The sequence below is a fragment of the Pleuronectes platessa genome, chromosome 22 (assembly GCF_947347685.1).
Source record: "Pleuronectes platessa chromosome 22, fPlePla1.1, whole genome shotgun sequence".
Lineage (NCBI taxonomy): Eukaryota > Metazoa > Chordata > Actinopteri > Pleuronectiformes > Pleuronectidae > Pleuronectes > Pleuronectes platessa.
This window is the reverse complement of record NC_070647.1, coordinates 13,005,121-13,076,407: the sequence shown is the minus strand read 5'-3', so window position 1 is coordinate 13,076,407 and position 71,287 is coordinate 13,005,121. Positions and strand designations below refer to the sequence as shown.

At 43.0% G+C, this 71,287-nt stretch overlaps 4 protein-coding genes and 1 long non-coding RNA gene across 7 annotated transcripts in view; 3 read left to right on the top strand and 2 right to left on the bottom strand.

Moving 5' to 3' along the window:
* nrf1 (nuclear respiratory factor 1) overlaps positions 1–11,255 on the top strand; it is a 13,610-nt gene extending 2,355 nt beyond the window's left edge. Inside the window, exons 3-13 of one of the 2 annotated variants that reach the window (XM_053415355.1) lie at positions 57–201; positions 813–927; positions 1,093–1,219; positions 1,373–1,513; positions 4,129–4,287; positions 4,488–4,703; positions 4,812–4,910; positions 5,197–5,351; positions 6,135–6,236; positions 7,331–7,449; positions 10,178–11,255. In XM_053415355.1, the coding sequence (XP_053271330.1) occupies positions 57–201; positions 813–927; positions 1,093–1,219; positions 1,373–1,513; positions 4,129–4,287; positions 4,488–4,703; positions 4,812–4,910; positions 5,197–5,351; positions 6,135–6,236; positions 7,331–7,449; positions 10,178–10,338 (1,539 nt within the window). In that variant the 3' untranslated portion in view covers positions 10,339–11,255. The remainder of the gene's footprint in view (positions 1–56; positions 202–812; positions 928–1,092; positions 1,220–1,372; positions 1,514–4,128; positions 4,288–4,487; positions 4,704–4,811; positions 4,911–5,196; positions 5,352–6,134; positions 6,237–7,330; positions 7,450–10,177) is intronic. The other variant, XM_053415356.1, reaches the window with a different exon arrangement.
* A 15,598-nt stretch (positions 11,256–26,853) lies between these two features.
* On the top strand, positions 26,854–28,278 carry LOC128429047 (uncharacterized). The gene is made up of 4 exons (XR_008333864.1): positions 26,854–27,263; positions 27,574–27,648; positions 27,821–27,952; positions 28,039–28,278. It is a non-coding gene; the product is annotated as an uncharacterized LOC128429047 (long non-coding RNA).
* Positions 28,279–37,344: 9,066 nt separating this feature from the next.
* Positions 37,345–59,224, bottom strand: ube2h (ubiquitin-conjugating enzyme E2H (UBC8 homolog, yeast)). Its single transcript, XM_053414801.1, has 7 exons — positions 58,876–59,224; positions 45,146–45,222; positions 44,232–44,306; positions 44,104–44,143; positions 43,213–43,265; positions 41,770–41,898; positions 37,345–41,616 (listed from the first exon to the last, which is right to left on the bottom strand). The coding sequence occupies exons 1-7, from the start codon at positions 58,926–58,928 to the stop codon at positions 41,492–41,494; spliced, it is 552 nt and encodes a 183-aa protein (XP_053270776.1). The 5' UTR covers positions 58,929–59,224; the 3' UTR covers positions 37,345–41,491.
* A 1,846-nt stretch (positions 59,225–61,070) lies between these two features.
* zc3hc1 (zinc finger, C3HC-type containing 1) lies at positions 61,071–65,353 on the bottom strand. 2 transcript variants are annotated; one of them, XM_053414839.1, is made up of 10 exons: positions 65,179–65,353; positions 64,324–64,426; positions 63,972–64,122; positions 63,762–63,845; positions 63,512–63,639; positions 63,278–63,417; positions 62,859–63,123; positions 62,526–62,729; positions 62,159–62,371; positions 61,071–61,998 (listed from the first exon to the last, which is right to left on the bottom strand). In XM_053414839.1, exons 1-10 carry the CDS (start codon positions 65,310–65,312, stop codon positions 61,891–61,893), a joined length of 1,530 nt encoding a protein of 509 aa, XP_053270814.1. In that variant the 5' UTR covers positions 65,313–65,353; the 3' UTR covers positions 61,071–61,890. The 2 variants fall into 2 exon arrangements, with proteins under 2 accessions (XP_053270814.1, XP_053270815.1); XM_053414840.1 differs by lacking the exon at positions 64,324–64,426 and having other exon boundaries at positions 63,972–64,154; positions 65,179–65,311.
* A 2,182-nt stretch (positions 65,354–67,535) lies between these two features.
* Positions 67,536–71,287, top strand: part of klhdc10 (kelch domain containing 10) — a 4,959-nt gene continuing 1,207 nt past the window's right edge. Inside the window, exons 1-9 of the mRNA XM_053415204.1 lie at positions 67,536–67,757; positions 69,474–69,695; positions 69,807–69,961; positions 70,100–70,248; positions 70,340–70,424; positions 70,503–70,569; positions 70,651–70,698; positions 70,844–70,983; positions 71,153–71,287. The exon at positions 71,153–71,287 is cut by the window's right edge and continues 1,207 nt beyond it. Coding sequence (XP_053271179.1) covers positions 67,676–67,757; positions 69,474–69,695; positions 69,807–69,961; positions 70,100–70,248; positions 70,340–70,424; positions 70,503–70,569; positions 70,651–70,698; positions 70,844–70,983; positions 71,153–71,287 — 1,083 coding nt within the window. The 5' untranslated portion in view covers positions 67,536–67,675. The remainder of the gene's footprint in view (positions 67,758–69,473; positions 69,696–69,806; positions 69,962–70,099; positions 70,249–70,339; positions 70,425–70,502; positions 70,570–70,650; positions 70,699–70,843; positions 70,984–71,152) is intronic.

Sequence of the window (71,287 nt, the reverse complement as noted above, 5' to 3'; positions counted from 1 at the left end):
TTATCCTATGGTATTTAGTTTGAAACCCATTTGAATTGACTCTTTACTGTGCATAGGTACACGTGACCACTTACACTGAAACATCCATGATGAGTGCTGAGGAAGACTCGACGTCCTCGCCAGATGACGATCCTTACGACGACACGGACATTCTCAATTCGGCAGGCACCGATGAGATCACCGCACACCTAGCTGCTGCAGGTAAGTCTAGACACTACTCGATGGATAGAAAACAAGCAGATGTGCATAACTTCCATATCTCTTGAATTCCACGAATCCAAAACAAAACATCCAAGACGTCCTGATTTCAGTGTAATGTTTTCAAGTGAACAACAGGTGGAGCCAGTGTACTGTTTAGTGGAGGCAGTGTCACCCTTTCAACGTTGCCTCCTGTCAAGCTCAACTGTTGAGGGAAGGTGTCAGGGCAGACTGATAAAAAGGTTTTCTGGCTTCACCTTTCAGTCTCAGTTTGGTTATGTTGAGACAAGTAATCTACTTAGTAAACGATCAGAACGAGTCTTTCCCAATGTGAGACCACATGCAAAGTCTTTCTGGCAGAAAGCCTTGAAGGCAAACAACTCCCGACAGCTCCTGACTCTGCTTTTTGTGAGCCACAGTTGCAACTCAGCTCCCTTTCAAACCCAAGTTTCATGATTTAAAAGCCTATTCCAATATGAAATCTAAACAGGAGAATAATAACAACTACAACCATAAAGTCCATACATGTTGGAGTGATGCACAACACACAGTTTAATGGTCATTTAAATGAATCATCTACCAGTACACAAGCTTCCTATTTCTTCTCTTCTCAGGGCCAGTAGGCATGGCGGCTGCTGCTGCCGTGGCAACCGGCAAGAAAAGAAAGAGGCCTCACATCTTTGAATCCAACCCCTCAATCCGCAAGAGGCAGCAGACCCGACTGCTCAGGTGAGCTTCAAACACCAAGGACACAACTTGATCCCCCTTTCCTGTAAAACAGCTACGATGCCAGAAATGTAACTTACAGCACCTTAGATCATGTGCACTCAGGAGGTGGTGTACTGTGTTGCTTCTATTCTGAAGCAGACAACAAATGCCGGTTTTTGTTTACAGGAAACTAAGAGCTACACTTGATGAGTATACCACCAGAGTGGGGCAGCAGGCCATAGTGCTGTGTATTTCTCCCTCCAAACCCAACCCAGTGTTCAAGGTGTTTGGTGCTGCTCCACTGGAGAATGTGGTGAGTGTTCGAGTCTATAGAACGTTGAGCACATCGATCTGCTGCACAATTAAAACAGTTGAACAACCATTTATATTTCTTTAACTTAAGAGATCACAAGGACACATGCGGCACTAACCAAAAATGCTGTGCCACAAACTTTCTGCCCTCCAGGTGAGGAAGTATAAGAGCATGATGTTGGAGGATCTGGAGAACGCTCTCGCTGAACACGCCCCTCCAGGTGGAGACATGGCCTCAGAGCTGCCCCCCCTCACCATAGACGGCATCCCTGTCTCTGTGGATAAGATGACCCAGGTCAGGCTCCTTACTCTCTTCTAATCTATTACACTTCAACCCGCCAAGTAAACGTCATCATATATGCCGCAGTGTACAGGTGCTCCTCTATCTTTTGCCACCAGAGGGCATTAGTTGGAAACAAATCACAGTCCCAGGTTATTTTATGTACATTGTGAACAAGAACTTAGCATCATGGTCAGACACTTATTTTTAGTTGATTACACATGTTCATTGTCACTTACTGAGGTTTTTTTCATCGAATGTCATTTAGCCTTACATTAGTTTGATGCATAGGTCTGACAACAAGCCAAGCTTCCTGTGTTTGTACACAGGATGTGGCAGCAGTGAGTTGAGCTGCACTGCTCATTGTAGGCCTTTCAGTTTCACTGCGACATTAGCACCATTGGCAGCTTGAGTTCTTTCATCACCCCAGGGATCCCAGCTTGTTTACTCTGCATTCCCAGTGCTGCTGACGCATTCTCTGTATCATCGTCAGAGTAGCCAGCATGACAGTGGCCCTCGGAGACTTTCCTCATCCCTGGGAGCACGCTAGCCAATCCCGAGGTAGGATGAGTCCTCGGAGGGCAGGTTCTAGTTGGTGCTTGTTTTTCCGGAGGTTGTAGGATGCGATTATCTCTAGTAACCTGTTGCCTCGCTCAGCTTGACCAAGCCAGGTGGAATGGTGTGGGCGGGTGTTTATAGAGGTGCCATGTGTTGGAGACAGGATGTTGTCTCGTCCCTCTGGGAAAAGGCTGAGGGACCTTGGAAATATCAAGCAGGACAATGAGAGTGGTCCGATGAATGAGAACTAAGCTAACTTAGTTCTCCTGATCTGTATCGGGAAAGACCCTGTCTTTTTTGCTGACATGTGCAGCGGAAGAAATCCCAGTAAGGTTTAGTGACGCAGACAGACGCCTTGACCAGTCCAATGCACGGAGCATCTGTAGCAGGTGATCCACGGACTAGCCTGAGCCCATAATTATCCCCTAGCCTTGTTAGGGCCAGGGACCCAGAATCATAGTCTCCCTTCTAAATGCTGATTGGAGCATTGCTCTGAGGATTAGGAGTGGGGTGGTGGGTGCCAGGACAACATGCCACTTAACTCACTAGCCACTGTAATTAGGCCATCTGGCCTTGTGCACATGCATCCACATACATCCACACCAGCCACAGGTGGAAATGTGAAAACCTTTTGCGGTTCCAAGACCTTTTTTTTTTTATTATTGACCATCCATTTTCAATCAAGAGCCATTTTTGTATTAACTCTAACTTGACATACTGAGAAACCGTGAACCTGTGTTTTGCAATTGTGAGTTAGAAAGGGGGTCTAAAGGGGGAGCAGGGAGGGATTTATTTCCTGCGGAACCAAATTTAGCCCGTAATGTCGAGGCAGGCAGACGCTGCAGTGCCTCATTGTGCAATATAATCCCTCAGTGATGCTTGCATATTACCAGGACACTGAGGACACTGGCACTAAACCCCACCCTAGCCTGTCAGTGAGGGAGTGTGTGTGTGTGCCTGGTCTGGAAGTGTTGACCTGATGGTGAGTGAATATATGTCTGTGTGCCACTCACTTGTGCACCTATAGTGGTGATGCTTGTGGGTGATCAATAGCGAACGAATCAGATTAGCTCAAGACCACACATGACACAAGGAAGCTAAGATCTCTCTCTTTGAGTCAGCTGCCTTCATTGAACCTACATTCAGTTGCACGTTGCTTTGAAAATAGACTAAATATCAGACGTGTGCACTGTTCAACATCACTGCAAACTGCATCCCCAACAAAGATCATAATGGCATCTCTTCTGAAACATATCTGAACATAATAACCTTGATAAAGGAAGGATTTACTGTAGAGCTCCAGTATTAACTTAACTAGGTTTAATTTATGAATGAATACATATTTAAAATCTGATACAAGTCCCAGGGATGAAATTAAAAACTAACAATTTAAATAGACATGACTATTGGAGTCAGACGAATAAATTGGATAAAAAAAATGTTAATAGATAAATACACAAATTTACTCCATTGCCATTGTAATGAATTGGCAAATTTTCACAGCTGAAAAGTAACAAGGAATCGCAGCAGCGGTCGGTCCCACGTTTCCAGTTCACTTGTCTCCTACTTCACTATATAGTAGACCAGCACTCCCCGATACAGTCAGGTGCAGCCACAGTAATGAAATGATGATATAATAGTTCACGTCATCAGTGATCAAAGTTGATCTAATACCTTTGCTTGACATTGATTATCTTTTTTCTTTACAATTTTGACCTGCTTGTCCTTTTTAATATAACCGCTGAGTGTACTGGGACTTTGCTGGGACAGGTTGACTGCTCAAGTGTGTTGGATCACCCCTGGTGTTCTCATGGTGTCTGTCTCACACATCAGGCTGGAGCCACAGCCATAGATTGGTCTGTTAATAAACATGAGCACATTGTTCCCCTTTTGGAAAGCCTGTTTCTATTTGCAGACCCTGACCACCTCAGCACCAAGCAGCAGGTAGCCAATCAATAGCTGCCTCCTACAGCCTGCTCAAGGGCGTGTGTGTGACACTGCAGCTCTCCACTTTGGAGTTTTGGTATCTGTATCATCTTTTTTTTCTCCTATCCATCTGTCCTCTGCTTCAGGCCCAGCTGCGAGCGTTCATCCCAGAGATGCTGAAGTACTCTACAGGCCGAGGGAAGCCTGGCTGGGGTAAAGAGAGCTGCAAGCCAGTGTGGTGGCCTGAGGACATCCCCTGGGCCAATGTCCGCAGCGATGTCCGTACAGAGGAGCAGAAACAGAGGGTGAGAAAAAAACTGGGGAATACTGTGTTTGATTTGTTTTTTTATCCTATTCTGTCTCTGTCACAAATGGCATCTGATGACCTGCGATCTAGTCAACAATGAGTTACCTATTAGACAGTAGAAAATCTGTAATTTTGGCATTCAATACCAGTAGTCTTAAAGTAACTCTGTAGAATTAACTCATAGTTTGAATCGCCCAGGTTTCTTGGACGCAGGCGTTGCGAACCATCGTGAAGAACTGCTACAAGCAGCACGGACGTGAGGATCTGTTGTATGCATTCGAAGACCATCATATAACGACTGTTACCACCACCCAGCACCATATGACCACAGCGCAGAGCATCGCTCACCTTGTGCCGTCACAAACTGTGGTACAGACCATCAACAACCCCGATGGAACAGTCTCACTCATTCAGGTACATTTTCTTGTCGCTTGGACACTATACCCTCGAGTGGCACTTTTTCAAATCATAATCTTGATCATATTTTTTGTTATTTAACTTTCTGTATCTTTTTACTCTCAGGTTGGAACAGGACACACAGTTGCGACTCTGGCAGATGCCTCGGAGCTGCCGGGTGTGACGGTGGCACAGGTTAACTACACTACTGTGACTGATGGAGAGGTGACAGCCACGTGCACTCAAACAAACACATCTTAATAAAAACATGCTTGTGACCTGATTGTATAAAATGCTTCTGAATTTCCTAGAACACATTAATGACTAAAATAAAAGGATGTTGCAGCACATTAGATGATGATATTAAGCGTACTCTATTGGAGCTGTCCATTCAGCACCACAAAATCAAAACACAAATGTGTTCACCAACAAACCTAACACTGCAGTTTTTATGTGTACATAACATTTATCACCTCATTATTGAAATTGTTTTTGGACTACTTTTCTCCAGGTGGAGCAGAATTGGGCCCTCCATAGCGGGGAGATGACAATCCAAACCACTCAATCGTCAGAGGCCACGCAGGCAGTAGCATCCCTGGCTGAAGCTGCCGTCGCCGCCAGTCATGAGATGCAGACTGGTGCCACCGTCACGATGGCTCTTAACAGGTGATTGTGAGAGAATTGAAAATGTGAAAAGGGTTCAATGGTTGTAGAATTACAACAAGATGGGAAAGTTACAGGGGAGATTTGGTGGAGAAGTGATTTGTTCAATTGTAGGTGTGTAATCAGACCCCTCTCATCAAGAACAATAGTCTAATAGTTGAGCTTATTTACATCTTTAGCTAAACCTCAGGTCATTTATGATACCCCTACCAGTTGGATTGTCGGCAGCAGTAAAGCAGAGTTGGCACCGTAGAGCTCTCAATGCAAACTGTCACCACTTTTTTTTTAGAAGGGGGGGATACTGCAGGATAGAGTGTTTAGCGTTCACTGATGCAACCCTCGTGTGTGTTCAGTCACTGGAGGTGGAGCCAGCAAACACTGCAAACCATAAGAGGAGTCCGTAATTGCACAGGCAGCTTTAACAACTGGAAGAGAATGAGGCAACTGTCTGGGCAGGTCACTGGGGTCCCCTCGAGATTAGTGAACTACAGCTGATCCTGGTTCAGCATCTAATTAATTAGCCTGTGACCTTTAGAGTGGAAGGGAACGATGTGCACACATTAACCTGTGCTAATTTAGCTTATTAAGTAAAACCAAGGCAGGTGATAAATGCATGATTCCACATAGTGTGACAAAGTCAGTAAAGGTTTGAAATACTATAAGCCATAACCTGTTGTAAAAATGCAGTGAGCATTGAGTGTACAGACTGTCGTAATAAACAATGTACATGGGTTGTGTTGGACCGTTTTTCCTTTTGGGAAATGTGCCGCACACATTTTTATTCAGATGGGGCCTACAGCGGGAACTAAAAGCGTGTCCCATGGAGGACCGGTCGTCTGCCGGATCGGGTTACAACATCACAACAATACAGCAGCTTGACAATCTCAGGTAGATAAATACAATCTTGCCGCAGCCTGGTTTAATGAAAACCTACACAGCTGTAGCCACTTCTGGATCCCCAGTTTTGATATTCGTGAATTTAAAAGGTCGTAAACTTGCCGAATTTATCAGCCAGACTGTTTTTTTCACTGCACTGGTGTCATGACAATAATTTCACGTGTGTGTGGGTATGTCCCAGTGGGGCTTGTTACGTGCACCCACCTGAGTCCTCCCTCCTCTCCCCTCACCTCCCCCCTGGTGTTTACCTGTGCTGAGTTACCTCCTGCTCCACAGGCTCTGGAACATTGTGTCTCTGTTTTCCAGCTCCAGGAACATGGCCTCCTCTCGCTGTCGTTTCTGCTGTGTTGAGCAAAAAATTGACACCGTATTGACAAAATGAATCAGACATGGTCAACTCCCATTACTTCGATTATTAAATATACATTGATGTAAGGTTGTGGTTATATTTTTCATGACGAAACATCAATGCCAAAATTGCCTGACTTTATTGCCACCATCTTTTCTCTGTTCTCTCTCAGCTCCTCTTCCTTATCTGTCCATCTGTATTTCTATCTCAGATGTGATTATGAGCCAAGCTGTGAACACTTCCATTAGTTCATAACGAAGCTGGTGTGGTAATAGGCTCATGGTAAATCCACTGGAGAGATCTGGTTGATAAAACTGCTTTGTTAGACCTGTAGCACCTGGCGTTTAGGGAGATGTGACAGATTTCTCCATAAGTCCAGACTGGAAAAGCCTCTTACATCGCATACGCTCCTAGCTCTTCACCCCACATCTCTCTAATAACCCCTGCCTTTGTGAGCAGACTGTGTGTGTGCGACCGTGTGAATGTGGTCTAGGCATTACTCATGTTGTGGGGACTTAACTGTTTTATATTGTAGGGATTTGACTTCCTTTTGAGGACGTTGAGGAAGTCCTTATAGCATGATTCTTTAAATTTCGAGGTGTATACATTTTTGTGGTAGTTTAGGTCTCCACAAAATAAACCTAAGTATTTATGTGTGCACTGTGTGTGTATTTGTCCTTTTTGTACGCATGGTTCAGAATATCTGATGTACTGAACGTATGTGTGTTTCTTGCAGTGAGGCAGCTCACGCTGTAGCGACGTTGGCAGAGGCCACTCTACAAGGTGGAGGTCAGATCGTCCTGGCAGAGACGGCAGCTGCTGTCGGGGCACTAGCTGGGGTTCAGGATGCCACAGGTACATATTTATCCATTTTGTTATCATCAGCACAGCAATCACTGAGGCACCGTGCAAAGTACACCTCAGATAGTTTTCAATTTTTTTCAGCTATTTGGCTTCTTCCTTTTCATTATATCAGTTTAGATTTTTTTTTTTTTATGAAGTCATTAAAATTAGCAGGTTAATGAATGTAAAAACTATGGGATATATTGCAAACCTTAGGAGGGATTGTTATTTGTTAGAAAATATATTAGAAATGGATTTTTTCTATGGTGACGATGTAAATATAGCTCAAGATGTGGGCTTCTTTTCAGCTTCTAATTTTTTCAAAATGGTACTTCCCCAGCCAATGTTATTTCTTAAATCTTACAAAGTGGAAGCTTTGCTGTACTGACGCCTCTGAGCTCATACACGCATAATCTACTCTGTGCTGATGTGACAGACCGACACAGTGTGTATCTTGCAGCTGAGCTACCTTCTTTTAATGTTATTTTTTGTTAGCTGCATCACCCAGTAGTGGACGTGACAGGATCGGAGCAGTTTGTAGCGACAGCTTCACATAGTTGTGGTAAACAATTAGCAGCCGTTCAAAGCATATGCCCAGCTAATATCAGTGGGCATCAGGGGAGGCAATGCTAATCTAACATTGATCACCAAATGTAGTAAGTATGTAGTCAATAATGTGAGTGTCATATTTCACATGGATATACATATTTAGGTGAAGCTGACGATGAAATACATTTTACATTGAGTCATTCTTAATGACAATGGTTTATTAAAAAGTATTTATTATAATTTACCTAACAATTTACAAGTTAGAGTCAAGAAATTATGATGTTACTTTTATTTATAATTTCTGCTTTGAATCATGGTTATTTACAATCAGTGTAATGAAGCAATAAATTATATATTTCACCTAAATTCAAAGTGTTAGCTACACACATCTTGTTAAGTCTTGTTCTTATTTAGGATTTCTTCTGACTAGTGCCATCCTACACAGGGATAAATACACAGACACACACTTATACAAATTACACTAGTTCTAGAGGCATCAGCCGGCCCCTCGGGGCCCCACCTAAAGAGCTTTGACTCACTCCATTATCAGTCCATGGACTAATCACTTGGCCAGCTGTCAGCACACAGCCCCAGGTTCTCTTGCTCGTCTATATACATGGACATACATACACTACCAGTATATAAATGTATTCTCTATCTCCTCCTCTAACTGTTCATACACTGCAGTAGCATTGAGAAAAGCAACGAACTGAAGCATGTTCACATTGAATCATCGATTAAATCAGTCTTTTGTTTCACAGCTGCACAGGCTGTTGCAGAAATATGGGCTTTGTTCAGACTCCAGTTAAATCAGATTTGTTTCTCAAATCAGATCTTCAGGACTGTCCTCACTGTTATTTGCATGCATCAGATCTGATTTGTGTTACCAGACAGCAACTTATCTGCATTGCTTAGATAATAGCTAAGTGTGTGTCAGTGTTTATTTGCACGTTGTTACTTAAATTTAAATTAATTTATTCAAATCTAAGATCTGCACCTTTTGTAGTTTGACATCTTGCTTCCTACACGGTGCTTTAGCTGCAATAGCTCACTTAAACAACTGATGGAGCTGCCAGAGCCAGTCCTTCTTGCAAACTATTGACCTTAGCAAATCAGCGTAGTGCTGCAAAGGAGTCAAGAGCACCGTTTGAAGTGTGCTGGCCCAGACACTGCTGATTGGCTTGTATAGCAACCCTTCACCAACACAGACATTACGACCCTGCACACACACCAATACGTACACACTGCGGCACCAAGGCACAGCCCTTAACGTCTTAGTAACCATGTTGGAGTGGCAGAGGGAGGCACTTCACTCAGTAGCCGTACTGTGTATGTACATCACAGTGCCATGCCCTGTTCCCAATAAGCCCTCCTCTGTAATCACTGCCAGCACAATTACCTGCATCAGCACAACTTAACCCTGTCACAAATCACTGGCAAGTGGGCTTAGAGGCCAAGAGGACCAACACTTACCACCCTGACAATAGGGGACGTATTTTAATTTGGGAGAACTTAAGAGGAATAATAATGACTGTGAAGTTTTTTAACCATCAAATTAAATCTTTAAATATTGAAGGGACTAAAATACATTTGAAATCTGGCCTGTGTCGTGTCACATTTGTATCTGAAAGGATTCATGTATAATTTGTGTTGGGCGCATTCGGTGTCCAGCCTCTTAGCTCACACTAATGGGAGCGGGCATGAGCCACTGCCATCCCCTACACTGACCTTCTTGCCTGCCTGTGACACTGTGACAGCTTGTAGGGTGGGGCAGAGGCCCACGTGAATGCAGCAGTAATCCCTACAGGCAAAGACACACACACACACACACACAAACACACACACAGCTGGGAATGGGGGAAGCAAGCTAAGGACGTTCAATCGGACCATTGTTCAGAAACATGGCTTCCTTCTATCACTGCGAACTTCATAGAGTGGCGTAATAAAGAGAAGAGATTATTAAATAGATAATTTCTGTGAGCCTAAATCAATGTGTTCAAATGACTTCTTTTGCGAGATCTACAGAATTACATTAAAATGATTCCAAAAAAGAGAAACCAATAAAACTCACTTGAGCAAACATTGGTTAGTCAATAGACAATCTATTGGAAATAATCAAAGTGGTTGTCAATGTGTTTTCTATCCTTATCATGTGTGTCTAAATCCAACATGTCCCCCCTCTCTTCCTCAGGTTTGGTCCAGATCCCGGTCAGCATGTATCAGACTGTAGTGACCAGCCTCGCACAGGGTAACCGGCCTGTCCAGGTTGCAATGGCACCTGTAGCCACACGCATAGACAACACTGTCACTCTGGACGGCCAGGCGGTGGAGGTTGTGACCATTGAGCAATGACTATTGGAATCCTGAAAGGAGCAGAAGGCACCGATTGGCCACCTTGGAGATGTGTCTGTCCTACTGCGCGTTGTTAATTATGTAAAAAAAAACTTGACTTTGTTGGTGTTTTTTTCCCTTGTAGTTATTTTTTTTTTTTTTTTTTTTTTAGCTCTGTAATGTTGAGTATTTAGTATTTATTTCCTTACAAATCCACCTTTTACTTAAAACAAAGATGAACCAAAAAGCCCAGGAGGAAAGCCACCACTGCTTCAGTGTTTTACCTATCACTGTTATGGATTTTCTACATTGTCTCTGTGCTTGAATGTTTTGTTTTTAGGATGCATTTACAATTAGGTGTAGTCAAGCAGCCACTGCTTCCCATATCCTCCATCACCGCTCTGAATATCACTCTCTCCACTTGGGCTCACTTAAACCTCTGAGCTGTGGACACTCCCCGACTTGGTCCTCACATTAGATGGTAATTTATGTTGAAACACCATGTTGTCGTGTGCTTTTTCCCTGTGCTGTTTTTACTGTGGTCCATGCACATCCTAAGATTTGTGAAGACTCAGGATACACATCAAGTTTTATTTCTTCTTTCCTGCTGGATTTGCTGAGCTGACTTCTAGCAGCGGACGTTTTGACGACCTAATCCATTTATTTTCAGTGCATGGATAGGATCAACCCCTCTGAATGTTATTTTCTTTGTATGTCACCTAAGACTCGGTGGTCAACATCAATTTTGTATATGACAGAAAGTTGGTTATACTTGGACAAGAAGTGCAGTCTATGAAATGCAAAAACTCTTGAAACAAAAATAATTGCTTGCAAAGAATCAGCTTATTTTGATGCAGCTGTAACAGTTGATTCCACTCTCACCAAACATGTGTATTTAAAGAAATAAAGTCCAATAGACTGACGGCTGTTTACCACTCGCACTGTGTCTGTCTCGGTTATTAATACACTGTTCACCCAACAATTAAACCATTAATAAACTATTAAAGCAAGATTTGTTAAGTTTCAACAATTTAAAGGGTTTGGTACTAACAGATTACATATATTTAGGATAACATGATCAGTGGAGCGCATATTTCCGCAGAAGACCAATAAATTGTTGAAATTTTGTTTGAATAACTCTCCCTGTAAGAGTTGTGTTGATTTTTCACGAGTAAAATGTTAATTATGAGATAAACTGTTAACCACGTTTTTAATAGCTGATGCTAAGCGAATAATGTAAGCTGTACTGGCAGGCGATAGCATGGAGCTAGCTAGGTTAGCCAACAACCTATTCCAGCAACTAGCCCCAGTCTGAACATTCAAATTCAAGTCGAACTTGTTGAACTTTAACTTGACCGCTTGACTGTGAGGCAAACAAATTGGAGGGAAGCTAAGGCACTACCTAGCCTAGCATGATACATTTAAACACGCTAAGCTGGCATGGTATAACATACACTTAATACAAGCTAAGCTAGCAGGATAACAAACACACATTGTCTTTACCTGTGTTGCTTGTGCTTGAGGATACGTCTCATTAATTCAGTCACAACGTTAGCTTGTTAGCTAACCTACGAAGCTAACACTTGTTAGCTCTGGCTCCTCCCGCACTGTTTAGGTCCAGGCAGAGTCACAAATATCAGCTTATAACAAATGTGTATTAAAAGTGTATAAATGCACAGAATGTCTGTATGTTGTATGATTATATATTCGATTTATTGATTTATTATCTATATACTAGTGCAGTGCCTATTGTCTGTTTACTGTTAACTTGACATGTAGTGATGCTCCAGGGTGACTTCAATTTAATTATTCCCCGTCATTAGTGAGTCTACCAAACAGTTTTACAATATACTGTCACTTTTTAATTTGTTTATGGTGCAGAGTGAAGTTAGAAACAATGTGTGTTCATCCTACCTGGTTTATCTGCAGTGAAGATTTTATAGTCTGTGTTTTTCATAAATATCACTGCTTTTCAAAATAAAAGTTCTGTAATTCAGTTCGATATAATGCATTTCAGCAACAAAGTGAAGGCAGGGTTTTTACTCTGTAGACAAATTGTTAAAGACGGAGCGATTTTATAAATGTGGTTGCCATAATGGAGATATATGAATATCTGTGACAGTCTGATATGGTGAAATAAAAATTATAATATAGTGGCTGGCCCCTGCTGTATTTCATCTAAGGACGTAGAAGAGGACATGTTCAACTGGGTCCACAGACCGCCCCCACTGACTGCTACAGAGCACCGTTTTCCTGTTTGTGAAATCTTTATTAATATTGAACATATTACAGGATATTTGACACTGCACTTCCTGGGGTCATTAACAATACACGTGCCAAGTGTGAAGCCGATAACATGGAAGGTTCCCTAGATATTCGTTCCACATACAGACAGACGTATGTGAAATTAGTGGGAGGTCATTGAGCAGTAAAAAAAACAAATAATGGCAGTTTATGGATGAAACACAATAAGACTTGACTTTGACTACAGATACAATTTCACAACCATATCTATCCCTTTTCTGAGTGATACATTGCCGCAAAACCCGATAAGCCCCACACTAGCCTGCAGCTCCCCCACCTTCCCTCGCTGCCGTGACCGACGAGGCCATGATTACATCATAAGCTGCCCCGAACCTCCTCTGCTTTAAAGCCTGGGATTTGCCAGCAGGGCCCTTCTGTTGCAGAGTAGGACGGAGAGAGAGGGAAGCGTTCAGGCCTTAATCTATCAGGCGTCAGTGTATATCCCGTTCTTCCTCCAGATTAAAGCTGGAGCAGGTTGCGTTTACCACACATGGAAAAATATCCCATTTATTCCTTCTTGTTTTAGGTTTAATTCTCCTTCTTGCCATCATTAGATTGAAGTCACTGGGAGCAGTGCATCGTGTGGGACGAGAGAAGACATTGTCCGTGTGGCACGCGTGCACATCCAAGTCACTGCAGATTAAGGAGGCCTTATTAGCATCCTTTCTTGGAAAAATACCCACATGCTAACAATAGCCTCTCCCGCCTCTCTCTCTCTGTCTGTGTCTGCTTTGAAAACGTTCAGATTAGGAAGAAGTGACACAACTTCTCTCCATCCAATTAACTTAAACATTTTCAGTTTATCTATTTCAATTTGATTTAATATTCTCAAAAAAAGACTTAAAATATATTTAAACAGTGTGGACACTGCCCTTCATTTGCAAAATGATTAAAAGAGAATTCCGTGTTTGACAAAGACATCGTCCAAAAATTGATTATTTCTTTTTAAATAGTGTTTTGTGATCAAACTGAAGAATAATCTATCTCCTATGTCTATCAACCCAGCACTAGTAAGATGATTGACATGGCTCTTGTGATCAGAGCTGCACATCTGGGCCGAGATGAGGGAGACAGAGCGACTTACATTGTCTTTATTCAAACAAAAGATGCTTTCACGATGTTGTGTTTGTGTTCAAATCCATAACAAAAATTACAATAAATTCAACTTGTTTAACTTAACCATACCATCAATGACCCTCATGAAGGTCATTGTATAACTAATGCTAAATACACTGTAGGTTTAGTCTTTTATAACATTCTTTAGGGCTGCGATGGCAATAATATTCATTGGTTAATCACACCACTCACACTATCTGCCTCCTCTGCCTCAGAGCTTTGACGAGGAAAGAGCTGCATTGCATGTGACGGTGTTACAAGTTACATCATCGTGCAGTGCACTCATCCAATCGCCACCTCCACCAACTGACTTTGATCCTGATTGGATGTCGTGAAAAACATCCAATCTGGGCAGTCGGGGCTGCGGAGTGAGTGCTCGCACTCTGCACAGGGGGGCAATAGGTTTAGTGGTGGAGGATCACTGGGCAGAGGAGAGGCAGCGCTATTGATCCTCCTCAGTCGGAGGACGGGGCTTCAGCCAGGGCTCCACAGGGGGCCCTGCGGGGGGGTGGAGGGAGGGGTTGGTCATTCTTGTTGCCTTCGAGTCGTGCAGGCAGACTCCAGGGCAGAGCTTTAATCTCCACTAATCGTTTCTTAATACGTGCATCCCGGGCCCTACACCCCCGCACGCATTCACACACACACACACAAACAGACACACTGGTACATGGTCACGCACACATAGGCACAGACCGCTTGCTGCTGCCCCCACTTGCTCGAAACAAGAGATAATCTCTTACCCCTCATCCCGAGCATAGGGTTAGACCACATCCCTCTGATACCAGGAGACACACCCTGTAACCTGCAACACTGACATCATGTTCCTCAAAAGGTGAATAATGATCTAACCACGCAGAAAAAAATACATTCCTGCTGCTGCTTCTACTGGCTGGAGATGGAAACAGCTCTTATCTGTGGAAGTTAAGTGAAAAAAAGTGGAATTGCTGCAACACGATACTTTCCAGTGAAGCCTGGGCATCAGCAGACATGCTGCTGATGAGGCGTCTTCCCCCATCATGTAGTCTAATGGTGTAATAATGGAATCCTCACCTTCCCAGCTCACACCTCTGTCCACCTCTCAGACACTGAGTAAGAACGATGATAATCTCATTTCACTAATGCTCTTCAGCCTGCATTAGAACACAGGAGAGGCACTGTCTCGGCCCGACTCTACCCAGCCCAGGGAGCTCTGTGTGTGTGTGTGTGTGTGTGTGTGTGTGTGTGTGTGTGTGTCTGTGTGTAGGTGAGGGAGAGAGAGATGGAGAAAGGGGCCAGGGGGGCTGTGGGATAGAAGGGGGCACTGAAAAATGCGGTGTAACCTGAGCCGCCTGGCCCATCTGGAGAAGGCCTCACACTGACAAGATTTTTCCCACAATGCACTTTGCTGCAGAGAAGATGGTTAGAGGGAGTCCGACACAATGGGGCAGTCTTTTGAAAGTATTTATTTGCATCACAGATAGAGGAATTTGTATGAGAAAAAAACACAATATGACTTTCAGGGGGAAAACGGAGAGCAGAGGCACACACATACTGTGAACAGAACGCTATACATTTCATACTGTATGTGCATATGTTCTGTAACATTAAACACAACCACAGTTAACCTGAATCAGTTGTCCAGTGACTAACAGCTCTTTGTGTCAGCTAGTCTGGGTATCACCACAATCTCCGCACTTACCCGCTCTCCCGACCTTGCACAAAAGCAAAAACAGCCTCGGCACGGGTCCGATGTCGACGTCCACCCTGCAGCTCAAACATAGCTGGCCTGTGGGCATACTGGTAACAATACAAATCATATTAGCTAAAGCTGAAGTGTAGGCTATAAAGCAGGATTTATACAAAGGCAGATGAAGAGATTTTAATCCCAAGATCCCCCTGTCACCTACATTAGCAGACCCTGACCCAGATCTGTGCAGCTCAGCCTGGAACAGCTTTTTGAGCCGTATACCGTCTACGGACCTTTACAGCGTAACAGACCAACATCTCACAGTAATCAGGCTTTTTTTTGTCGTTTGGGAAGGGAGGAGGGGAAAAGGTCACATCGAAACAGAAGGGGTAAGATGACACCGCACAGTTTGGCAATTGTGCCACGGAGCTAAGAGAGGAACCCTTCGTTGGTTGGAGCTGAGTAGCTGGACATGAAGCACAGGGGCCGTCGTGCTACACGGCTTCACCCACATGACCTGACAGCGCCGCTCAAACATGATCGGAATGGAGGAAGCTGCAAGCAGGATTTAATACATGTAGAGATGAAGCCAACGACTATCTTCATACTTCAGTTAAATTATTTTATTCTACGTGACAAGATGCCATCAGAAATCCATAAAGGCCGGGCTGACCTCCTATAATTGCAGTTATTTTCCCCAAAAATAGAAAATATTCAAATATAAAAACCTGGAAAGACAAATTTCAAGCGATTAATCAATTGTAGGTTATAAATCACATATGAAGATTCACAGGCTTGGTCTCGGTTGGATTTAGAACGAAGATGGATGATAAGCGCTTCTGTCTGAGCAAGTAATATACAGAGCAAACACTTTAGGATGTGCTGACAGACATTTTTGCATTGATCGTATTGGAAACTCTTGTTTCAAGAAACACTTATATTGATTTTGGATCAAAATTTTTGCTGGAACTTTACCCATCCTCCTCATCCTACAAGTATTTTTAAATATGTTACAGACACCTGATAAAACAATTGAGACCGATCCTTGTAACTGAGTTATCACCCCTTTTTCATATTTCAATTGTACAGTTAAAAGTCTTTTTTAAGTCTTCAGCATCCAAAATATCTACACATCCTCAGGTTTGATAAATGTTTTATTATGGATTCAACTCATCAGTTTCAATTGACGTCCACTTCTTAATAATCCAACATTTCCACTTCTTGTCCCATCTAAGTCACGGCCTCCATGTCCCTCACAGAGTCACTGGAGTTTTGAGGCCGGGGTGCGCAGGGTGAGGAACAAGATTCTCACCCCACCCTTCACCACCGTCAGCCACTCACTCATTCCCTCACTGGCTAAAATGTTCCTTCAGACGTTTCTCCTCTTGGGACTGGAGGGGGTGCTGGTCGACGCTCTCAGGCAGTAGTTGGCAAGTCTAGAACCACCGGATCCATCTACCTCACCAGTGTGAGTTCTACCATTGCCAAACACCACCAGAGAGCTGCCGGGCCTTGTCGGACCCTCGAGAGCCAGACACATTGTTCCAACAGGGCGTGGAGCGACTCAGAATGGAAAAGGAACCCACAAAGATGAGATGGCATAAATCCTATCCTCAGCCTTTAATAAACAAAAAAAAATTAAAATTGGGTTGTTTCATGAAATGTTTGGGTCGCGTGTGCTGACAAAATCCTCCTGGCTAAAGACTGGCATATATGGCGTTATACTATCCAATCGATGTTCCTATACAGTCGGGTAATGAAGACCAAAACACATGAAGGACGACCATAAGCAGAATATGACTTAGAGGAGACACTGAGGAGAATTCAAGGGTCAATCAGGAGCAATTTATACCTTGGAGATACCACAACATGCACCGACACAGAGAAGATTACCCTCCACAGTTATGCAGAAATGATGGAAGTCTGTCTTGTCCTATATTGGCACTACACATAATTGCTCAAAGTATATATACAGAAGCAAAAATGTGCTAGTGCCAAAATGGGCTAAGAAGAGGAGTGACCGGGGGAGGGGGGCATCCAAACACAAGATGCACCAGTGCGGAGGGATGTCGAAGTAAACCCAGCGAGACGGGCACAACTCAGCTCCTGCAACTGCACCGGAGCCATTACATCACACTCACTCCACCCACAAGCAGCGGAGGACAGGGCAGAGATCGAAGCTGCTGAGGACGGGGCATCATCAAGTGGTTCTTTCTCTGCTCTGTTTATGGCCCTATGGTAATTCACTGATAGTAAGCTCTCACAGTGAATTCTACCAGTGCCATACACAGAACAGGAGTCGTTATCATCCCAACACCCGGGCACCAGCTGGTCTGCCCACGTGAGGACAGCCAGCCAGGAGAAGCAAAACTATGCAAACCACCAGCGACCCTGGTGAGGCGAGCAGAAGCAACAGCCTGGAGAGAGAAGGTCAAAGGAGGAGGAGGAGGGGTCGGAGATACAGTACGAGAGAGCGAGTGAATGAATGATGTGGAACAGTGTTGCAGTGTCGCAGCTCAACTCAAGGCGGACTGCACTGCAGTGGGTGGATCCACACGTTGAGTAACAGGTCAAAGGCTAGTGGGTCTTAATGTGGGCGACTAAATATAGGTCCAGTCGATCCTAGAAGTGAACAAACATCCTCATCTGAGGGTTCACCGCTAATCGCCTGCGCCGCCATGTTTAGATTTCTTGGAAGGGTCGAGTTGAGGCTAAGTTAAGGTCTGTGCTGCTGCTGCGGCTACTGATACTACTGATAATACATAAATAGTTAATTATGCAGCTTGACCCGAGTCTTCCAATTTAATATTTTTGCTTCGTTTGACGCAGCAACAGCGGAAGTTACGGGATTGTTGTGCAACACAAACACTGAATGCCAAGATCTTACCCACACATCCCCCATCAGAACAACGCACTGAAGGATTTTATCTATCTCCTAGATTCTGGTTAACAACGTGGCTGTTTTTCCTCTGAAGAGCAACCAACTGTCCTCAGTAAAACATAATGAAAAATTGGATTCCAGTGAACAAACGTCTGAAGATACAATAAGGGAACAAACTTAAATGTCATGCTCTATTGAGAACCCTACTAAACTTGAGGTCAGTAAACAGAGAGCTCCTGTGGTTAAGAGGTAATCTCTCTACATCCTGGCTCCGCTCTGCCCCTGCACCCCCCTCAGCTCGTCCGAAGGGGTGACACCCTAGACTTGACCTCCTAATTCGCTCCGAGGCTTAGCGTTGTTTCACTGAGCCATCGGTGTCCTTCATGGCTGCACCGACAGAGACGTGGTGCCCACCTCCTCTATACAGCATGTCGGCATTAGGCCCTGTTTGATCTGTGTAGATTTAAATAGAAATGTATGGTTCAAATATGCAGAGAAGGCAAGTTAAAAGTTTAAGTCTAATTCTCAAAGTTAAAATGTTGCATGCGTGTCTGTGGACTGATGCACGCCTGCAGTTCACAGGTATAATTCTAATCTAAACCAGATACTCCAATTGCATTTCAACTAATATTGCAAAAGAGCGTTCTAATGAGAATTAGAATTTTCAATACAAATATTACAAAAAAAGGCCTCAGCTCAATATTAATGCTTTAGTAAGTTTAAAAACCTGTATAAATAATGATAAGCGATCCTGCAGATGAGTGATAACCTTCAGTCCACCTCCTGACCTTGTTGATGTGTCGTCAAAAGCATCAGCCGCAGATAATCTGACTTACATGAGAGGCTGCTACGTTCCTCAGCTCCAGGCCCAGACGCCCCACCCTTGGCTCAGCCATTAGCTCCCCCTCGTCCATGGGTGCTGCAGTGCACGGAGCTCCCATTGATCTCAGCGATCAAACCATGTACTAAGTGATTCCTCAGACGCCCAAATGGCTCCCCGAGCAGGACTCCCATTGCCATTTCCTCGGGAAATCAATAGCACTAAAAAGCCTGAGTCGAAATGAACCTGTGTCCTTTAAGGGCTTGGCCGTGTCGAGTTTTTCCATAAACCTTAATTAGTTTAGAATGGAGGTGCAGGAGATATTTGAAATGCTGCATAAGGGTGTTTATGGCCCATGACAGTGGATCAGAGGAAAAACAACTGTATTAGATTTAAATCAGCCTAAGAGATTCTATTAATATTATTTCAAAGTATGTTTAATCAGCCTTTTAATCAACATTATATGTTCAATATCAACACAGTCATTTTGTTTTGTTGTGTCATCAAGGGCGACTGTTGAAATACAAACTGTGGAAACTGAATCCACCCTTTTCTCATGATTTTATAAACCCAGAAAATGTTTATATGAAAACTATTGTCTTTTAAGGTTTGTATTGTTTCATTAATCATGAAGTGCCTCTTAAAAGGGTTTCTAATTTCCTGCTTTACTCCTTGATGAACAAATTGTACCATCATAATCAGCTTAATAGGATTTAGTGCCCAATAAAATCTGAAGATTGATGTGAAATTAAATATTGCAAATATGAACAAACTGACTTTGGCAAACATATAACAAGTAAAGTGTTGTTTAGAAAATACGAATTAATTTTTCCTCCTCTTCCTTTAAGCAGCATGTGAATTTACCATCATGCTTTATTCCACTGAAAAGCTAACATGGCCCCGGATTTGCCTTTTGTCTGTGCCATCGTTCATTTAACCTCGGAGCTGCAGCGCCAAAGTCCCTGCACTTAATCGCATTTGTCTGAACAGGGACTCGACAAAGTCCTCAACTTCACGGTTATTTCAGGAGGATTTATCATAAGTCGCGCAGCGGGATCCAGATTCACTATCAGTCATGCAACCTGCCATGTTTGACTGTGAGGAGGAGAGAGGCCTTTAAGACGAGATGCAAATGAAAATCACTTTAGTTTCCTATTTCATGGCCGATGTTTGCATTTACACTGAGTTGAATTATGTTACTTTAAATTACAGGATCATTCTTTTTTCAAGAGCATACCGTTTTATGGCAGTTTTAGTCAAACGATGTTAAATTAAGGGATTTGTCATGCTTACAATAAATAAAAATATATACAGGAATATAGGTTTTGGAATATATTCCTTTTGTTTGAAAAAGAAAATAGTGGCAGGTGCAGCAAGGTGCATCCAGCAATATGTAAAATATTGTTTAAATATCAATGACATTTAATTCATTTAAATAATAACAGCAGTGGACAGATTCATTTAGTTTTCAATTTTTTTCATTTAATTTGATCCAAATCAACCTGTCGGACTATTTCAGTCAGGTCAGAAGATATATTTTTTAAAGTCATATACTGGAGAGCAGTACAATAAATTGTCTGATATCAAAATCTGAATAAATCCTCAAACTGTTCCAATGCGAGGTGTTTTTTTTCATCGAGTATTAATCACATCTAAATCTCCTTATTCTGTCTTTAACGTGGCCTCTTTCTAAATCCTCGAATCGTCCGTTTCCTCTTTTTAGTTGCGCACAGTCCCCGGACTTCCAGGCGCATCGCTTAAAAGCTCTTCAAAAAATGTAACTCAATGGTCTAAACATGCGTAAAAGCGCATGGATAAAAACGTTAGATTTCATACCTTCCTCCGGGTCCACGGCTGTGCGTCACGTCTGCGGCTTCGAGCTGCTCTCAGGTCGGAGTCGTCTCACATTTTAAAACCTCAAATCATTTTATTTACTCGGAGGCTCTTTCTTTTTTTTTCCTCCACAGTTTAAAGTCGTGTGGGAGCGACTCGAGCCTCCGGTCGCTCGGCGTCGCCCGCAGCAGCAGCGCCGCAGAATTACAATGAAACAAAAGAAATCCAAGCGGCGACCTCAACTTCCTGAGTATCAAATGTCAATTTCAGCCTCTGCGCTCCTCTTCCTCTCCTCCTCTCCTCCTCCTCTCTCTCTCTCCCTCCCTCTCTCTCTCTCTCTCTCTCTCTCTCTCTCTATCCCAACCTCCTCCCTCTTTACCTGCGCGTCCTGGCTGCAGCTCCGTGCACCTTTTTAAAGGCGCAGACGCACAAAGGAGCAGCCGGTTCCAACTACAAAAATACTCAACAAAATAGCAACATTATACGAATTAGACTTTTTAAATTGTAACTTGTATGGCTCTATTATTTTTGGGATAAGGCCCCTCATTGGCCTGTGGATGATTCTAGATGTTTTTCAATAGAATAACGACGCACAGAACCTCTCAGTCTATCACAGGCCTCCTCTACACTCCGCCTCTCTCTCTCCAGCCTCCATCCATCCAGGCATTTCTACGCATTAAACCAATAATCCACGCGTCCTGCCTGCGGACCTCCTGCGGCCCTCCTGCTCTGCTGCGGCCCCGGCCTCTAGCAGCCTGGACCCGGGGCGCAGTCTCTTTAAGGTGGGTCCCAGGAGGAGGAGACCTTAAAAGTAAAGTGGTGCCGTTTGAACTGCTGCAGTGGGAGCGGATGAGCACTGGTTTTGTTGTCGCCCCCCGGATTAAGCGATTCCCTGACGAATCATTGGGAACAACCCCTTCAGACTGTCCTCGGGGAACATCCCTCTTTTATTTTATCTTTCTAACGACTCATTCGATTTAAAACATTTTATTTATACTCACATTTACGACATTAAATAGATAGAATAACAGTGATGAAATAAAATCGTTATATGCCCATTTAAATTAACCCTTTGATTACATTTCAGAGTTTGGCCAATATTATTTGTATATAATCTATACACACAGTTAAGGCTCAATGGATTTCAGAGATTTCTAGCCTAAATAATATATAATTCTAACATCCATCAGTTACTTCTAAGCCTTATGTCTGTGTATTTGTCTGTAAAAGGCCTTCTCTGTTGGAGAGGAGGCCTGCAGGCCTGGGCTTCATGTGTAGGTCAACGGTGCAGCCTGCAGTTTACACTTCACCTCACCAGCACCTGCACACGCACAATGCTTCCTCTATGGAGGGAGGAAGAGGAGGGGTAGAGACAACCTAACACCCTCCTGCTGCTCAGTTTTTTGTATCTGTGTTGGAAATTATGATAATTAACAGAAGATTCTGCTGAAATACACATAAATCAAGATACCACGTTAAAGTCCGATATTAAAACCCCTGCATGTGCTAAATGATGTGAAACCATGCTCACGTGCATCAGAGAACATGTTTGGCGCATCTTCCCAGCCCCCCACCCCGGGATTAGTTTTAGTCGGCTGATGCTGTTGAGGCTGCAGTTCTCGGGTCGACATGCTGCAGGATCAAATGACCACGTCCAGATGGCTAATGATTATCAAACACTGCATTTAAAGCCTGCACTGGTGGGAGCATTATACCCTGCGCAAATTGCGTAACGTTTCCTGTTCGAGGGATGCAGTTAAAAAATACCTTTGCAATAAAGTGAAATTACGGACCTGGGGTAAATCTGACTACACTTTCTGTTAAGCTATCAAGAAATCCGTCAGAGTGAAAACCATACAACCTGATGTTGACCTCCCGGAGGCCGCTTCTTCCTGGGTCCTACAGGGGCCCCAGTGTGGCTCCTCATCCTCCCCTCCAAGACTTTACGCACCGGAGGGACCCAAGCTGAAGGGTGAGCCCGAGCTATGTCCCTAATCCACTGCAGGGCCCCCTAATATACGCGGCCGAGTTCCACCCATGCTCCTCTCCGATGGCCATCCAGAGTCCATTTACCTGCTGTTGGTAATTAGGCAGATAACTAGGTGTACAAAACTCGTCTAATATTTAGAGTTGACTGGGCTGGGTCCGGTTTCGCTCCTTTCACAGTGAATAGCGACAGTGAAATCCATCCGAGGTGAAGCGTCGTGGCTGCAGCAGCGCGCAGAGGAGAGAGCGCGCCTCCCGGAGCCTCCCCAGGCCCCTGACGCATGGTTTCCACCTGGAGGACGCTGAAACCAGAGCCGGGGATCATCTGTGTGACAGGCCGGGCGCGTGTGCATAGGAGATGAGTATATAGCCCGGCATGAATATTTAAAATACTCATTTGGTTCTGTGTTATCCTGAAACAGGTGCCGGCAGGAGAGAGATCAGATGGATGCATGTGCGTGGGTGCGTGCCACCTCCCGTGAAGGGATCCAGGCCATACGATAGGAGGCTGCAGATGAAATAATAATGTGATACGATTCCGTCTGTTGCGCAAAAAGAAAGGAAAAAAGATAAATGGCAACAGATCACTGTATTGAGGATGTAAGGTGATGCATGCTGCAGGAACAGGGAGGATGCAGAGGCTTTATTTATGCATACGTGCTTAAAAAGTGTGGAGAAATAAGGATGCAGAGGCATAAGTTATTCATAAATCTGCCAAAAGTGTAGACAATTTTGGATGCAGAGGCTATTTTTATTAATAAATTCTCAAAAAGTGAGGACAAATTTGGATGAATGGGCCATATTTATTCTTAAATCCCCCAAAACTGTAGAAAAATTCGAATATAGAAGCCATATTCATTCAAAAATCCCCAGAAGGTGTGGAACATTTGGGATGCAGAGGCCATATTTATACATAAATCCCCAAAGAAATGTATAAAAAAGATGATCAGTTAGCATTTTATAAAATCAGACATTGTGCTTAAAGAGAAGGTGCTGAATAATACAGCCTTTAGTTTCCTCAAAGCTGTCCAAATTAAAATGATTGATCCAGGTATTATTGTAAATCTTGTGCAGGAATGAATAAAATGCAAAAGACTTAGAATAAAATAAACACATGTAAGAGTGGTGGTTACTAATTTCTTCGAGGTGCAAGATTCTCTCCATATAAAATTGCATTTTAGCTGCAACTGGCCTTACTTCTCCAGGGGATTAGTGCTCAGGGGATTATTCCTCTGCCTTCAGCACATGCAGCATCATTACTCCGAAAAAATAAAGACGTCAGTGAAAATAAGGTCATGAAACAAAGCCAGCAATAACACACATCTGTTGGAAAAGCAGATGTGGGCGAAGGAACGCGGACAATATTTGTTCTGCCACAGAAAGAGATGTGATATTGGATGTTGCTGCTCTGTCTCGTCAGTAGCCACGTTTCTGCAGCGTCTCCTCCACCCATGTCTCCCTACAGCAAAGAGGTGGACGCGTGGGTCGGGGGGGCCTGTTAATCAGTGGATCATCTATTTGTAAAGACCCAGGGATCATTGTAGAGCTGTTGCTGCTGCGGCTGCTGCACCTCCACCACCTCCTCCTCCACCACCACCTCCTCCCCCTCCTCCTCATCCACCCCCCACTGTGCCACTGAAACAGAGCTTGTAACCCGAGAGAGCCCATTGCCTGCCACCGAGCCCCAGCCGGAGAAACCCAACCTTCCACCTGCACGTTACTGGTGATGGTTCATCCAGATCGGTTTACAAGCTGTCGGCTCACCATGGCAACCAGATAGACATAAAAGATGGGGGGGAAATAATCTTAAAACATTTCAGGTAGCCTCGGTCATGAATGTGACCCAGTGCACCTTTTCCTTCTTGCACCGTTGTAAGTTGACAGAATAGCACAGGAAGGCCTGACTGACTGAGATGCCGCAGTGAGGATCTGCAGAGGCCTCGAGTCAATGCTCTTATAAACACAGATGAGCAGAACCTGCATTCATTAAAGAATGAACGCATACGGCAGATTTGCTGCTAAAAGCTTTGCTACGGAAAGTACCGCAGCCGACGGTGATTGATCATAACTTGCAGCAGACAGGGCATGAGCCTAATGTGGAGCCTCTGGGCATCGTAATGCCTTAAAAGGCCTCAGCGGCCCAGGTCACCTGACCAGCCGGCTGTGCGCAGACCAATCAGGCCTCTGCTGTGTGCCATTACGTCATTGGAGGCCTGCAGTTTTTTCTTCTTGACCAGCGCACTGCGGATAAAGCAGAAGCTTTAAATATTTCATTGAGGATCTCAGGTTGCTGGACTTGTGGAGGTCAGGGCTGTGGAGAGACGGGAGGGCCTCGCCCTGTCCGCCCTCCATCCTCCTCTGAAGCAAGGGGGGGGCTCGGATCAGAACAGAGGCTTTTAAAATGTGAAATCAAGTTCACAATGAAGGACATCATCAGCTTCTGTGTTCATGTAGTTCCAGCATGAACTGTGGCCTCCTAAAATGTTATTTATCAAACCGATGTCTCACCATAAGGGGGGGAATTTTGTTTCCTAATGGCAGGTGCCACAAGAAATCATCAGTTAAACATGTACAACACCAATTTATAAATGTTAAGGTCTGATTGTTTGTCATGGTTAGGGCTGCGATAGACAATAGAATTGGATACATGACAAAAGAAAAAGATTCGAAAGGATACAGCACCAGGTACAAGATGAAAACCACACAAATGAATCTACATGAAAGTCTGTTGATTTGTCAAGGTCAGTTCTCTGATACGACACGATAGGATAGGAAAACGGTACAAAACAAATGTATATACATTGATTGGTCAGAGTTAATGGTAAGATGTGATACTACACCACACTATACAATACGATATCAAACAGTATTACCATTAAAAAATGACTTTGATTAAACCCCTCCAGTGGGAAACTGAATATTACCTTCCACAATCATCATGATCATCATCGTCATAATCATCATCAGTGACATTCGACGACGATGCTCATTAAACACTTCACTACTGATTGAAAAAAGATGTATTGCTTATTCGTTCCCTTTTCCACAAGTGCAATACCACTTTGCTGGAGTACTCCTTTACTTTGTACCTGATTTAGTACGTCTGACCTTAAAACCACCATCTTTGCACAACAGAATGATAATTTGTCTTGTTTCTCAGGCCTCACATTGGGGAACAGACACATGTCGATCACATCCCTGTTGAGGATGACGACCCTCTGGGGCTCTGATGTGGACACATGGAGCCTGTGGCCCGGCAGAGGATTTACACTGCAGAGAATGAAGTAAGTACACATGAATAGCACAGAGTGATAACCCAGTGCACGATAAGGGAATGAGTTAAATCCTCAAGCGTCAATAACACTATTGAGAGTGTAGAGTAATGTCAGGTCTCAGCACCGCTTGAGAAACACAGAGCGGCAGGAAGAGGGAGCAGATTGCTGGGTGACAGAATACATTTTTTTTTTTTTTAGAGGACAGAGGATTAAACAGCCTTATGTCACAGCATTTATTTCCCCTGCTGTGATTATACAGAGGGACTTTCAGCTCAGGATGGATACAGGATGGACGAGGCACAGCGCCCTCATCCGGCTCACTTGAGCACCTGCACCCGTCCGTCACATGCAGAGGCTGCCCTCACTGCGAGGTTAATCTCACACAGTCCAACGTCCCCTGCAAAATAAAACCACAGTCGGTGGCTCGGATGCTTGTCTGCAGAATACAAGACTTATGCAATGCTATGTACAAACCAATGTGCACAGAGACACTGGGTTTCCACAACAAACAGGCTTGTGTAGGTCAGTCACCTGCAGGGGTGGACTGGCCATCTGGCATACCGGGCATCGTCCCGGTGGGCCGTTGACCCAATGTGGGCCGGTCTGGTCCGCTCAGTTTTTTTTTTCTTTTTTTTTTTCTCTTCTTCCTCTCTAAATTCCCTCCAATTGGGCCGGCCAATTGGCTACAGAGGGCTAGCAGTGTGTTGCCAGCATCGACACATATTATTGGTCTATTGTTTGTCATTGTCAATCAATCATGGGCTGACAGGCTCAGAGAGCCCTGACAGTGCTGTCAATCACAACACAAACCAGGGTGGGGCGGGACCTCATGGCATCGGGCTGCTGCTGAGACAGAAACTTAAAATGGATAATAAGAGTAAAAAACGCCCGGGTGGCGCTGAGAAGCAACGGAGAAAAAAGCTGAAGTCTCTGGAGGTGGAGGCTGCTCGATGTGCCAAACTGACGGACCTGTTTGGTGCCGGGTTCACCGGCCCAGCAGCAGCAGGTGCTCCGGGAGACGAGCGAGGAGGACTCGACCATGATGAGCGAGTGGAGGCAGACATGGTAAGTAACGTTGGCCTGGGGCTGGCTAGGCTACATTTTTGTAGCATGTCCAAAACAAAGTAGAAAACGTTTTTGATTTTGTTTTAATATGCCGAATTGTGATATTATGGGTTATTATTGTTCAGATGATTTAGCTAAGCTAGCTAAGAGCTGCTAACGTCTACTGTTGCCATAGCAACAGTAAACTTTCTCAGCTGTAAATAGAGATGCAGAATCAAGCTAATTCTTTTCAGAAGTTTTATTGTGCTTATGTGTTGATCCTTAATGGTGTGATCATGTACACTAAATGATAAATTATTCTCCATTACAGGTTGTTGTGATATATTTGAGGAGTCGTTCGCCCCCTGTTTTATATGTGGACATTTGGGACCACTGTTAGAATTTGGTAAGTTTATCATGTCTTTTTTAATGTATAAATTCATACTTCATAATTATAATAATTTTCAAAAGGTTTTAAAAGAAACACACATCCAAAAAGTTCTCAACTCTAGGTGCAGGACAGAGGAAAACATTTTCTTTATTTTTCAGACATTATAATGTATCCATGTTCTTCTCAGGTTGACCACTTGACATGTGAGAGCCTGAGGAGTTGTTCCCCCTCTGTCCATGTTCGAGGACTTGCCCTCTGTCTGCCTCCACTCTCTGCCTTCACTGTACCAAAGTTTGTCTGTTGAGTCTCCTCTAGTCTGGTGAGTTTATCATTTTTTATTTTTTATGAAATCATACTTAATTTGTGATGATTAGAGACATTATAATGTATCCATGTCCTTCTCAGGTTGACCACTTGACATGTGAGAGCCTGAGGAGTTGTTTTCCAGACACAGGTAGAGCTGGCAGGGGCAGGGGCCCTCAGCCTTTGTTCTTCTTTGCTTCTGCACCTTACAACATACATCACACCTTATTTTCACACATCCAAACACTGTTAACACCACTGACGCGTAACATAATTTACACATCCCACTACGTAGTTAGAGCTATCTTGATTTGGAGTTAAATAAATTTACTTTTGGCTTGAGAGGTTTGTGTGTGGCCTCCCTTCTTGTTGCCGTCTTTGAGCTAGGTGGTAACAGTAGTATGCATGAGAGAAGATGCCGCGAGATTTGTGGACTTCTATGTGGTGTCCGCTGATAATGTAGTGGGCTGGTCTGGACAGACAATGCCAGGGCTGAATTTTTGTCCCAGTCCACCCCTGGGTGAGAGGGATTTAGATTAGGGCGAAACAACTGTTGTGTCCCTAACATTTCAAAAGACAGATTCGCCATCTCGACTGTATTCAGAGAATCTTTTCAAATGGAACAGCGCTGTTTGACTCATTACAGTAAAACCAGCTTTACTTTCACAATTCGATCTTCAAACACATTTCACGCAGTCTTTTAAGGTTGTTTTTTAGTTTGTTTTATTTTTATTCATTTATCACCAAACACTTTTCAAAAGCACAACTGAATGCAACACTATGTCTCGTCTTCCTGAGGATAACGGTGCATATTTTCAAATGATAGCAGTCTTATAAAGTAGTTCAGTTTACAGTTATTAAACTGAGCATAATTCCACCTATCCTTAAAATATAAACTCTCTCACTCTGTTAGTTTACTACAATTCAAACTCTTTCCACTTTAAAATAGGGAAATTAAACTCTTCACTCCAATGCTCTGCAGCATTCATGAGATATCCTTCACCATAAATCTTTTAATCTGAATCAAAGTGATGGACTGAGAGAGGGATAAAAATGTCGCACTATTTTATTTATTAGGGCCCGAGCACTGACAGACAGTGAGGACCTATTGAAATTGTAATGTTTATTATTATTTTGCAGGCAAATTAATTTAATTTAATTTGAATTTTGTTTTTAATTTAAATAAAAATAAAAAAATAAACTGCGCGCGCACATCCTGCGCAAAAGCCCACTGCGCACATTTTGAAATCTCGCCCAGGGCGCCAACATTGCCAGGGCCGGCCCTGTATTAACTCAATTATGTATTACCTCAATCGGGGTTGAAATCTACCGCTGGCCACAGGGCTGACTCTGTGGGGTTTTACTGACACCTACTGGACAGAATTGAAATCTCTAAAAGATCATTAGTAAGACTTTCTTATTGATATCATCATAATATTATAAGATGAGCTGGAGCCTCAGTGTCACAGATCACGTTCTGTCATGTTTGGTTTGTCTGGGGTACCTGTCTCTATGAGGAAGACGTACGTCAGGTCTAAGTAAAACATGTGCTGTGATGGTATCAGTGACAACTCTCCCTCAGATGAGCTTATTGGGGAAAGTGACAGCTCAACACATTTGTGACACATGACTGTTGCACACTCTGCCAACATATCAGCCTCCTGGCAACGGGCTGCAAACTGAATAACAGAAGTGTTGACTTCTTGGAAGTGATGTCGCAGTCATTGCAACACTGTCGGTCATCAGGCCTTTATTAGTCCATGACCCTTATCCCCACCTGAGGTTTAGGGGCAACTACATTTCTTAAACTTCCCTCTGAGTTCAGTTTATTTTCATAATTTCTATCATGATTAGTTCAGTTTTGTATCTGTTTTATGATCTATATTATATTTCAACAACTTTGTTCTGAACGTTTATACAGCTAAAGTTATGATTACAACAAAATAACTGAGTTTTAAAAAGAATGAACCTGGTATCCTTTCATTTCTAAATCCAGTATTCCACTCCTCTTTCAAGATTAAGATTAAGATTAAGATGCATTTATTAGTCCCAAACACATGCACAGACATGCACAGGCACACTCATGCAGGTAGGGAAATTTAACCTCTGCTTTTGACCCATCTGGTGCAGGACACACAGAGCAGTGAGCGAAAATGTATGGCGCCCGGGGAGCAGATGTTGGGGGAGTAAGGTGCCTTGCTCTGGGGCACTAGACAGGGTAGGGAGAATCCTCTTGGATTTTTGGACAGATCATCCAGGTTAGTCTTTTTGTTGTTTCTCCGTGGAGTCGAACCAGAGACGTACCAGAGACCTTTTCTGCCCATAGTCCACCGCCTCTCTAAGTCTGTTATCAGGATTTGTTATGTTTCCTTCTCTTCCTTCATAATTACTGGATGCAGCAGTTTTTCAGAAGCACATATTACGGCAATAAGACATCACAAACCAAAATCACACTGTGTAATATCAGATCATATCCTTTATTTAGAATAGAAAAAAGAACAAGTGTATTTACATTCACATCTACTGTGGTATACAATACAATAAAACTTTACAATAACAGCGTTCTCCAAAGTCTGTACAGGGTTTAAGTGACAAAAGTTGAGTTTACAGTGTGGATGTTAAGGCCAAGCTTCGGACACAGAGGCAGAGACAGAAGTAAAGTTTAAATATAATTTATTGGAAGTCCAATAATAAGGGCAGGCAGGAGGGCAGGCTGGAGGGCAGGTAGGAGGGCAGGCAGGAGGGCAGGCAGGCGGGCAGGCAGGCGGGCAGGCAGGCGGGCAGGTAGGAGGGCAGGCAGGAGGGCAGGCAGGCGGGCAGGCAGGAGGGCAGGCAGGCGGGCAGGCAGGCGGGCAGGCAGGCAGGCAGGCAGGAAGGCAAGCAGGCAGGCAGGGGCTGGAGTCGGGGCAATAGTCCAGCTGCTGGTCCTGGGCAGGGAGACAGAGGAAGTCAGACGGAATGAACAGGACCTTTACGGAAATCTTAAATCTTGGCTGCGACAACTGAGTGTAACTTAGTCTATAGTCCGGCGCCAACTGAGAGCAGGAGTGGAGCATAGGCAGCTGGATAATTAAGACCCCAACTCCAGCACACCAGGACCTCATCTGCAATTAGCGACGTCACCTGCAAACACAAGCAAGAGAGAGAGAGAGAGAGAGAGAAAGAGAGAAGCTAGAAGGCAGGTGAGGCAGGGGCCATGACAGTGGATCGATGAAGACGAGGTGGAAACTTTACAAACCTCTGACTGAAGGAACTATTCACCTGAGCCGGTGAGGATCAGAAACATAATGTAAAAGTTTTGAAAATATCTCATCTCTCATTATATATTTGACACATTTTCATAAGATCAGACACTGGTAATAATTATTGTACTTGCTGACAAAGTGGCTGATGATACAAACCGATAGAAAAATCATCTCTGCCTGTTTTACTCTGTTTCTCTGCAGCACTGCGTAAAGTGGCCAGGTGGATAGCATCATGCTGTGAGGGAGCATGCTCACTTCCTTGCATCCACCGTGTCCTTCAACAGAAGGGAGAGCCTTGGTGCCCTCCTCCCTTTCTCTGCGACGAACTCCAGCTGGTTATAATACGAGTCCATCACCTCCCTGGACGTGACCACCTCCAGGTCCTGCTGGATGAGCTGGAGGAGCTCACAGAGGCTCTCGAGAGACGGCCCGTCTCCATTTTGCAGCAGCCTCCTGATGCAGTAGTGCATTGCTTTTTCATCCAGAACCTTGGAGAGGAACAGCTCCCCAATAAACCGGATGGTATTTATGGAGCGACAGGAGGGTTTGGCGTTGTTCTTCTCTTCCCTCAGTCGATCAATAACCCTCACATCCCTGACTGGCTCTAGGCAGGACACCCCCTTCCGTGAAATGTCCTCCCTGTCAAAGTTCTTCTTAAACTCTGCCTGGCAGTGCTTGACCAGCAGGGACCTGAAGGAGACGCTGGCCGACCAGTCGGACAAGGATTGGAATTCAACCTGAAGAGAAGAAAACCATAAGGAAATATTAACACAAATGCAACTCACATACTTAGGAAAACAATGTGATTATTTATGTGTAAAGAATCACTTTATACAGCAAACACAAATGCAGTCAACAGTGATCAGTGTGTGCTGATTTTTATCCTCAACTCTAAATTAACTTATTATTTTATTAACCAAAGTGACGATTCATTTTCCTCGATTTAGTATTTCAGGTGTTCCTCAATGAACTTGTTTATGATCATCACAAATCCTTATTTAAATTTTTTCTTTCTTACTATTTGAAAAAAAAGTACTTTTTGTATCGCTACCCTTCTAATTCACATAATGGGTAAAAAATGACCAATTTTAATTTCTTATGTTATTTCATGCATGGCATGAGTGTTTCTTTGCTATATCTCTGAAATCAATTTATTTCTTCATTTAATATTCCAGATAATCATTAGTTATTTTGTTTTAGATTAACACAAATCATTATTTTCTTTTTTCCTTTCTTACCTTATGAACAAATGTAAATTCTTATTAAGAGTTTCTTCACAATCCATTACTAGTGAGAAAGAATAATATGTCCAATACAAAATATATGTTTGTTCATAAAGTAATAAAGGAGAAATAAAGATCAATATTTCTGGTAATCAAAAACTGGATATCTAATGAATACCTGGAATATTAAATTATATAATACATTTATCTCAAAGATATGACCCATGGTGTGCATTAGAAGGGGTTAGCATAGCTTGTTTATCAAAGTGTTAAATGAATGTTACAACCTGCAAAAAAAATATCAACTTCTCAACTAAGTAAGAAACAGGATAAAAGTAGCTTCCAGTCATAGATGCATCACTTACTGTTGAGAGGCGCTGACACAGATTGGCGAAGACTGCAGCAGAGTCTGGTTTCTGCACGGCCCTCTTGAAGACGAGCTCAACCGATTCCTGCAGGCTCTCCTCACCGTCCATCTCCTCGTTACCTATGAACGCTTGAAAGTTGTCCGTGACACAGCTGACGGACTCCTCAAGCTGGACCTGCTCCTTCCTCACAGCTTCCTCCTCTGTCTTCTCGGTCCTCTGGATAGATGGAAAGCCAAAGGCGATATTCACCTGCGGCTGATGCTCGTAGGAAGCAGCGTGGAGAAAGCCCACGGGCTTGGATGGAACGCGACGCCACTTCTCGCCCCTCCGATCAGGTGGGGTCCATGGCTTCTTGGAGGAGGCAGAAGCCTCCAAGGACACAACAGCCTCCCTGTCACGGGGCCTCCGGAACATCTCTCTCTTCTCTTCTCTCAATCCAAAGACCAGAGTTGAGGTGAAAGAAACGAGTTCAGGTGAAAGACCAGAGTTCAAATAGATCTTAGTTGAATTCAAGTAAAATCCAAAGAACAGAGCTCAGGTGCAACCAGCCAAGTAGTCAGACGAGAACTGAGCGAAAAGTGAAAACTGGCGGTTTCTTAAGTAACGACAGACTTCAAAGGTACGGTTGACCGTTGAGCTGTGGGGGGGGGGGGGGGGGTGCTATGGGAACCTGCAGCGAAATGCATCATATGAATTTATCTAAACAACCTATACCGATAGATACACACATACATATACACACATACATACAAACTCAAACACACTTGTATGAATCTATTCACCTTATGTCTTTTGACCCTGACCAGAGAAGATTAGTGCCGTCACAAGGACAACACCTGTGAAGACCAGCATCATTTACCCCTGAGCCAGCGTGGAGAAATGTGCTCCCTGGGCCACAGGGATGAGCCAGCCCCACGCCACTACGCTGACTGGGTGGAACCAGGACACCAGTGGACACAGGAGCTGGGTCCGAACTCATGGGTTGGGGGGGCTACCTGATTTTGATTAGGGTAAAACAACTGTTGCACCAGTTGTGTCCTTAATATTTCAAAAGATGATGGACTGAGAGAAGGATAAAAATGTCACATTATTTGATTTATTGGGGCCCGAGCACTGACAGAAAGTGAGGCCCTATTGAAATTGTAATGATTATATTATTATTTAGGAGGGAAATTAATTGGCTTTTTGAGGGCTTTAAGATGCTCACTTTCTGCTCAAAAGTAGAAAGTGGTGGAAATGTATGTATTCTGGAGGAAGAACGTTCTTGTTAGAGAACGACCACCGACTAGGCCACACCGCCTGCTCATTCCCAAGAGGAACTAAGCACAATAAGAAGATGGACAAATTATTGTGTGTGTCTGTGTCATTCTATGCTGCTTTGATAAAAGTAGAGGAGGGGAAGAAAGAACAATATAGAGGTAAGAATCACCCCGATTGTGCACATCATTAATGTTTATTTTTGTCGACATGACATGATATGCTGTCAGTACAGCTGATTTCAGACTCTTTTTATATTTTATAATCTATATTTTTATTGTTTGTTATAGCTTAACATTTTGTCTGCCTGTGTGTGCATCTGTTTACAGTCCAAAAGCTTTTTGGGATGCATGACAGTTTGCGCCCCCCAACATACACACGCAAACTGTCATGCATCCCCAAGAACCGCCGCCTGACTGTTCACACAGGGAGCCATCCAGGAGGATGTTTTAGATGCTGGCTTGCATGTCCACGCAGCCAAGGGTGGTGACATCAGCACATGTCCCTACTATGCTGCCAAAATGAGAAGGTTTTTATACATCTCTTTGTATGCATCATGCTGCTATGAGGAACTGTTGTTAGGTGAAATGAAACTCCCTTCTTTTGTTTCTGTTCATGCTGAAATAAAGTGGATTCACTTGGTCTGACGTTTTCGATCACATCTTTATAAAACACCTCATTAGCTTCACAGTACAAATCCTATGGGGGGGGAAATGTTTTTTGAGAGAAGATTCCAGATTCATTCACTAGACTGGCACTCATTAGAGCTCAACAGAGCCGTATACAGGACTGTCTCAGAAAATTAGAATATTGTGATAAAGTTCTTTATTTTCTGTAATGCAATTAAAAAAACAAAAATGTCATGCATTCTGGATTCATTACAAATCAACTGAAATATTGCAAGCCTTTTATTCTTTTAATATTGCTGATTATGGCTTACAGCTTAAGAAAACTCAAATATCCTATCTCTAAATATTAGAATATCATGAAAAAGTATACTAGTAGGGTATTCAACTAATCACTTGAATCGTCTAATTAACTCGAAACACCTGCAAGGGTTTCCTGAGCCTTGAAAAACACTCAGCTTGGTTCAGTAAACTAAATCACAAGTATGGGGAAGACTGCTGATCTGACTGCTGTCCAGAGGACCATCATTGACACCCTCCATCAGGAGGGTAAGACACAAAAATACATTTCTCAAAGAGCAAGCTGTTCACAGAGTGCAGTTTCAAAGCACATCCACAAAAAGTCTGTTGGAAGGGGGAAATGTGGCAGGAAACGCTGCACAACCAAGAGAGATGACCGCAGCCTTAACAGCATTGTGAAGAAGGGTCGCTTCCAGAATTTGGGGGAGCTTCAAAGACAGTGGACTGAAGCTGGAGTCCAGGTATCAAAAGCCACTGTTCACAGACGTGTCCGGGAAATGGGCTACAATAGCCGTATTCCCATGGTCAAGCCACTTCTGAACTCAAGACAACGGAAGAAGCGTCTGACTTGGGCTATGGAAAAGAAGCACTGGACAGTTGCAGAGTGGTCCAAAGTCCTCTTTTCAGACGAAAATAAGTGTTGTATTTCATTTGGAAGTCAAGGCACCAGAGTCTGGAGAAAGGCTGGAGAGGAGCAAAATCCAAGTTGCTTGAAATCCAGTGTGAAGTTCCCACAGTCAGTGATGGTTTGGGGAGCCATGTCAGCTGCTGGTGTTGTTCCACTGTGTTTCATCAAGTCCAGAGTAAATGCAGCTGTGTACCAAGAGATTTTAGAGCACTACATGCTTCCGTCTGCTGAAAAGCTCTATGGAGATGAGGATTTCATTTTCCAGCATGATCTGGCACCTGCCCACAGTGCCAAAACCACCAGTAACTGGTGTACTGACCATGGCATTACTGTCCTCGATTGGCCTGCCAATTCCCCTGACCTGAACCCCATAGAGAATTTGTGGGGTATTATGAAGAAGAAGCTGAAAGACACCAGACCCAACAATGCAAATGAGCTAAAGGCCGCTGTTGAAGCATCCTGGGCATCCATAAACCCTAAGCAATGCCACAGGCTGATTGCCTCCATGCCACGCCGCATTGATGCAGTAATCCGTGCAAAAGGATTCCCAACCAAGTACTGAGTGCATTAATGGACATTTTCAAATGTTTGATTTTGTTTTGCTGTTATAAATCTTTTTTTTACTTGGTCTGAGGAAATATTCAAATTTTTTGAGATAGGATTTTTGAGTTTTCTTAAGCTGTAAGCCATAATCAGCAATATTAAAAGAATAAAAGGCTTGCAATATTTCAGTTGATTTGTAAAGAATCCAGAATGCATGACATTTTTGTTTTTTTAATTGCATTACAGAAAATAAAGAACTTTATCACAATATTCTAATTTTCTGAGACAGTCCTGTAGGTTCATCTCTGATCCATGCAGCTTCCTTCTACCAAGTTGTGTGGTTATTGGTCCAGTAGTTTATTACATGAACCTGTTGACTGACAAATCAGAGGTGAAAACATAACCTCCTTAGCAGAGGTAATAAAACCTCCACCCATTCTTCAAGGAAATGTCACCAACATTAATAATTATTAGAAACACAACAGGAAATTAAAAGTAGAATGTAGAATGTTTCGAGGATATCTAAATATTTGATGGGTAATTTTCTGTTGGTCGACTTATCAATTCATTTATTAAAAGCTAATTTCCCCCTGCTACTTAGTCTATAGGGTTTTTATATTGTGTTTTATTTACATTGTATATATTGCTTTATTTTTGTCGTGCACTGGTTGCTGGTTGTACATCAAATTGCCCTTGAAGGATATTAAAGATTTTCTTTTATGGACAACTTTAGTTAATCACAAGCTGCACAAACCAATCTAGAGCAGCAGAGGAACCCAGCAGCCAGCAGGGGGCAGCCTCAGGACATCACATGGAAAAAAGCAGCAGCAGACTTTGATTCTTGTAAGGCGTCCGAGGACAATAGGTTTTTAGTATCTAAAATCCAAAAATATGGCGCCTGTACCAGGACCCGCCCCTGAGCCTGGGTCTCATGTTTCACATCGCTCATTGGGATCGTGGCCGACAGAGGTTCATACTGTGCAGGCTGAGAGAGCTGTGGAGGGGACGCATGGCACAGGAGAGTGGTGCTACACTGACACCTTGTGGACAGAACGCCACTTCAGTGCAAGCTCATGTAGTTTTAAAGCTGAGTTTGTGTTAAAATAGACAATTGTGTAAAGTATTGAAGTGAAAAGTGATGCACACACAGGGCTTCTCCGTGTGTAAAAGAACTGGTCATGAACTACAACACATGAGAAGCATCAGCATCAGATAAAGACCGCTTATACACATTGAATGTTTTATTAAAAAAGAAGTTATAACAGTTTATTTTATACACAACTACTTATGGTGTTATAAGCCTATTAATAAAGAGCATTTGTCTTTTTGACAAACTTCACAATGCAAAGAAAAGAAAAACAAGGAGGGCAAAGAGGGTGATGAAAAGAAGACCAAGGATGGACTTTTTAAAAACAAAACAAAAAAAACCTTTTGACTTTTTTAACCCTCAACTATCACACACTAGGTACCAAATACACAGTTTTTTACCCCCCAATATAAAAATCTGCCATTTTCCATGCTGCATGTGCCAGCGAAATCCCCTGATGGCAGCGACAGGCCAGCACAGGGCACAAATCCACAGAAGCACAAGACAGAACGGGAGATGTGCACCGGTCGAGCCTCCACTCCACACCAGAAGCATGCAAGTGCACGAGTAGACACAGTCAACACATGGGGGGAGGTGATATTACAGGATCAGGGTGCTGGCTGATAAAATGGACGACGGGCCCCGGACGTCCTGTCTGTGGATTAATGATAGACCAGTCCACTGCGTTAGCTCACGTCCTTCCCATGTGTTGGGGGTGGGTTGGGGGTGCAAGTACGGTTGCAGGGACTAAGGCTTGATACACCACCATTCTAGTTGTCTGGAGTCATGTTTTTGAACTGGGGGTGTTTAAGACGTTGTTATCTTAGAGCAGAAGAGGTGCAGAGGAGAAAGACAAAAGGAAAATTAAATAAAAAGGAGAAAAAGGAAAATTGTTTTCCATTCAAAAATAATTTAGACATCAAGTTGCAATGGGAAGAACAATCTTTCACTAGTTTGAGGACATTTTCTTTAGCTGCTGAGATATGAAGATGATAATCGTCTGTTTCACGAGTTCAACACCAGGCCACAGTTGATTTTGTCATTAATTTACTGCCCAGCAGGTGCAAATATAAGTATTTACCCAAACACAAGAAACTTGTTTTTGAAAAAGACAAAATATAATTAGTTCCCTGTTGCACCACTGCACATTATTGTGCCATTTTAGTACATTTCTCAACTCGGATATACTGTATTTGTCAGCACTCAAAGTACAATACTGCACTGATGTAAAAGTAAAGCAAGAATTTCTGAATTACTTAAAAAGGAGAAAGAAAACCCAAATTTCAAGTTCTAATCGAAGCGGAGCTTAACTTACAAGAGTCGCACTTAATGAAGATTAAAAATCCCAAAGGAGGTCTCTGCGATTAATGAATAAATACACACTCATAGGCAGCTGACAGAGATAAAAAAAACACAGGCCAGTTGTGAAAACTGTGAGGCTGTGTTTAAACGTTTGTTCTGTTCGAGCGTCACTCTGAAGACGTGGAAAACAAAGACGTGGCTTTGCGCTGCCTTGGACGTGTCGAGGGGCGGCAGGAGCTCGATATGCGGGAAGCTAACATCCAAAAATTCTGCCGGCTGAGCGAGAGAAATTATTCACGCATGGCTTCAAGTGAGGCAAACTCTCCTGATAGATATTGGACATTTTAAAATTTTGGGCACAGAGTGTGTAGGTAAATCGTGTTTTTTGGGGGGCGGGGGCAACAAGGTGCTGATCAATACCTCTGATGTCTGCACAGTTGGATCTATCAGGCTCACTTTAGCTCAAACAGTTTGAAACCTCTCACACTTGTCTGTACAACTCTGGATCTGCAAGAAGAGCACACGCAGGCACATCTATGGAGTATCTTACATTGAACCACACGACAGACACTAACTAAAGGCAAGATGGAGCAGTGAACGCTTTATCTGGTAAGCAGACCATACTAGCTAAACTCTATCTGTAATACAGCCATATAGCATATGTTGTTAAGTTGAAGTCACCACCCAGAGAAAGTAACTATCCTGACATGTCAAAGAAAACAAGAACACGGCTCCACATGTATCAGCATGATTTCCATCCGTCCAATACCTTATGGGTGAGGAATATTTCATCACAATGCGCTATACGACCAAACCTGTATTTCAGAACCTGAGCCTTAAAAGTCTAACGATCCTACATTAGCTCAAATACGCCCGAGCCTCTCAGTCCTGGGTGATTCCCCTAATCTGCAACAGAGCTGGATATGAAATCATAATTTTTGGTGGAGGAGAAAAGTGGAGATGAGTAAAAACCAGTGTGCTTAGTTATTTTTTGACCTTCATGGCTTTTTTGGGGACTTTTCATTTATTTATAAAATAAAAATGTCTTCTTGTGATGAGGCACAGAAGAGGAAGGTCAGAGTGGGGGTCAGTTTTCAATATCACGCTACGGGGATCCACAATCTGCCACAAACGAGAAAAACAAACTGTTTGAATACATTTCAAGGTTTTCTAGGTAGTTTGACTGATGTTCGCCTCGACGGGCCACGCTCGGGTCAGTGTATCGGGCACAACACTGAGTTCTCATGAGGCTACAGAGAGGTGGCTCTTCACTGTACAGGGTAGATGGCTTTACACACAAAAAGAAAATTAAAAAAACCAGCAGGGAAAATGTGAAGCGCACAAGAAATAAAAAGGAGAAAAAACAGTCAGAAACTAAAAGCTGCCACAGAAGTCTCTTTCCCCGCATCACAGGTTACATCTCGACCCGCCACAATGAATCAACCATGAATGAATGACACTCTCCCCCCCCCCCGCCCAAATCTTTACAAATTAAATTAAATCACCTCAACGTATAAATTGCTACAAGCCTAAATGTCATACACTTGGCTCTTATTTTGTAATCATCTCCAAACAGAGATCCTGGTAGGCAGACGCTAACTTGTGGGGGTGTCCGCTGGATGTTGTTGGGGTAAACACCACAGGTCCGACCAATGAGAGTGAGGGGCCATGCCCTGCAGCACACTCCAGGTAAGAGAGGAATGTGAGGAGGACTGGGACGACACCGACCTGAATCTTCAACAAATCGCTTCTATTGTACTCAGATCCGCTCAGTAACCATATGACCACTGCTGTTGTTTATCGCTTCAAATTCAAATGGACTTTGGAGCCGGGTTTAGCAGATTGTTACATTCTTCTTGAAGTTGATCAATGACACTAGTTGGAATTTGTTTTAGAAGCCAGAGTGAATTCTTGGTGCTCTCCTGTTCATGAGCTGCATGAAATATGAAACTCAGATGGTCAATTGGTTAAAGGGGAAGCTCTGGACTTCTTTCAGTTCCCGGAATACCAAGTGAGACTGACCAGAAACCTCCAACAAGGCCGAAGAGAAGAGCAACTGTTCTTATTGCCTTTGTGCACAAATCGTTGCATGCTGTTGTAAGCAGCTAGCGGACGTCCCACCCATCAACACCAAAAGCAAGCTGCTGCAGGTCTTCGGCACTAAACTGTAAACAGACTATTTAACTACTTTACTTCCCAAGCATTCATATTGGAACTGCACAGCGGCACATGTAGGCATGCAGCTGCAGCAGACCAATCGAGTGTAACAAAAAGTTCAGTAACATCCAAGTTCTCGTCCCAACTGAACCAGAAAGAAAGGCGTATCTTATTAAAGGCTCAATCAATATCAATACATGTTTTGTATTGATACTCCAAACACCTCGTATGTGTAATTGTAGGCCTTGAAAATACTGTCTTGACTACAGGTTAATATTGAAGGGCTGTGCAGGCAGTGACCTAAGCAGCTCTGTGGGGGGGAAGCAGCTGATGAAACATTGGTCAGAGTCAGGTAGCGTCACGAGAAAAGAGAGGAACTTAGGATTCAGGTTCAACCGGAAAGCTCTATTTTTAAAAAGTAAAATTTGAGTACAGAACTGAGAAGCTCACTGGGAGTGATTTTTTTTGGGGGGGGGGAGAGTTTTCCTGCCTACCACTACGTAACACACCTTTAAAATGCGGAGAGATAACTGGGAGAGAATGTGAAAGCATTTTGCGACATCTTTGTAGGGAGGAACAGCTACAGAATGGGAGGGTGTCTGTCAAACACACCAAAGGCTAGATATCCATAAAAATCCTTGTTTAGTAGTAGTAATAATAATAATAATAATAATAATAATAATAATAAAAAAATCAACTTGTTTAAATATGAATATTATAAGTCTGCTTTCTCATGGTTAGGAAATCAAATATAGTCTTTGTGGGGTGGGGTGGGGGTGGGGGTTAAAGGAGGGGGTGGGATGGGGAGCCCTCCTATCACTACAACTCCATGTCCTGGGCCTCGTCTTCTGAGAAATCGGACATGGAGCTTTCGGATGAAGAGTCGCCGGCCCCGTCTTCCTGCTCCTTCAGAGCCTCCTCTGTTGCATATTTCTGGATGTACTCTGTGGAGGGAGAGAGGCAGAGAGGAGACAGAAGGAGAGCAGAGTCAGACAGCAACAAGTGGAAACCGAAGATCTATATGTTATATTGATGGACATAGTGTGCCCAGAGAGGGATGTGGGATCTACAGCCAGTAGATCTTCATGAGGCTGAACCTTTGATTTTCTGCTTGTACTCTTCTGGCCGGTGAAGGTACATGGCAGCCGCATCTCCGTTCAGGGGGTCGATGGGGTTCGGGTAGGACAGGAGCTGGGGCAGGAACGACTCGAAGATGTTGGTCAGATCTGTGGAAGCAGACGAAATGATATCCCAACTGACACAATATAATCTGTTGAGCATTTAATGGCCAATACTAGCAGGCTTCTTTCAAATGTTATTAATCTGAAGACATATTACAGAGAAATGCCAGCCCAGCATTTTGGCAGTTACATGTCAAATGGAAATCTGCCATCTCCTATAATTGGCCACAGGAATGCTCACAATCTATTTATACACACATCAATCAGAAGTAATAACAGATGTATATATTATGAGCAATCCTCAGCCCAGTAGCCTCACAAAAGCTACGGCCACACTAATCCTTTTCCCTTTCTGCTGTCAGGCCTCAGCTTTCTCTCCGAGGCCTGGTAGAAAACATGTGATTCCTGTCTCATCTCCTAGGGGTCACTGTTGGGTCCAGGAGATGAAATAAACAAATGTTTTCCTACAGTCTGTTGAGCAGCATTATCATGTTTACACGATTCAATCAGTTGCCTTTGTTCTCTCTCCTTTTGCTGGAAGTCATGACACACAATGCTCGCTTGATTGGCCAAATCTTCCAACGTTTGTCCAGTGTGATTGTATTTAAATCACTCAACACAATAGAATGTGCAGCCTTTTACACACGTTCAAACAAAGGCAAAATATCACAAATAAGATCCTTGTGAAGAACGTGTGACTCGATTACAAAAGAGCAGAACAAGCAGCGTCATTTGTCAATAGTCACAGGAGAACACCTGAACCCGACTTCATTTTGAATCCTGATACTCAAACTGGATCAAATTGGATCAACACTCTGTTCTGAGCCACACGGATCATCACTGAACACAAATAGCGAGAGATGCTCAAACGTCTGCTGGGGATATTATAGTTAAGTCATTTCTATTGCTCAGCAGCTATCTTAGCCCCGTGGAGCCACTGTAATGAGAAATTAATTGGCAAATTTAGAGGGAGAAGGGCAGAGGGACGTGGGGAGCAGCAGAGAGATTATGCTGTGACAGTGAGAAGAGCAACTGGGTGAGAAAATGTTAAGTGCAATCGCTGCCATCGCTGAGAGTTTGTGGGCATGTCGCTCACAGCTGACAGGCAGTAAATCAGCCCTGTCGAAGGTGAATGTTTTCTGACCTTGCTGGGTGAGGGTATTACCTCATTAGTTCTCTCCCCTCCGTAAGCAGATTAGGGCCAATTGTGCACGAGACCCTAATGCGCCCACTCTTGGGCATTAGGGGCCGGCGGTCACCTTTTTGGTGCTGATGGCACCGGGTCAACATCTCCGCAAATAATCCCACACCCCAGTGAGGAAACCTAATATGAACACATACGCAGCGGGAGCCACTCACCATAAAGGGCTGTCCATGTCTGGTTGATGACATCTAAGCACACTGTCCCTGACCTGGGAAACGGAGAGGAAAACAAGAGTTACAGGGGGAAGGCCCAGGGGGAGCTGAGCTGGAATCTATGTGTCTCTGCTCAGGCCACAGGATCCCCTTACAGCCATTTCTTCTCAACCGAGTACTTTAACTGGAAAACAAGACCTGTTCAATTTCAAAAGTGGCAGAAATTTGAGGACAAAACCAAGTTAGGCTTTCCAGCTGTTAGAATCCCATAATAAATAGTGGGGGATGGTCGACTGTACCATTTGTGTGCACTCTGAAAGTCAAGTTATTTGTGTCCAAATGGTCATTACTCACTTTTAAGTGAGTAATTCTTTTATTTTTATTCTCAGTCATTTCCTGGTTTTAAGTACAACACACACTTTGTTGGTTTCGTGAGGGCAGAACTTCTCCTTAAGGGAGGAGGCACAGGCTCAGTCTGTCAGTCCTCACAGAGACGCACCCACCTTCATGTATCCTTCAAGGGATCTGGCCACTAAGCAGTGGATTAATGGAGCCACAGAAACAAAGTGCTTAGCCTAGTTAAATATTTGTGTGATCTGCTGCTGTTAGCGGACGGTGCCAAGATTCAGTGGCTCATTCAGAAGTCAAAGTGTGGCACAGAACGTAAGTTAATCTTTTTAATATCATAGTGGCCTAAAAGATTGAATTATGAGAAATAAATGCAGAAAACATCAAGAAATATCCACAAACTCAACAAATGCTTTGGTTAGAATGAGGTTAGAATAAAGTGGAAAACTACAGAAGGTCTTTAAATAAGTGTTAATGACCAATAACCAAATAGTCGTTGTTGGTAAGTTACTTGAAAATATGATTTTATAACTTGATTTAACTTACGCTTCGTCAATGTTGGGATGAAAAATCTTGTTCATGAATCCTGTAAAAAACAAAAACAAGATGGAGTTGACAACAATGTAAAGAAACCTATGGTGGGATCTAACTTCATTCAACACTGGAGTTCCTACCTATTGATGGTGATTTAAAAGGGTATTTGTCGGGGAGATCTACTCGCACCTTCCACACACCTCCCTCGTACGGCGCTGAACATGAGGGGGGGGGACACAAAGAAAAGAACGTTGACTAGAGGCTTACACTCATTTCCAATCCTTCATGCTCTCCTGCAGATTGAGACACTGCAGGTTTATATCAATTTTCTCCTCTGCTCAAACACAACAGTGAAGAAGAAACGAGCTGCTCGTGCCACTTCTCTCTGCCACTTTTTTTCTATTTTATGCAGTAACACATTTTTCTGCCCGGGAGACTTCTTTACCTCCAAATCGCTTCACAAAATACACCAAAATCAAAGCGGAGGAGAATGAGATTGTGATTGAGTGTGTGGTGCTCTCCCAGAATAGCTGTGTGTAACAGGACCCTCTGTGAGCGCCCCGCCGGAACCGGGCGACACACAGATGAGTGGAAACACGCTCGGTGAGGATGGATGGCAGAGTTTGCCATATCAATTGGCAGAGTTTGGAGGAACACCCACTTCCTCTCTTTATTGGTGTGTAAGTGGCAGTGGTTTCAGTGCGACAGATGTTGCAAACAGCAGACGAAGGAAGTATTTCCTGCAGATGAGGCCGCTCTCATCGTCCAAACTCCCCCTCAAGCCCGACTCCTCGCTGTTTTTACACTTTGTGGCCTCAGTCCCGGTTTCAGCCGTGGCCTGGGATAACCTCTAACAGGAGCGTGACTGAAGTAGAGGACACTCAGACAACTGGTTCTTAATTTGTGTGAATTATCTTGGAACATGGAAGAAAACATATCAGATTTCTGGGACATATTAATTAGTCAAAGAAAGTTTAAAGACTGAATTAGGAAAGTTTTTTAATTTGACAGGACAAAATAAATCTTTATCAAATTGAAAAAAAGTCATACTCACTTCCTTGTGGTCCGAAAAACTTCACTACAAATTCATTGAGTCCACTGAGGATGGTGACTTCATGCTTGCTCTCGATGCTGTAAAGGCCGTTAAGGACAACAACAGCCACATGTGACCTCACACACATAAACAAACACGAGCCGAGGGACCACAATGATGAGCAGCTCTCGAATAATACTCAGGGTCACTAGCAATTGGCCTCTCTAGAATGTTAATTCAGCTGCGGGTGTTTCCAGTGTAATACATCATCACAGGTTTTTGTTACAGCGAAGACAAAGACGTTAACAGAGTCCGACGTTTCTCCTCTTTTCTACCCGACATCGTTCTTTCATAGCGAACAGAGTTATGAAGACTAAAGAGAGAAATCATGGCTTTTGACACACAGTGAAAAACAAATCAATGCATGAAAATTACACTTGGGTTCCGGTCTGACCCCTGGCCCTGGAGCAACCCTTTCAACGACAATCAATAACTGTGGGCCAATCAGTCATTGTGCATGCTGAATTAACACAACAGACTGAACATGAACAAACTAGAGCCCCTCAAATATAGATATTTGGGGGCTGAAATTAGGTTGTAAAAAAAATAGAAGATACAAATATATCGGCCAGTATATATGAAAATAGAAAAAAAGGTATGGTCAATGATTCCTAAGATGAAGTTGATAAAACCTTATGACAAAGAAATGTAACCGCGGCTTGATATTTTACATCTAAACCATAAACTTTATAAATAACTATAAAGTATAAGAAAACACCAAATATATAGAGCAGGAAATGGAAAAAATAAAAACATTTCTCCATAGTTTATTTTGTGAAAGAAAAAGGCAAACATAAATGCCGATTCTGATTTGTCTGTGAAAATGCTCACATCAACCAATCGATACATCAGTTGGGCTCTAACACAAACGGAGGCGCACACACACAGGTCACAATAGGTTCGGTGGCAGATCATATTTACTCATCCCTCATGACCACACAAGCCTGCCTCCACCTGTCAGTCGCTAAAGCCCAGCTGGACATAAAGCACAAGTCCTGACAGAGCAACACAGTACAGATTGTACTGGTTTATGTTACCACCCACACTGGAAACAAACCTGTAGCAGTACAACGCTGCTTTGTCTCTAAAAACTATTTTCACTTTAGTTTTTAGACTTTATATAGTGGCTGTGTAAGGCTTTGTTGAGTTTGAACACAGGTACAGTTATTCCTATTGCTATTATAACGTAAATAACGACTTGATAAGAGGAATTTAACTTTTTCTTTTAGTTTGACGTTACCGATCTTCCAAACATTGCATGGTGGAGATTTAGAGAAACCTCATTTACCCAGGAGAGACGTTTTCCAGCAGAGGAAACAGTCAGTCTTTTCTTCTATAGACATAATTACAATAAAAACAAACCACAAAGAATGTGCGCTTAGTTCTCTTCAGTGTATCATATACCAAATCCCACATTACAGCAGGGTTGAAATTATATATGCTCGCTATGAGCATTCAACACAAAGTCATCACAGAGAAATTATTTCACTTTAAAGCGGGCAGAGGGAAGTGGTAGAGGAAATGAAGCTGAATCAGAGACTTGGGGAGATGATAAACGATAAACAGCTGTAAAATGAGAATGCGAGAGCATCAGAGCACATTAGAGACAGAAGGTACAAGAGATGGGATGAAAATCAGTTTTCCAATGCCCGCACAGCAGCAGATGGCTTGTCAATCCTGATTGAGTGTGTATCCCATTAGCAGTAGCACTGACCCCCAAAGGGTTAATCAAACTTGAGTTTATTTTAAGCTCCGGTTGAGTCTGCAAGAGACTGAATCCCTGGCTTCAGCAGAGAAATGTGTCATTGTCAGAGAGATGAGGAACCTGTCTGTTCGAACTCGTGTTGGAGGAGCCACTCTGAGGCAAAGTCTGAGGCAAAGTCTGAGGCAGCATGAACAACTGCTAACATCATGTACTAAAATATAATCTAAAGCATGTTAGCAAAACAAGAAGTAAGCAGTTTCTTAAATATATGCTCCCCCTTTGTGCATTATGTTTACATTCTGCAGGTCACCCAGTGCTGCCCTTCACGTAAGGGCATCTATGAATGCACCTACCCAGTGGTGAAACCAGTGGTGTGTGGGGTTATGTGTGCACGACCACGAGTGGGGGCAGAGATGCAGAGAAGGGGGATGGTATAGACTGTGTCTGTGGTATGTTATGGGGGATAGCAATGTCGCAGGGTGGGTATAAACTATTAATGGGGTTGAATCAACATTGATTATGCTCCACTGGCCCAACAGAGGCCAGGGAGGAGCTGACCTGTCTGAGCAAAATGAGATTTTAACCTTATGGATGTTTAGTTTATGATGAGAGATTTACAGGACGCAGTGATAGTAGAATTAGGTCACTTTTCAAGACGTGGAACTTACAAGCAAGAAGAAGTCAAAAGGGTTGAGGTCTTAGAGGTGTGTGAATATATATATGTATAATATAGTAGGTCATGCTGCAGCAACTGAATTCTCACATTCTACACGTACACACAAGTCTCTTAAAAGGGACATTTAAGCGTCGTCTTAAGTCACAAATATTAACGCCCACTTTCTGTGGCTCAATTGAGCACCTTCCAACGCCCTCCTCCATCGCAAAGACAATCACCCACCAAACCTGCTGCCTTCACAAAAACCTGTGGGAGATTCATATTAATGTAGGTGGGGTATTCTCGTGTTTTGCCTGGAGAAAAACCATAGCAGCCACACACACACACACACGCACACATGCATTACTCATACAATCGTTTTCTTGAGCAACAATCTCTGGCTTTGAAGTCAACACTCACAGAGGGGCCCGAGGCTTCAAGCTCTCTTTCCTTCCACGTTATAAACAACTACAAGTCACTGTCAACACCAGGTACCTCTTAAATTAAGTAGTTCAGCAGGTCTGTTAGATCAGTTCCTGGTCAGACTGGAAGATGGATGAGTGTCAGTTGACAAACAGCCACTAAAATAAGTGGACAGTCCAAATAAAAACCGGATTAGCAGGACATACAGTTCAGACCAATAACCTATACATTTTTTGGCAGTTTTGAATGAATGTGACATGACACATTGGATTCTAACAAAGGAAGGCAAACTGGTTTCAGCTCAAGAGATGACACAAAAGGAAGACAGCAACTGGGTTATACAGGGATGTTTACATCTTATATTCTATATTTCAATGAGTCACCCAACCATGATTCAACAACTTCAACAAATTATAGATCAGCTACCTTCTTATGACAGTATTTTGATCAAGGTTATATATTTACATCTTCCTCATTCCCACGGGAACAACTATCTGTCCATCCCCCCACCTTGGATTAGAAAAGATAAGTCATAATCTGTGGATAGCACCAGGTGAATATCCTTTTACACACATATAATCTGATACACTGGGCCAAATCAGTCCACAACATAAGATACGCATTCCCTTATTGCGCCATCTGAGACAACCTCGAACGCCGTGAAGTGTAGCAGCAGCACAGTCAGAGTTCATGTCCTTACACTGCCAGCCTTTCTTCATACATTAACAGACTGGCTTGAAAGCCATCAATCACATGTAAAAAAACACTGACGAAAAAAAAGCTCTGAGACATTTACCAATTAGCCTCCTTAAAATATTACAAAGTTTATCCCAAGACCAAACTCAATGTTATACTGAAATTGAACTTTATAAAAGCACATTTTAAGGCTTAAGTGCAAAAATATGGAGTAAATAGCATTTATGGTTGTGGTCTAGACAAGACTTGTTTTCTTTCTGGTCCATTCAGGCCACGATCCCTGTGTAACTCCAGATCAAAATATCCCATCCAACCGACTGCAGTCTAAGTATGGAAAACAAACATGATGGAGAATCATAAACGGCCCTCTGTCAAATGAGGAAAGTGTCAACTACGCTACAACGTTTATCCCTTTGGAGACAGAAAGTGTTGCTCTGGCAATAGGGAGGTTAGTGCATAACAGATGGGAGACCATGCAGAATTTCCAGTGATTAATGGGAGTGATCAGCGAAGAAGACTTTTATATGCAGGGCTAAAGAGGCACTGCTTGTGTTTCAGGCTATGGAAGCAAAGCTAAGAAAGACACTTAATTAAAAAAGAGGGTAAAATAAGGTGTAATAACAATATAAAGGGGCGGTAACATGAGAGAAAACAGCATAAGAAGATGATAAAGAGAGCTGTTGAAGAATAAAGTTAAAAAAAAACATGGAGAAACTGATGCCAAAAGGAGGGGAAGAGAAAGAACATGATGCAGAGATAATGAAAGAAGAGAGCGAATGCTGATCTTGCCTCGCAGGCAGATCTGTGGATGGGAATGACATCATCGCTGTGGACTACAGGCGAATGATGACCATTTTGCCTGAGTTTAGAGTGCAGACACTCCATCGGGCAAAACAAGTGCCTGGGCTGGATAATAATATTAAGAGCGGATCCTGTTTCCCAGGTGATTAATGCAAAAACATGAGCATTAATATAGCAATTATTTTCTGCAAAATTGTTTGGAACACGGTGATTGAATTAGACTGAAGAGTTGTGGGTGCACTAACCTAATCAGGGGCAGCCTTTGGTAAAATTGTCACCTGTATAATATTCAGCCTCAGTAATATTACAGGGACATTATCGAAAATAAAGAGAGAAGGGCCAAATCTAGAACCCTGTGGAACACCTTTACTATTAAGTTGCAACTTAAAGACAAATTTACATGTTTACTGTCTTAACTACAACAACGTAGGTTTTTTTTAGCAAAGAAATTTCCAAAAATAACTGTTAACCTTTACGCACAGATTTTGAAAGACACTATGATCACTACAGAAAGCTTCTGACATACAGTGCTGCACCTGATAATACTAGATTCCCAGTACAAGTGAAAAACACCTGGCAACCCAACACGCTAATGATGCACAGTTTCTAGCATTAGTTAAGCAGTGTAGCTTAGCTTGTCTACTACAGGCTAAACTGTATAGTGTGCAGGCTGACATGTGTTAACACCCAGTGTATATAGCAGGCTTTATCTCCACACTATAAATATACCCATAATATTCAATGTCTATTAATAGCAGTGAGCCATATCCTGAATACATGCTCAGTTTCGGAGAGGTGGAATGGTTTGCCGCACACCTACATTTGGTGAACATGATGTAGACAACAAATAGTCTTTGTTTTTCCTAGGGCAGATGTATAAAGAATTTCAGTGCATAGGGACAGGATTATGTTAGTAAGTCAATTTAGTTCTTTTAAAAAAGCAGAATAAACCGGAGAACCTTCACAGGGAGTAACTTGTTTAAGACCACTTTTTTGTTCAGAGATGAAGAACTCTGAGGCAGCAACCTTCCTTTTCTAACTACACATGTACAATCAAAGGCCTTGCAGATGAAAGGCAGGAAATATAACAGCTGTCCTCAGGGTGCAAGCAATGGGGAGGCTTCCTCCACAAGACACACAACTATAGATTATAGAATAAAATGCACAGAATAATATTCATTACATATAAAAGATAAAGAAAGAAAGTTAACTTTAAAGACAGCAAGCTACATTCTGTACTAAATCAATGGAAAGCAGCCTTGTACAGCTGAACAACTGAAAACAAAGCTCATACCAATGGTATGACAATAAAACCTTCTGCTTCCTTCTCCACTCTCTGATATAAGGCCTTAATGAAAGCAGGGCAGAGGAAAATTAATTTTTCATGCTTAAGTGTGTGACCGTAAGGAGGTTTGCTCGTCTGCAGTCTTTGCCAGACTAAAGCTCCAGCCATACATGTACCCTCGCCCATATGCAGATGTGTTATTGACTTCAACTTTATATGTATTAGGGCACTGCACTGAGCCGAGCAGGATTACTGCGTGACCTCCACTACACTCTGCGGCCTGAAAACAGAGGCAGCTAGTGTAGCGCAGCAACCATCCTGCCACAGCAGGCAGAGTGAGTGATAGGCTGGGTGTTGCTGTGAGAGTGTGATTTAATCAGCTCACCACCAAACAAACACCGCTCCCCCTGCAGCCATTACCAGCCAGACCCACTGACCCTCCTCTTTGCTAGCTCCCTCTCATACTGAGGCCAACTTTTATCCCCCCCATCTGTTTACTTTCTTTTATAACTCATTAAGTCGAACTCTGACTACTTAATATTAATGGAGATTTGGTGCCTTACTGAAGCCTTTCAACAACTAAAAACCACCTAACACCAGTTCACTGACTCTGTAAATAGAAAACCCTGTGAATACAGCTGAGCGAAAAGGAGAATGAAGACACAAGAAGCCAGCAGCTTCCTTTCAGCCACACTCCAGATGGTGCTACACAAAATGAGTTTTTGAGCAAATTTATAAAAAGGAGATTAAATATGTTTACATGTTTTCTTGCCTGACTTTAAAATGCTGCAGCAATACGCTGCACTGGACTCTAATGCTAGAAGCTAATGCTATGCATACTGTCAGTTATTCATGGTCCCAAATCTGATTTAGACAAGCTCTGCAGTAACCTTAGCCCACTTCCCCCCACTCTCAATGTATGGCCTGTTATGGCCCTCCTCTCCTCTCTCCATTGAGACGATGGGGTCCTGGCCGGCTCCGATAAGCGGGAGAGGTGCACTAGTATGATAATAACAGCTGCTTCACATTTCCAGATACCGGCGATGCAGCTATGAAGACCTGAGCAAGTTTACATAGCTAGAGGGGTCTTCATAACCTGCACTACAACATACTTGTAAACACAAGTGATTGTTCTTTGCGAAACCAAAACAAATGAATAAGCCACAAGGAGACATCTTTTCCTTCAAATACTCGAATAGTTGTGATAACCTGTACTGACTAGAACTACATAGAAGATATTAAAATACCCATGAAGAATTTTACTTCATCTTATTTTTTAAATACAACATATATTATTGATACTTAACAGTTAATTAGTTAAAAATGTGTGAAAAATGTATTCTATGACTAACCCTGAAAAAAAATATCCTTGTCATCTTCATATTTATTTTCTACTTTGACAACCACTGGCACACAAAGAAATAAACTTGACTGGTTAAATACAATTAAATATGTTGTCATATGTTGGCTGTGGCACTGGGTTGTTAATGGTTTATATTTCCTCAGTGCGTCACTTAGACAGGGATTGTTGTGGTTACTACTAACAACTGTGTCAGTAACATGGAAGCAAGGTGTTAGTTTTCGCCTCATCTGCCTTTGAAAGACAAAAATATGCAAAATAATTTACATGTTCAGTTAACAGGCTACAATTTGAACAGCATTCTCCTTTAATGTACTGACACCTACTTCAAAATGTTAAATCTACATAATCTTTTCAACAACTTAAAAATCTTAAAAACTGTCTGTTCTGGAAGCATTCAGCTCCTTCTGATGTATCAAGCATTTGAATACTGATGGAACGCTCAGTGCCAGCGGCCCTTTGCTAAAGAAAAACTTGCAGCATGTTTTACATATCAATAGACATATGGCCCCAAATGCCTGACTCACTAAAATCCACATGTAAATGTCTAGTAGCTCTTAAGCGCTGCACTCACTGGATGTTGGATGGGAACTAAATTAACTACGAGTTCCCTAGTTCCATTTCTGCTCTGAAAAATGTGTGGTGGACATGTACAGATGAAAGGATTAGGTGTCTAACAATAATTTGACCACTACTTTACAATAAACAAGAAATAAATGATAGTTGTAAATGCTGAACGGTAGGTGTTATGTTTCACCTTATCTCCATTACAAGTGACCAAAACTCTACATTAACTCACCCCTGAGGATTAACCTTTCAAGAACAGGTTTGAAAATTTGCATGATTCCTAAAGCTGCATAAACAAAACCCACTTTTTTAATTTTGCATAACGCACACGAAGTGCCACAATATAAAAAGGCCCACCTGTGAAAAATCAACCTCTAATAACCCAGCTCAAAGCTCAACAGTCAACCTAAACATCCTGATCAAAGCAGAGCCATGCAGATTTCCCGTAGATAGACGATGCTAGCTGATAGCTGTCTCCCTGTGTGAGAGCTGGGGCAGCACAGCACTGCACAGGCTAAGTTCTTTGTCTTCTCTGGTGAGGGATGAGAGCCCACCCACTGCAATCAAACGTGAATCCTTCAGCTGCTTCTTTTCTCAGCCCTTCGCTAAATCAACAGTCTATTTACAGCAATGTCGGCAGAGTCTCTGTGTGCGTGCATGTGCCGGAGCTGCGTGCATGTGCACACAAATGAAATGACCATTAATGATCACAAAACTGAGCCAGGAGAAACAATGACCTGAATCTGAGGCATCTGTCTAATGAGCAAATCTAACAGACACGACAAGATTTGGAGTCTGTTGTAAAGTCACAAAAATAACCTTCAATTTCAACAGAGCCATTATGAGGAAACTGCAGAAGAACCTGAATTTCAGTATGGTGAAAGAAAGACGGCAAATGTGATCACCTTGATACACATGAGACAGAGGCAGAAAACCAGATACAGTGAAGTAAAGGGTGTGGGTGGTGCAGGTTAAGCTTTTGATAAAGCTGGTTTGCTTCACAGCCTAAACAAAAGGATAATACAATTTGAAAACGTCAAAATTCATTGTGTCTGGCCCACATGACCAAACATGCTCGTCACTGTTTCGATTTAATGCAGCAGTGGACGAGCGCGGCAGAAGCAGGCTGAGCCAGAAAAAAAAGAAAAAAAAAAAAAAAATCACACGAAACAAAGAGAGGAACTTCAGTCCATCTGTTTTTCTAAGGGAACCCAGCCATGCGTGCAGGGAGCTCCACTGTTTGTACTGTGGGATTAACAGTGAGGGCCTCAAACTCCTACTGTCAGGGATGCCCTGCTCCTGGACCCCCGAAACAGGACTGTCAATCAAGGTGGGGGCACCCCCATGAAAAGAAGGGGCCTCATCCGCTATTGAGTAGGCTACCTAATGTTCACTCATGAAGAAATGAACGAGGAAAACGAGCAGGAGCTTCCCTTGGGGCTGGAGGATCTGATGTATTTTACCTGCACGGATGCAGGCAAACGCATACATACGCTCAGCGATCACACACAATGAGGATCAGCTAAAGGAAAGCAGAGATGGTTCTATTTTGAATGTTTCAGCCTGACAAAAATACACAAGACAAAAACAGGCGCTTCACCTCAATATTGTAAGATATGAAGTTAGACGTATAAAACAGCTAGAAAAATTCTGAGTATGCCCAAGCTTTTTTTATAGCAAATAACTTGGTTGGAGAGGACATTTTTTTTCTCCCTACAATTACATTCTTTTCATGACTTTTCCACAACCACACAGCCCAAGAACCACAACATGTAAATCTTTTGACGTACACTGTATTTGACTGTATACAAAACAAAGCCATTCGAATTGAGGGCATTATATTTTCAGCTTTCACCGGAGTCAAAATCCACATAACTATCTTAGTTCAGCCTTCTTAATTCCGTACAATCACCAGTTGAATGTTCAGTGGTTGGGGGGGGCCATTACTTACATTGTCTTCGTCTGTGTTTGAGGTTCTTACTACGGATTATATATGAACTTTGAGAACATGGCTGAGGTAAAAAGCCCATCTCCAGACACACTGTAGACAATTTATCAAACAATATACAATTTGACTGACTCAAATTACATCCGTTTTATGTTTTTCAAGGCCATATTGAGTTAAACCTAGTAAACGTGTTTGCTTTCAGTATAAATGGTTCTAGGGGTTTTAAGATGGCTGTAAATGTCTCAGTCATTTTATCTACTACTGTAAAGTAGTTATTACACATAACAACAAAGCGTGTTGTTAGCTTTACGCAGCTGCATCACCTGACCAGAGCTTTCCTGACTCTTGTCATGGGGTCATCATTCTGCTGTTCATTCGATTTATCTCTCAGTGTGGAGCAGACATAGAGCTGCTGGCTCCTTCACTACAGTGGCACTGCACCGTGTTGGTTCGGACCAGCAATACAGCGCTAGGTGCAGATTAGCCAGCTGCGACTGTAAGACACTGCCTGACAAAGCAGCGGGAGGTGGAGGTCTGAGGGGGGCTCCTGCTAACGGGGAAACACAAAAGACTGTGCTGCTTATGCTATCCGGATGTCATGTTACAGTGGGTACAATGGGGCTCGAACACCGAGCAGAGAGGAGAGAAAGCTCGGGATTGGTATTCTACTCAGCGAAGGTGGAGGGATGTGGTGGGGGAGGACGTTTGGAAAAAGAAAAGAAAAAAGCAGGGAAGTTGTGGACACTGCCCCTATAAGCCTCTCCCGTTTGTAGACAACTAAAGGAATGAAATCCAAGTAGTGAACAGTCAACTCATGGAGAAGTGAGATCCTTAAAAAATTGGTGAAAGATAAAGCACTGAGATGAAATATAACATGCATGTATCATCTGATTATTCTGATATGGGGCAAGATATTGGTATCAATGCCACGTGTCATGATGGATACCTGCCCCAACAGTATCACCACACTCTCAGATATAATTCACCATACGTCACAGAACTATCCAGTCCCTTCTGGAACAAACTGAAAAGGCTGAAAAGTTCTCCTGGAATGGACTTATATACAAAAGATACACAACTTAAGTAATGAGCCCCATGACTAATGGAAATTTTAGTATAACAATGGCCTTCACTGAGGATAAGTAATAGTTTCAAAGATCTGAACAAAATGAGGTTTACCTGTGGACGTTCTTTGTATTAATCCTGATTTATACAAACCACTGTACCGCAGATAACTCACAGATAACCCCACACATATCCTTTTCTGGTTCAGTCATTGCATTTAAATCCATATAGGCCATTCACCACAAGAGCCTGTGTTAGCGTTCACTATAGGCAGAATCTTTTGTAATCTACCTGTGCTCAAATTCCTGCAGCCTACAGCTTGAAAGCATTTGTAAAGCAAGTAGACCAATGATGAATACATGCAAATAATAACACAACTACCTACACAGTAAGTGCAGTCAGCCCCACACAATAAGCTGAATCTAAAGCTCTTTTTAGAAAGGACACACTCTGCTAAGACTCATTTTCAAAAGTGCCATGTTCCAAAAAGGAAAGCAACATGTCTGAAAGCGAGGCTGAATAGCCAGTGGTCAGAAGTTATGCAGGTCACTGAAGAAAAACTGTAATTTCAGGTTTGGGAATACAGCCGGGCAAATACTGGACAAAAAGCAATTTGTTTCAGGGCCACTCAATGCAAGTTTGTGAAGTGGGGCTGAAAGAGTAATTTATTGTGAAGTCACTGTGAACCAAGTCTTGTATCTTTCCCATGACAATTTCATCAAATAGTACAAACAGTTCAGGCTACTGGCAACACAATGTAATGCAAACACAAAGTCTGTACATTTGGTGCTAAAAGCAGGCTGCCATTCATCTGTCTAGCTTAGGACAAAGCTTAAACCCAGTAAAACAACATGCTTAGGTCACTCTGATATTCATTTTGATGAATTCCCTCATGGTCCCCGCCCCAGATTCTCAGCTCTCCGGTGGCCCCAGCAAATTAATGCGTGAGGGCTCTCAGTGTCAGTACATTAAAATAAGAGGCTCCTGTCTAAAAGGTAGTGTGAGTTTCAGGTTCTGGTTACACCAGAGGGAGACACGGGCATAAGGAGCACAGAGAGGAGGTTGTTACTGCTAGTTTTGCTCTGGGGACACAAACAGAAGGAAGGAACTGGTGCCCATACCAGTCCCCGCTCCAGCCCTACAAGAAAGCCTAGTCAGCAGTGAACCGATGTGCTACGTGAGTCAGTAAAACTCTCGATTTGCATACCTACTTTTAAACACTACAGCTGGTGGGGTCTTTTGTCAACATTTGCTACCCACTGCTGACCCACGGTATCCTGAAAACACTCCGGTCATTGTGTGGATTCAAGCAGGTGGCTGTCAGCAAACCTGCTCGTGCCTGTCAGTCAAGTAGATGAAGAAGGAGAGGGCGAGTACAGCCACTGCACAGCTCTGTGTGAATGTGAGTGCTGCAATTCTTAAAAGTCCTTGCTCTGTCTGCTTCAACACTCATAGCCGACACAAAGGCAGTGTCGAGTGGGGGGAGAAGAAACTTGCTCAAACTAGCTCTCTTGTTAGATAGCAGATTTAACAAAGAGCCTTAGGCAACAAGCCAAAATAACAAGAAAACTGTACATCAGAAAGAACATGCTACAGCTGCCTCCTTGATGTGAATTCACATATTGCAGACATATGCAGTTGCAAAATGTATGGGCTGGAGCCCATTCTGACTCGAATCTGGTGGCATGAGGCAGGATGTATTATGAAATGCAGAATTAGTGTTGCATAAGTCAGATATTAGAAGTGTGTATGTAAAAAATGACTTGTATATACAGTTGTTCTTCAATTTTATCCTAAACTTTAACAAGAACTCTCAAACTTTTCATTCGTAATGATGGTGTTACCAAAGTTGGGACGTTTTGATTCGTTTTGACCAGCTCAGTTCTAGCCCCATATTTGACTAAGCTTTACTGCCATCCCATCAGCTGTTCTAAGTCCCTCCCTCTTGTGGTTTCCGGCTAGTAACAGGCCACCCAATCCCTAAGCTGATTCCCACTGTGCTGGGACAAAAACACACAACTACCTGTTCATTCTGTTCTTTAAACAAAAAAAAAAATACACTGCCTGTGCTGGAAATGTGCAGTTGGGGTTTCTTTTGAGAGTCTCCCCCTCTGTCAGGCCCCCAGGGAAACAAATGAGCAGGGTCAAAGTAAACACTGGGACAACGACAGCACACTGGATGTTGCCCAAACGTTCAAGCATTTCACATTGAAAAGAAAAACCAACGTGACACCAGCTGTCACACTCTCTCCCCACTCCCAACAGTCCTGGAACGACACATCAGAACCAGTGTTTCCAACTGGTGCAAGTTCCACAGACCGAGAAGTACAGTGAGACACACAGATCAGGTGGCCATTTTGATGTTGAAATTAACCAGCAAGCCAGCTCAGCAGCGTCACAAGGTAGCACTTCCAAGTGGCAGATGCAATAACACAACCTCGAAAAAAAAAACTGAGCTAAGCGATGCTAACTGGATCCAGACGTGCACACACACAAACACACACACACACACATGCTGCAACGAGGCCAGCGTCTATTCTTCCTTTTTGCCAGAGAGGAACAAAAGACAGAAGCGTTTCCACTTGACGTTAGCCTGACGTTATGTAAACAAGCTCCTGTGTCAATGTGTAAAAACAAAACAGGCCAGTTTGACTCAACTCCCCTGACACACAACAGGCTGGACAAAGAAAGCAAAGTGACATTAGGTGTTTTCCTTTAAAAAACACACCAGCCCTGCGCTGCCACATCTACTGGAGGCGATGGGAGAAGACATTCTGGGAGGAAAAGCTGGACAATGTTCGACACAGTATACACAACGAGCTAAACAGATAACGTTAGAAAGAAAAACACACACACACACACTCACAGTTCTGGGATTCAAATACCCCAAAAAGAAATGGAAGGACACTGGAGCGATGAGATAACACAGTTGTCCCGAGGACCCGTGGAGGGGCTCGCAGGGACAGAAATAGCTAACACTTGGCTTTGCTAGCAAAAAAAGGTTATTTACACAAAAACACCAGTCATTCACAACGAGAGCCCCATCTTCTCTGGGCTGTCGAGACAAAACAAGCGGCGTAGACACACAGGGAATCAGCTCGTATCACACACAACACAACACACACACATGCAGGGTTTAGTTGACCGGACAGCCACCGATATGTTGTTTATGCTCAGAAAGGATACAGTTTCACCACATCGGTGTCCATTCGCCTTTTACCCGGACTTGGAGACGACATGTTTGGGGGCTATTTCCACCGCAGAACACCAGCGTAGCGACGTGAAAGCTGGCTCCGAACCGCCCCCCCCTTAGAAACGCTTAGAGCAGCCCAGCAGAACGGCGACTATCCGGAGGTTAACATTGGCTCGGTAGGAACGTCCACAGCTGCGCGTCTGTCTCCTCGGTTCACTGTCTCCCTGTCCTAATGAGTAGCTGCTGGGCTAACGGTGGTCCTATGCTGCTCACTGCCTCTCTGAGCCGTGGTTCTGACAAGCTGGGATCCCTCCGCGACCCCCACGTCACAAGTCTGCGACCAACACGTCACCACCGGGGGCCGTGTTTGTAGTTTTGGTTTGGAGCCACTTTCTTTTGCTGTGTTGTTTTTCCAATTAATAGAAACATTCAAAGACTCAAGTAACATCAGCACTAATAGAGTTTATTTGTCATGTTGTATTTAAAGGGATAGCTCACCCACTGTACTTATCACTATGCAGATGGAGGGGAGGGTGAGGCTTCAAGTCCAAAATAAACTTTTGGAGTTTCAGGGGTAAACAGTGTTGCAGCCAAACCCGAAGTAAATGTGTCCAGAAGCCCTGACATTCAAATTAGACTCGAAACCAGGACATTTATACCATGTTTTTAGCCTAAATGTCCACTGTTATCCTCAGACCGGAACAGAGGACGTTTAGAATGAAAACCTGGTGTAAGTGGGAGCAGTATGGAGGCATTTTTTGTGTTTTATTCTGTTGTTTGTTGTGTTTGAGGAATTGGTCCCCAGTTGCTTCAATTGTTTTGGATTTGGTCTGTCCCTTTAAGATAAGATGAGATAAAAATGTATTGATCCACATACCAGGGGAAACTCAGCAGCAGGCAGGTCAGAATGAAGTAGACAAGAGGTTAAAGAATATATTTTTAAACGCTGGGTTGGCAAAGTATACTCATCCTGAGACTGTATTATTCACACTTATCATACAGTCCTCTATTAAGAGTTTGTCATTTGTTGAGATACATAGCTATATCAAAGCTATAGGGATTGGATGTTTGTATAAAAAGTAGTTCATGTTAAAGTCAAGCTTTAATGAGGACAATCCAAAAGACTAATTTAATATTATCTCAACTTTAAAGGGCTATATACTGGTCTTTCATAAGGATATTAAGAGAAGTAATGTCTGGAGATCATTGTGAACCATTAGTAAATAGAGTCAGACTATGATTACCCGGGGATGCTACACTGAGTATGTACATTATATACACATCTTTCACTGGAGTGGTTTGTGCAGACATGTTATGAGGTAAAGTGTAGTGGCCCAGGATGATTGCAGAGCAAGTAGGAAAACTGTCATACATAAATATAAGGACATATATTGTGATGTGCAGATGACACAGTCATTTCAGATGATGGTGTAGAGTCTGACAGCTGTTTGAATGAAGGACCTGTGGAATCGTTCCTTCATGCACTGTGGGTGGAGCAGTCGGCTGCTGAAAGAGCTGCTCAGGGCCCCCACAGTGTCACGTAGGGGGTGCGAGGGTGTTGTAGATCAAAAGGTTTCCCTCATTGCTATGGTGATGGCTTTTTGGACTGGTTTTGATTAGCTGTTCTCCATGAAGAGAGAACCGATGCAGATATGCACCCTGAACATGTCTCACGCCAGCTCACAACCCACTTGAGGAGCATATTCTCACAGCTGTGCAAACATGGAGGAAATGTGCTGCACATACATTGAAAAGCTTCTCTTAGGGGCGGTGGAGAAGCTTTAAAATAGTTTCTTTCAAATCAGGCTGATGCTCGGCTGAAATTTACATGATGCAAATACCATCTAGCCGAAATTGTTTTCAAGGACATGACTGAGACTACACCCCCGAGAAGTGCCACACGCCTGCTTTGATAAGAGAAATGTTTTCTAGTATTCTTGTAATTCTTTCAATTACATAAACCTATGATAATGATTTATATAAAAGAGAATTATAAGGAATATAGTGCAAGTTGTTTGTGTAAGTATCATGCAAAGGCAACAAAATGGCTACCACCGAAACCAGTCCCAGAGGCATCAATGGGTACAAAGAACATTGCCACACCTGAATTCAAGTTTCCTGTATGCGCAGTGTATTTAATTAAGTTCTTCATCAGTTTTTGTGCTGTTTGGAGAAATGACACTTAATCTTCTGAAGAGTATTTTTATTAAACACTTTTAGGAAATTCTACTAAACTAAAAGCACATGCAGAGGAGTAAGAACTGCATCAGTAAGATGATGTCACAGGGAGGGGGGGAAACAGAGAAATACAGGACTCCTGAATCTAATTTTAAAAACAGGTTTGACATCAATGGCACATGGTTCTACCTGCTTCTAATAATCAGGATTGTAGCACTAACAAATATTTCACTTCTCAAAAAAATAATTGTTCGTTAAAAAGATATCTCTGACCCGAGCAAGACAGTACACAAAAAAGAACTTCCTCACAGTTTTTTTGCTGATATGTGGTTAATGTTTCACTTCCACAAATGACTCAACATACAATGAAGGTAAACATTACCTATCCAGTGTGAAGCCATTTGGCCCGTTCTTATGATCATTGATTCCTCATCTCGTGTTCCCCAGAAATCTAGTCCATCATGACTTCATGAAGCACTACTGGAGCAGACTTCACGTAAGATTATTAGAAGGTGCCTTGTTTGTGGCCAATTTTCATAAGAACACGTGTTTTTGTACGTGATGACTACTTATGTATACATATTCTGCAAGGCCTGTAGAGGCCCAAGTAGTTACACATCCAAATGATTTAAAGCCTTCCAGGCTTCCTTCACATTTCACTGTTCACAGAAAAGACACTTGTTTAGTTGTATGAAAACACAATCCACTTCCATTCCTTCCAGAATCTCTTTGACTGTAAACACGACTTTAACGGATGGCATACACTGATATCATATGACACTGCTGTCCGATTTTGTACTGCATAAAAGGGGGCAGGTCATTTTGTCACATCAGTGCTCCAATTCTGTCTGGTTGGAATCAGACTGCTGAGATGGAGAGCAGGATACCTGCCACTGACGGAATATAGCAAACACCCTTTTAGACTTGTCACGAGGGCCCTGCAAGGAAAGAGAAAAGTTAGATACCAAATATTGTTTATATGATGGACACAACACAAAAAGACTGAAAAATAACAGTTATTAAGTAGATGTGATTGAACTTTAAATAGCTGGAAATGCATTTGGTTTTGAAATATAATCATCAGATATTTAGACGTGCCTGTGCTGGACTGCCTCCTGCTGTATCGGAATTCTTTTTCATGGGCATGAGGAGATCAAGGGCAGCCTTCCAACCCTGCTGATGAAGGGCTGAACCTCCATCCAAAAAGCGGATGGTCCCTGGATGCACGTTCTCCTTTCCCACCGAGATCCAGGGACACCAGTCTCTGTGCTGAGCGAGAGGGTCAAAAGTGTTCCTGTGCAGGAGATCATCCTGAAATAACAAGAGAACAAGTCAAAAAGCTGTTTGTTATAGCAAATTCAAAACCTTTTATAGGATTGGGATTCCAGTTTCACTTAAACCCTGCCAGATTAAAATGACAAAGCTGTTCCAAGGTATGCATCTCAGCAGTAAAGTTAGTTCTTACAGCACCACCAACTGATGAGAGGCGCAGGCGCTTGAGAGGTTGTGGCGGGCTCGCGGCGCCATCAGGTGCAGAGGTGTCACCCAGTCCTTTGCCGCGTGTTGCAGACCTCTTGCCCCTGGTCAAGGGACTTGGTTGCTCTTCAATGGGACTTGGTGAGTCTCTGCTGCGGGATCGCAAGCCCACAGGGGAGGAGTTTCCCTCACCCTGTAACATACGCCAGAACACAAGCAATTTTCAGACATATGTTAGAAGCTTCATCAACCCACCCCACTCGCTCGCGGTGAACCCAGCGGGGGGGGGGGGGATCCCCTGCTGTGTTTCAATCAAACTTGCCTGGTCAGAGCGTGTGGAGTCTTGGCTCCTCAGCTTCATGCGACTTGGTGTTGTAGCAGGGGTGGGTGAGGCAGATGAAGAGCGGTCTGCCTGGCCCTCATGCGTAGGTGCTGGGGCAGGAGCTGCTGTTGGGGTAGACGGGCTTACAGTTATGGAATCTCCATCACCTCCTGTTGCCTCCATCTGGTGGAAGTTCCACAAGCCCACCTTGCGCATACAGTAGGAGCAGGTGAGGATGGGCAGGTTCATGGCGTGTAGAGTTGGGCTAAGAAAAGATAAAACCATAGAACAGACATGATTTGATCAAGTAGAGTTCATCAAATAGTGTCACGTTTGCCTCAGCTTAAAAAAGTGTCTCCCCCGTTCTTTCATCAACATCAATTTGAGTATACTAGACAGAGTTTGGAGTATCTTCTCACCTTCCTGCCCAGCCACAGAGAGAAACTATGCATGCAGCCACCTGGACACCCAAAGATTCAGAGCACTGTGTCCCTCCCTTTTTTTTTTGCTCCTCCTCGACAAGCTGTAGAATTGCACTGATGACGTCCTCAGTCAAAGACTGCAAGGGAAAGTAAACAAGAATTACACGTGAACCAGTTAAAATCCCATAGAGTTGACCTTTTTCTGCAATAATCCGATTCATCCTGCCTTACCATAGATTTCAGCTGCTCTGGCTTCATGGCTGGCAGCTGCTGTGCAAGGAGACAGGCACTCTGGAAGCGCTCTAAGAAGGCAGTGAGAAGTGTCGATGGTTCACAGGCTGGAACCAACCAGAACCGCTCTGAAATCAAATCCATATTCACAATGAGCATCGTGTGGATACATCAGGTTAAACTTATATAGTCAGGTTAAAGATGATTTATATCCGTATACAGTACAAGCGAGAATATTTTTTGAACTTACCTGGACAGGGGAAGTCGGGCCAAGGACAAAACTTCTCATGCTGCGTCTGAAGCTGCCTCAAAATCTCTGTAATGCGGGATTCATCTATTCAAAGAAAGAAAGTTGATTGACCATACATTTTTCGGAGCTGACTGGCAATATCTGAGTAACCTTGCTTAAATTCAGTGTGTGCTGGCTCTGACAGTGACTTTTTCTTGAAGTTCTACTTACATTTTTCCAAGTCTAAAGTCGGTTGTAGTGTTGCACAGAGGAAAGCGTTGCAGCTGGAGCACTTGAGCATATCGCAGCCAATGTTGATCCAGCCATAGCGGGCGCACATCAGAGGGGACAGTGTGCGGGGTTTGCCTGCCCATTTCAAACAGTGCTCTGCTAAGGAACTGTCACATTCATTATCTGAAATAAAGTACGCATCTATGCATGGACAATTATAGTTTTGTATATAAATTGTAAATACATAAACATATTCAAACTACAGTGATGTCTTTATTCGTTAATCACATGGGGAGAAAAACCACAAGTTGCCTCAAGCTGGGTCAAAAGTTCAAATTGATTGAAAGGATATTGAATAAGATTCCACTCTTGAGAAAAAGGCGTCTTTGTTAGTTGCTTCACAAGGTGCAGGAGTGTTGCTTTTTACTTCCAGGACTTTCAAATGTCCTTGACCACTGAAAAGCAATCAAAGGAAATGTAGACGGCACAGATGTTATTTTTCCACATAGAGATAGATCGGATTTACTACGAATACTGTACATTGTAATTCACACAAGTCCTGTAAATAAACTTGCACATGCACGGTCCAAAGTGAGGCCTGTTGACTGTGAGTAAAGACGTAATTGACATGGGGCTGGTTACTTACTGGAAAAACACAACTAAAGAAAAGAGAGTTCGAACTGCACTTAGTGAACAGAGCTTCACTTGAGTGAATCTTGCGTAACAGCAGAGAAAACAAAGCAGTGCGGCTCTTTCACTCTTTTCCGACTACACCCATCCACCTATTGTATTGATGCACAGCACAACTTCACTATGTTGGTGTAATCCGGCCCTGACGACTGTGCAACATGTGGAAATTGATCCACAAACTCCTAGCAAGCCAATAGAACACCATGTTACCGTCCGACTAAAGGTCCCCACCCCCCTCATGTAGACAGCGTGCAAAGAGGAGCGATTGTACAAGCGAGTGGCACCGCGGATCAAAGCGGCTCCACAGGTCAACACGTTTAAAAAGCACAGTAGTGTATAAACACATGTTCTGGCCCACACGCTCCTGGAGGTGAGGAGGCTTGGGGCTCGCTCAGAGAGGAGGCGCTGAAGTTGCAAGCGCTGCAAGCGCTGCAAGGCTAAGTGGCTAACCAGCCGAGCTAATCACAACTGCGCCTGTACGCCACACACACGCCGCCGGGATGATCGGTACACGCACCTGATGGAGCCGCCGGTCGTCGACGACACCCCCTGGTTCAGGATCTCACGAACTTTCTCCGGAGAAACTAGAGACGCTTTCTGGTGGTTGGAGTTTGAGAGGCGATCCCCACGACTGCCGCTGAGAGTCGCCATGATCGGTTCTGACGTCCCCCGGAAAAAAAAGCCCGAGAGCAATGGTTCCGCTTTGAATGACCCTACCACAGCTCAGACTGAGACACCCCCTTTCTGCCTCTCACTTGTTTGGGGCCCGAGTAATGACAGACAGTGAGGCCCTATTGAAATTGTAAGGATTATTAGGACCCGAGCACTGACAGGCACTGACAGACAGCGAGGCTTATTGAAATTGTAAGGATTATTATTACTATTTTTCAGGCAAATTAATTGGCTTTTTTAGGGCTTCAACATGCGTAAATTCTTACCAATATGTACAGAAAATTAGAAAGTGGTGAAAATTTACTTTTCATTTCTTTTCTGTTATTATTTTTTTTTTTTAATTTATTTTGTTGGTTTTAATTCAAGTACATTTTTTTGTTTTTAAATGCAAAATTTATTAAATGAAATGAAATGAATACATTTTTTTTAGATACTGGATGATTTAACATGCTTTAAAAACCTACTGTTAGAGAATAACCCAGTAGTTTCCAACCTTGGCTTCTGACGCCTCACAAGAATCACAGTGTTGGACAATTGGATAATTCAGAGAATTCATGCAAAACCTTCTAGTTTATATTCGGTGATCAAATAAATGATATATAGTTCCCATCAACTAGCACAAGTAGTATGGGTCACTCATTACTCATTAATCAAATCAAACCTCCGGCCTCCTGAACTTTTACTTTGAAGGTGAGCTGTCTCTCTGTCCTCCTTCTGGAAGTCCTCGTTCAAGTTTAGCTTCTCAGGTTGACTTCCACTTGGCCTCACTACTGCACGAATCTACAACAACAACAAATCCCAGGATCATTGCTGCTTAATTTCCCAGCAGTCTGCTGCTGCTTGTTTCCATGTGATGTCCTGAGGCTGCCCTCTGCTGGCTGCTGGGTTCCTCGGCTGCTCTTGCTTGGTTTGTGCAGCTTGTGATTAACTAAAGTTGTTCATAAAAGAAAATCTTTATTATCCTTCAAAGCCAATTTGATGTGCAACCAGCAATCAGTGCACGACAAAAATAAACCAATATATATAATGTAAATAAAACACAATGTAAAAACCCTATAGACTAAGTAGCAGGGGAAAATGAGCTTTTATTTAATGTTTTAATCATAAACTACCAATTTTATTGACTTTATAACATCATATTTTGTATTGTATGTGTTTTAAAATTCTGAATTGGCAAAGCTAGCAGTGGCCTAACTGAAGCTATGAAATACATTTATAATAGAATATTTATGTAAGTTTCTTGTCCATTGGTCGCTTGTTTGTTCTCTGTCTCCTTGTTTGTAATGTATTTTGCCCCTTTTGAATAAATAAAAGTAATAAAATATAGAATAATGAATAAATATCTGAGGCAGAAAATGGAAATAATCATTAGTCCTTTTTTACAGACTTGCCCTTCAATTTGAAGTAAAAATACATAATTTACATGAACAGATACGCCATGAAGATAAAAAATAATCAAATGAGAGACTATAACTAAAATATGGTTGTGTTTTCGTTTCATAATGTGCTGATAATACTTGAGCCTGAGAGTGAAATGCTCCTTCATAATACCCACATGAAAGCGAGACTCAGAGCTGGATGGCTGCTCAGAAAGTACATCAAGAGTGTGTAGGGTGCTGATGCACAGATCTGCGCGAGAGCACTGATGCTATGTGATGAATGACTCAAAGAAACATGCGAATAAAAGCATTTCTTTTGAATGCGGAGCCATGTCAAACAGTATAGAATCTCGCAGATGAAAACACACAATACATATCGATGAATACATTATATGAAGTTTTATTATCTACTTTTTAAAAACCTTATTCAAACCAATCATAAAACCAAACAGTAAGGATTCAACTTAATCATATCATCAAATAAGCAAAGTTAAGACAAATGAAAAGAAAAAGTTCAGGAAACATTACACAACCCAAACACAGAATGAAATAAATGATGCAACTTAAGTAAAAACAAATTAATCGAAAGCACAGTCCTACAGTCTTGACAGGTTTTTTGTTTATCATCAAATATATATATATATGATATTATCTGTACATTGTGTTGAACTTAAAAAGCGTAGAAGACAAATCAAATCTAATAATTGTGGAGGACAACTATCTTGTCTCGGAAAGAAATAGTGTTGTTGTTTTGGGAGACGGCGACACGCGCAGCCCCGCCCCTCTGTGATGACGCAGCCTCCCAATAACAAGCCCTCCTATTGGCTTAGCGGGAGGGGGGGACAGCAGGAATCTGTGAATGGCTTCAGATGGATGAGATGCGGGCTGATGTATAATGTTTTATCTGCACCTCGGCAGATGTGGTTGTTCTTCGACGTGACTGGATTGTAAACGGGGGAAGCGATGGAGGCGGTAGCTGCTCGCGGCTCGGACCAGCTGAATAAATTCGAGCGACTGACAGGGAGGCCCCCGCAGACGTTAGCAGGTCGGTCAGCGTTAGCACGACATGCTAACGACATGTTTGAACTCTCTCACATCCTGTCATTGGGAACTAAAAAAAAACACTTTCACTGTGATCGTCTGTTCCACGAGAAATGCAATGTGCACGTTGCCCTCGCTGGCGACGTTGCTAATCATAGCATTCAAGCTAGCAGCCAGTAGCTTGTTTATCTTTTGATAGCTTGTTTGGGAATCACATCATAGGCTACTCAGAACATGAAAGCAAACAAGTAGTTCATCGTACATTAAGTCAAATCCTGTCTTATAGTTGTAAGACCAGTGATGGATTACCAGGGCTATCATCAGAGATCCAGGGCTGTTTAACTGCACCATCCTCTAATTCACTGTGAAGGCTTTTCGACATAAATGTTTCTGCTTTTAGCAAGTGAAGCTAATGCCTGATGACTCGAGATGCATTCAGGTACAAGTTCACACCCTAAAGCAGCACGTATGAACCGATCAGGTGTGTTGCTAGTGCTAGATGTGTGTGCTGCAGCGCAACTCATCATGATAATCATCAATAATCACCGTGTGCACAACTTAGTGCTGGAGAAACAGATATGATCTCGATGTTCCACCATGTTTGGAAAAAGACTAGGATGCACCGACCCCCTCTCAGATTTTTAACTATATCCGCTTGACGGTGTGTGTTCACGTGTGTGTCACAGATACAGTCGTTACAGCTGCCAAGGTCAGTCACGCCAGGGGCCCAGCAAAGTGCACCATGGTACTCAGTCCAGCTCTGATCATGCTGCAAAGAAATAGGACCCAGATTACTGAGTGACTGAGTCATCGGACTCGACTCCGCAAAGGATTTGTGTTCTATATAGTGCAATATCTTATTTTCATAGACATACCAGATACTTTGCATAATTCTTTTACATTTGTCTGGTGAGCCCCAAAAAGTCACCCACTTTCTGGAGTTTTGAGGATGCTTTTTTTTCATCTTAGCAAAGTAGAAACAATTTTTTTTTAATAGATTTTAGTCCCAGAAATATATGTGGTTTGTAGAAGCCTTTTTCTTTTTCGGACCTTTTACAACTTTCCCTCTGTATCCAGCCGGCAGATTTCACATGTCAAGTCAAATTAATTTTCTTGATAGAAGCACCTGTTCAGCCACATGTCAATGAATGGCGATTCAGAGCTATGTTAATAGATAACTAATAATAATTGCGACATTACTGCCAGAGTAAGAGTTGGTGTTGTTATTCGCAATAGATTTGTATCAATGTGGGTGTGTGGTTGGTCCTACATTCCTCTGCTCTCTCTCTATAAGCCTTGTTTCTCTGCTGTGCTTCAGAGTCGATTATAAATCCTGATTAATAAAAATGCATTTGTTGGCTGAAACATCAGAGTGGAGTTAAAGGTAGGGTTAAAGGCCCGTTGCTATTCTTAGTGCTCTGCTAGACTTCTGTCATCATGACCCTGCCGAAAGAAACCTGTTAAAGCCTCCGGCTGAAAAACTCAAATAGTGAGGTTTTATTTTGCATAGTTTTCCCCCCCAGAAGGTAAAACATGTGATGTTGTGAATAATGAATCAAAAACACGAGATTCGTGGAGCCAGATTATAATATTTTAAACTAAAGCACACTAGGATTTGACCGGCTGAGTCAAAAGTGCAATTTTTATAAGGACGGCACTGTTTAGGAAATATACAGTATACGAGAGTAAGTACCTCTATTAACATACTCCCCCTCTCTAGGTCATCGTACTCCCCCCGCCCGCAGTGGGCATCGCTGTGTCGCAGACAACACTAACCTGTATGTATTTGGAGGCTACAACCCCGACTACGATGAGTCAGGAGGCTCAGATAATGAAGACTATCCACTGTTCAGGGAGCTGTGGAAGTACCACTTTGCCACAGGCTGCTGGCAGCAGATCCGAACAGAAGGCTACATGCCCACAGAGCTGGCGTCTATGTCAGGTAAAACAGATCCATGGTGGTTCTCATCAGGTTTTTTATACACAAAACCAAAATCGTATTTTCCAGCAATTGTGGATGGAACATAAATGTAATGTTACTGTGTTCCCTCAGCTGTTTTGCACGGCAACAACCTCCTGGTGTTCGGAGGCACAGGGATCCCCTTTGGTGAGAATAACGGCAACGACGTTCACGTTTGTAACGTGAAGTACAAGCGATGGTCCCTTCTCAACTGCCGTGGGAAGAAGCCAAACAGAATCTATGGACAGGTAGCCTCAGAAATCAATCGGTAGTTTTAAGAAGAAGGGACAATAGAGATCAGTTTCTTTTCAGAATCTAGTCACTGGGTATTCAAACTATTCAACAGAACCACCATGAACTAGTCTCTCAAATCTTTGTTCCTCCAGGCAATGGTCATAATAAACGGCTTCCTATACGTGTTTGGAGGGACAACAGGGTACATCTACAGCACAGACCTGCACAGGCTGGACCTGACCACCAGGGAGTGGATCCACCTCAAGCCCAACAACCCTCCAGACGACCTGCCCGAGGAACGGTGCGCTATCGTGCTTCTAAACAAGCTGGGAATCTTTTTCAGTGTTGTAAGAACCCTTGACATAACTCTGTTGTTTGTGTGTCTGCCACAGGTACAGACATGAAATAGCTCATGACGGACAGAGGATCTACATTCTGGGAGGAGGCACTTCCTGGACATCTTATCCTCTAGACAAGGTACTGCTATACGCCGCAAAGGGGGAACTCTGGTCACTTAGACCCATTCTGAATACACCGTTGTTTTTCTTTTAATAGGTGCATGCGTACAATCTCGAGACCAATTCCTGGGAGGAGATTACGACTAAGCCTCATGACAAAATAGGTGTGTATCCTGCACTGAATTATCACCTGTTGATGTAGTGTTCTCGTGCACACAACTCTAACATGTCTGTGCTTCTCCCAGGGTACCCTGCTCCTCGGAGATGCCATAGCTGTGTGCAAATACGAAACGGTGAGAATCTTTTTAATACTGCCATTATTCTGTTTCAAGGATAAACAGTCTGTTATATGCGGAACCTTCAGCGTTGAAAGTAACTCCCTGCCGGCTCGCACATAAACAGCTACAGTATGTAACCCTTTATCTTTCTCGGTTACAGATGTATTTATCTGTGGAGGCTACAACGGGGAGTTGATATTGGCAGATCTGTGGAAGATCAACCTGCAGACTTTCCAGTGGAGTAAACTACCAGCAATGATGCCTGAGCCGGCCTACTTCCACTGTGCTGCTGTCACCCCGGTTAGTGCAGATTAGTAGCTCCGTCTGTTGAAATGTTGATGGTTTGAAATAGCCTGATTTGCTAGCCACATTTTTCCTATAAATCCACAAGGTTGGCCAATGGGAGGGGTTTGAATTGCTCTATATTTCATATAAAACATATGCTTCGGTCTGTCTTCACTGTCTCCAGGCTGGCTGCATGTACATCCATGGTGGCGTGGTGAACATTCATGAGAACAAGAGGACTGGCTCTCTGTTTAAGATCTGGCTGGCGGTGCCCAGCCTACTGGAGCTCTGCTGGGAGAAGCTCCTCAAGGCTTATCCC

Bases quoted from the DNA above. Each gene is read 5' to 3' on its own strand.
- ube2h (XM_053414801.1), bottom strand. From the start codon at position 58,928: ATGTCGTCTCCAAGTCCGGGTAAAAGGCGAATGGACACCGATGTGGTG. The intron at 44,307-45,145 runs GTGAGTATGACT...CCTCATGTTCAG, and splicing joins GTTTTTCGGACCACAAGGAA to CGCCGTACGAGGGAGGTGTG. The intron at 43,266-44,103 runs GTAAGTTAAATC...TCCGTTTCCCAG, and splicing joins CATCCCAACATTGACGAAGC to GTCAGGGACAGTGTGCTTAG.
- zc3hc1 (XM_053414839.1), bottom strand. From the start codon at position 65,312: ATGGCGACTCTCAGCGGCAGTCGTGGGGATCGCCTCTCAAACTCCAAC. The intron at 63,418-63,511 runs GTAAGGCAGGAT...TTTCCCTTGCAG, and splicing joins CAGAGCAGCTGAAATCTATG to TCTTTGACTGAGGACGTCAT. The intron at 63,124-63,277 runs GTGAGAAGATAC...ATCTTTTCTTAG, and splicing joins CTCTGTGGCTGGGCAGGAAG to CCCAACTCTACACGCCATGA.